Below are 72,089 nucleotides of genomic sequence, written 5' to 3'. Positions count from 1 at the left end.
CCGGAAAGTCCGTTCTCAGAGACGCTGCGGTGAAGGACAGGGCTTCTGACTTCTCAGAGCCCGTGTCGTCATCACCATAGGAACTACAAGCCCTCTCTCTAACCAAAGGAAAGGGGGGCTTGAATGTATGAGGGACGGGGTCTGACTGTTCCATTGGAATGTCAGCCTCCTCCTCATAGTCCCCATCATCCCCTGAGTCTGCACCGTCTGATGACGCCTCTGAAGCAGAGGCTAGTATCGACAGCACGTCCTCTAGGGGGATATCCTCCCTAAAAAACGCCCAACGCTGCTTCCTCTCCTTTTTAGAAAGGAGGGCGCAGGAGGCGCAGTTAGGGGGATTGCAGACACCCTCTTTGGCATGCTGGGACCCTAGACACACGAAACATAAGTCGTGGGAGTCGCCGGCCGCCATGGAGGAGCATCTGCATTGAGCTCTGAAAAGAGCTTTGGGGGTGGAAAATCTCCTGGTGTGCTCATTTTAGGACGACGTCGATGACTGGAAATTCGACGGCGTTCTCGTCCTGAGTCTTCTCTTCTTTTCTTCGTCTCTTCTTGGCTTCTTCAGTCTAGTCCAGTCGCTGAAGATAAAGGGAGGCTGATTGAGGGGAGGCATCCCCTCTTATAGGGACACCTGTACTCCAATTGGCTGCAGGTGTGTGCATCATTTTGTCTCAGGCTGATGCTGCCTTAGGGCAGTGGGTAAACCAATAGGAGCAGAGCTCCCCTATGGGGCGGAGCTCCACGATATAGAACCTGCAGCTAGGGTAGGATTCTAGGCTAACCTGGGCTGGCTCCTATGTTCCAAGATAATCAGGAACATTAGGAGGTGGAGGCAGCTGTGGAGCCATTATCCTGGCAGCGCTTGTGGAAGGGTGGGTAGGCTCTGCACACGGAGCTAGCTGGGGCTCGGCAGCATCATCGCTGTTGGGCTTGGCGGTGGCCTCGGTGGTTTGATGCTGCTGCTGCTCATCACTCTGCTTCTCCTTTGTTTGGTACTTTGGTGAAGCCAATATCTACAGATTAGTTGGTTCGAGCTAGCTAAATAGGCTAAGGCTAACAACACTAACGCTTTTTACAGCTAGCTAGATTTCTTTTGCACCAACCTGTCACTCAATCATTTAAACTTTTTTGCTATTTTTATATAGGGACATAAAAAAACTGAGGGGGCTAAAGTTTGAACTGAGGTGGCTATGCCCCCTTTAGCCCCCTCGTCCAGCCGGGCCCAAAGCAGGCTGCCTGCGTGCAGAGCTCTATTGCTGTGCAAGGCACAGATTCCAATCCAAGTTTTAGCTGGAACTGATATGCCTACCTCTTTATTTAGATACTGAAATTAAAATAAAATGATTGCATGCATTATGTTAATTGCTTAAAAGCTTTAAGGTAAAATATAATTGTCATATTCTTAGGGTCAATCAGGTGTTTAATTTATTTCAGCTTTTATTTATTTCATCACATTCCTAGTGGGTCAGAAGTTTACATACACTCAATTAGTATTTGGTAGCATTGCCTTTAAATTGTTTAACTTCGGGTCAAACGTTTCGAGTAGCCTTCCACAAGCTTCCCACAATAAGTTGGGTGAATTTTGGCCCATTCCTCCTGACAGAGCTGGTGTAACTGAGTCAGGTTTGAAGGCCTCCTTGCTCGCACACGCTTTTTCAGTTCTACCCACACATTTTCTATAGGATTGAGGTCAGGGCTTTGTGATGGCCACTCCAATACCTTGACTTTGTTGTCCTTAAGCCATTTTGCCACAACTTTGGACCAATACAAAACAATACATACAAATCACAAGAAGAAAGATAAATTAAGAAATAACAGAACGAGCAATATCTCCGGAAGTCCGGAATATATACAGTACCAATCAAAGGTTTGGACACACCTACTAATTTCATGGTTTGTCTTTATTTTTACTATTTTCTACATTGTAGAATAATAGTGAAGACATACAAATATGAAATAACACATATGGAATCATGTACAGTGAGGGAAAAAAGTATTTGATCCCCTGCTGATTTTATATGTTTGCCCACTGACAAAGACATGATCAGTCTATAATTTTAATGGTAGGTTTATTTGAACAGTGAGAGACAGAATAACAACAAAAAAATCCAGAAAAACGCATGTCAAAAATATTATAAATTGATTTGCATTTTAACGAGGGAAATAAGTATTTTAACCCTCTGCAAAACATGACTTAGTACTTGGTGGCAAAACCCTTGTTGGCAATCACAGAGGTCAGACATTTCATGTAGTTGGCCACCAGGTTTGCACACATCTCAGGAGGGATTTTGTTCCACTCCTCTTTGCAGATCTTCTCCAAGTCATTAAAGGTTTCGAGGCTGACGTTGGCAACTCGAACCTTCAGCTCCCTCCACAGATTTTCTATGGGATTAAGGTCTGTAGACTGGCTAGGCCACTCCAGGACCTTAATGTGCTTCTTCTTGAGCCACTCCTATGTTGCCTTGGCCGTGTGTTTTGGGTTATTGTCATGCTGGAATACCCATCCACGACCCATTTTCAATGCCCTGGCTGAGGGAAGGAGGTTCTCACCCAAGATTTGACGGTACATGGCCCCGTCCATCGTCCCTTTGATGCGGTGAAGTTGTCCTGTCCCCTCAGCAGAAAAACACCCCCAAAGCATAATGTTTCCACCTCCATGTTTGACGGTGGGGATGGTGTTCTTGGGGTCATAGGCAGCATTCCTCCTCCTCCAAACACGGCGAGTTGAGTTGATGCCAAAGAGCTCGATTTTGGTCTCATCTGACCACAACGCTTTCACCCAGGTCTCCTCTGAATCATTCAGATGTTCATTGGCAAACTTCAGACGGCCCTGTATATGTGCTTTCTTGAGCAGGTGGACCTTGCGGGTGCTGCAGGATTTCAGTCCTTCACGGCGTAGTGTGTTACCAATTGTTTCTTGGTGACTATGGTCCCAGCTGCCTTGAGATCATTGACAAGATCCTCCTGTGTAGTTCTGGGCTGATTCCTCAACGTTCTCATGATCATTGCAACTCCACAAGGTGAGATCTTGCATGGAGGCCCAGGCCGAGGGAGATTGACAGTTATTTTGTGTTTCTTCCATTTGCGAATAATCGCACCAACTGTTGTCACCTTCTCACCAAGCTGTTTGGCGATGGTCTTGTAGCCCATTCCAGCCTTGTGTAGGTCTACAATCTTGTCCCTGACATCCTTGGAGAGCTCTTTGGCCTTGGTCATGGTGGAGAGTTTGGAATCTGATTGACTGATTGCTTCTGTGGACAGGTGTCTTTTATACAGGTAACAAACTGAGATTAGGAGCACTCCCTTTAAGAGTGTGCTCATAATCTCAGCTCGTTACCTGTATAAAAGACACATGGGAGCCAGAAATCTTTCTGATTGAGAGGGGTCAAATAGTTATTTCCCTCATTAAAATGCAAATCAATTTATAACATTTTTGACATGCGTTTTTCTGGATTTATTTGTTGTTATTCTGTCTCTCACTGTTCAAATAAACCTACCATTAAAATTATAGACTGGTCATTTCTTTGTCATTGGGCAAATGTACAAAATCAGCAGGGGATCAAATACTTTTTTCCCTCACTGTAGTAACCACAAAAGTGTTAAACAAATCAAAATATATTTTATATTTGAGATTCTTCAAAGTAGCCACACTTTGCCTTAATGATAGCTTTGCACACTCTTGGCATTCTCTCAACCAGCTTCATGAGGTAGTCACCTGGAATGCATTTCAATTAACAGGTGTGCCTTCTTAAAAGCTACTTTGTGGAATTTCTTTCCTTCTTAATGCGTTTGAGCCAATCAGTTGTGTTGTGACAAGATAGGGGTGGTATACAGAAGATAGCCCTATTTGGTAAAAGACCAAGTCCATATTATGGCAATAACAGCTCAAAAAATGACAGTCCATCATTACTTTATGACATGAAGGTCAGTCAATCTGGAAACTTAAGAACTTTGAAAGTTTCTTCAAGTGCAGTCGCAAAAAACATCAAGCGCTATGATGAAACTGGCTCTCATGAGGACTGCAACAGGAAAGGAAGACCCAGAGTTACCTCTGCTGCAGAGGATAAGTTCGTTAGAGGTAACTGCCCAAATAAAGGCTTCACAGAGTTCAATTAACAGGCACATTTCAACATCAACTGTTCAGAGGAGACTGTGTGAATCAGGCCTTCATGGTCGAATTTCTGCAAAGAAACCACTACTAAAGGACACCAATAAGAAGAAGAGACTTGCTTGGGCCAAGAAACACAAGCAATGGACATTAGACCGGTGGAAATCTGTCCTTTGGTCTGATGAGTCCAAATGTGAGATTTTTGGTTCCAACCACCGTGTCTTTGTGAGACGCAGAGTAGGTGAACAGATGATCTCCACATGTGTGGTTCCCACCGTGAAGCATGGAAGAGGAGGTGTAATGGTGTGGGGGTGCTTAGCTGGTGACACTGATTTATTTAGAATTCAAGGCACACTTAACCAGCATGGCTACCACAGCATTCTGCAGCGATATGCCATCCCATCTGGTTTGCGCTTAGTGGGACTATCATTTCTTTATCAACAGGAAAAGGACCCAAAACACACCTCCAGGCTGTGTGAGGGCTATTTGACCAAGAAGGAGTGTGATGGAGTGCTGCATCAAATGACCTGGCCTCCACAATCACCCAACCTCAACCCAATTGAGATGGTTTGGGATGAGTTGGACCGCAGAGTGAAGGAAAAGCAGCCAACAAGTGCTCAGCATATGTGGGAACTCCTTCAAGACTGTTGGAAAAGCATTCCTCATGAAGCTGGTTGAGAGAATGCTAAGAGTGTGCAAAGCTGTCATCAAGGCAAAGGGTGGCTACTTTGAAAAATATATATTTTGATTTGTTTGACTTTTTTGGTTATTACATGATTCCATATGTTATTACATAGTTTTGATTTCTTCACTATTATTCTACAATGTAGAAAATAGTAAAAATTAAGAAAAACCCTTGAATGAGTAGGTATGTCCAAACTTTGACTTGTACTATATATATATATATATATATATATATATATATATATATATATATATATATATATATATCAGTGCATTTGGAAAGTATTCAGACCACTTCCTTTTTTAAACGTTAGTCTTATTCTGAAATTGATTAAATTAATGATTTTCCTCATCAATCTACACACAATACCCCATAATGATCAAGGGAAAACAGGTCTTTAGACATTTTAGCAAATTTATAAAATATAAAAAACAGATACCTTAAGTATTCAAACCCTTTGCTATGAGACTCGAAATTGAGCTCAGGTGCATCCTGTTTCCATTGATCATCCTTGAGATGTTTCTACAACTTGATTGGAGTCCACCTGTGGTAAATTCAATTGATTGGACATGATTTGGAAAGGCATACACCTGTCTATATAAGGTCCCACAGTTGACAGTGCATGTAAGAGCAAAAACAAAGCCATGAGGTCGAAGGAATTGTCCGTAGAGCTCTGAGACAGGATTGTGTTGAGGCACAGATCTGGGGAATTGTACCAAAACATTTCTGCAGCATTGAAGGTCTCCAAGAACACAGTGGCCTCCATCATTCTTATATTGAAGGAGTTTGGAACCACCAAGACACTAAACTGAGCAATCGGGGGAGAAGGGCCTTGATCAGGGAGGTAACCAAGAACCCAATGGTCACTCTGACAGAGCTCCAGAGTTCTTCTGTGGAGATGGGAGAAACTTTCAGAAGGACAACCATCTCTGCAGTACTCCACCAATCAGGCCTTTATGGTAGAGTGGCCAGACGGAAGCCACTCCTCAGTAAAAGGCACATGACAGCCCGCTCGGAATTTGCCTAAAGGACTCTCAGACCATGAGAAACAAGATTCTCTGGTCTGATGAAACCAAGATTGAACTCTTTGGCCTGAATGCCAAGCGTCACGTCTAGAGGAAACCTGGCCCCATCCCTACAGTGAAGCATGGTGGTGGCAGCATCATGCTGTGGGGATGTTTTTCAGCGGCAGGGACTGGGAGACTAGTCAGGATCGAGGCAAAGATGAACGGAGCAAAGTTCAGAGAGATCCTTGATGAAAACCTGCTCCAGAGCGCTCAGGACCTCAGACTGGGGTGAAGGTTCACCTTCCAACAGGACAACAACCCTAAGCACACAGCCAAGACAATGCAGGAGTGGCTTCGGGACAAGTCTCTGAATGTCCTTGAGGGGCCCACCCAGAGCCCGGACTTGAACCTGGAGAGAACTGAAAAAAGCTGTGCAACGACGTTCCCCATCCAACCTGACAGAGCTCGAGAGGCTCTGCACAGAAGAATGGGAGAAACTCCCCAAATACAGATGTGCCAAGCTTGTAGCGTCATACCCAAGAAGACTCAAGGCTATAATCGCTGCCAAAGTTGCTTCAACAAAGTACTGAGTAAAGGGTCTGAATGCGTATGCGTACAAACCAGTTTTTGCTTTGTCATTATGGGCTATTGTGTGTAGATTGATGTGGAAAATAAACAATTTAATCAATTTTAGAATAAGGCTGTAACCTAACAAACTGTGAAAAAAGTCAAGGGGTCTGAATACTTTCCGAAGGCACTGTATATGTATATATATGTGTGTGTGTGTGTTTCTGTGTGTATAATGATGTGTATGGACAGTATATAGATAGTATGGACAATATATGAATAGAAAAGGTGTGTAGATCAGTAGTTATATAGGATGAGCCTTGACTAGAATACAGTATGAACATATGAAGTGGGTAAAACAGTATGTAAACATTATTAAAGTGACCAGTGTTCAATGACTGATTCCAAGATGGCATAGCAGTGCGGTCGTGTTTTCTGTAGTGTCCTCATGTAAATAGCCAGTTTTTAGTTTTTTTGTCTTTTTCGTATATATTTCTCAATCTCACTTTCCATCCTTTAACTATATATACTTTCCTGCAACCCGCCTCACCCAATGTGGAACGGATTCTGTTGTTTCTTCATACATTTTTATCCAGAACCTCTGGCTGAAACTAGCCAGCTAGCCAGCTAACTAGCTACTTGCTATTAGCCACCGTTAGCGGTCTTCACCATTGTCCGTGGCCGTGGCCTGCACTACCTACCAGCCAGCTCTAGCCTGGACAATTGTCGGCCAGTCTGCACAGTCTGCACATCGCGCTATCGAGCCAGAGCATATCGGATTTTCTGCCGGAATCACTGAATCACTGGACCTTAACACCGGATCATCGCAACTAGCTATTGCTGTTCACTGGAGCTTATGATCACTCAGCTACACTGCTGATGCCTGCTGGACTGTTCCTTTATACGGTACCCCATCTTGTTTAGCCTCAGCTCAAACTTTCTTCGCCATTACCAGCTGTTGTCTTAGCTCTCTCGAATAGCACCTGTGACTGCTTTATGCCTCTCTCCCATGTCAATATGCCTTGCCTATTGCTGTTTCGGTTAGTTGTAACTGTACTTTTTAAATGTAGAGCCCCCAGTCCTGCTCAACCTGGCTCAGATAGCTCCTTTGTCCCACCCCCCACACACGCGGAGACCGGCTCAATCGGTGCCTCCAGTGATGCTATCTCTTTCATCTTTACCCAACGCTTAGGTTTACCTCCACTGTACTCATATCCTTCCATATCCTTGTCTGTACATAATGCCCTGAATCTATTCTACAACGCCCGGAAATCTGCCCCTTTTTTTCTCTGTACCCAACGTACTAGAAGACCAGTACTTAAAGCCTTTAGCCGTATCCTTATTCTACTCCTCCTCTGTTCCTCTGGTAATGTAGAGGTTAACCCAGGCCCTGTAGCCCCCAGTATCACTCCTGCTCCCCAGGCACTATCATTTGTTGACTTCTGTAACCGCCAAAGCCTTGGTTTCTTGCATGTTAACATCAGAAGCCTCCTCCCTAAGTTTGAGTTATTCACTGCGTTAGCACACTCCGCCAACCCTGATGTTCTAGCAGTCTGAATCCTGGCTTAGGAAGGCCACCAAAGATTCTGAAATGACCCCCCTCAGCCCCCAGCTGTGCCCTGAACACCATATGTGAATTGATTGCCCCCCATCTATCCTCAGAGTTCGTATTGCTTGGTGACCTAAACTGGGATATGCTTAACACCCCGGCCGTCCTACAATCTAAACTAGATGCCCTCAATCTCACACAAATTATCAAGGAACCTACCAGGTACAACCCTAAATCCATTAACATGGGCACCCTCATAGATATCATCCTGACTAATTTACCCTCTAAATATACCTCCGCTGTCTTCAACCAGGATCTTATCCGATCACTGCCTCATTGCCTGCATCCGTAATGGGTCCGCGGTCAAACGACCACCCCTCATCACTGTCAAACGCTCCCTAAAACACTTATAATAATAATAAGCCATTTAGCAGACGCTTTTATCCAAAGCGACTTACAGTCATGCGTGCATACATTTTTGTGTATGGGTGGTCCCGGGGATCGAACCCACTACCTTGGCGTTACAAGCGCCGTGCTCTACCAGCTGAGCTACAGAGGACCACACTTCAGCGAGCAGGCCTTTCTAATTGATCTGGCCCGGGTATCCTGGATGGATATTGACCTCATTCCGTCAGTAGAGGATGCCTGGTTGTTCTTTAAAAATGCTTTCCTCTCCATCTTAAATAAGCATGCCCCATTCAAAAAATTCAGAACAAAGAACAGATATAGCCCCTGGTTCACCCCAGACTTGACTGCCCTTGACCAGCACAAAAACATCCTGTGGCATATTGTATTAGCATCGAACAGCCCCCGCGATATGCAACTTTTCAGGGAAGTCAGGAAACAATATACACAATCAGTTAGGAAAGCAAAGGCTAACTTTTTCAAACAGAAATTTGCATCCTGTAGCACTAACTCCCAAAAGTTTTGGGACACTGTAAAGTCCATGGAGAATAAGAGCACCTCCTCCCAGCTGCCCACTGCACTGAGGCTAGGAAACACTGTCAGTACCGATAAATCTACGATAATCGAAAATTTCAACAAGCATTTTGCTATGGCTGGCCATGCTTTCCACCTGGCTACCCCTACCCCAGCCACCAGCTCTGCACCCTCCGCTGCAACTTGCCCATGCCCCCAGTATCTTTATTTGCACATCATCTTCTGCACATCTATCACTCCAGTGTTAATACTAAATAATAATTGTAATTATTTTGCACTATGGCCTATTTATTGCCTTACCTCCCTAACTTACTACATTTGCACACACTGTATATATATTTTCTATTGTGTTATTGACTGTACGTTTTGTTTATTCCATATGTAACTCTGTGTTTATTTATTTTTATCGCACTGCTTTGCTTTATCTTGGCCAGGTCGCAGTTGTAAATGAGAACTTGTTCTCAACTGGCTTACCTGGTTAAATAAAGGTTAAATAAAATAAAAATGTACATAGGGCAGCAGTCTCTAAGGTGCCGGGTAGAGTACCAGGTGATAGCCGTCTAGTAACAGTGACTAAGGTTCAGGGCAGGGTACTGGGCGGAGGCCAGCTAGTGGTGACTATTTAACAGTCTGATGGCCTAGAGATAGAAGCTGTTCTTCAGTCTCTCGGTCCCAGCTTTGATGCACCTGTACTGTCTCCGCCTTCTAGATGGTAGCGCAGTGAACAGGCCGTGCCTCAGGTGGCTGAGGTCTTTGATGATCTTCTTGGCCTTCGTGTGACACCGGATGCTGTAGATGTCTTGGAGAGCAGGCAGTATGCCGCCAGTGATGCGTTGGGCTGACCGCACCACCCTCTGGAGAGCCCTGCGTTTGCGGACGGTGCAATTGCCATAGCAGGCGGTTATACAGCCTGACAGGATGCTCTTAATGGTGCATCTGTAGAAGTTTGTGAGGGTCTTAGGGGCCAAGCCTAATTTCTAAAGCCTCCTAAGGTTGAAGAGGTGCTATTGTGCCTTCTTCACCACACTGTCTGTGTGAATGGACCTTTTCAAGTTGTCAGTGATGTGCACACCGAGGAACTTGAAGCTTTTCACCCTCTCCATTCAATGTGGATGGGGCGTGCTCTCTCTGCTGTCTCTTGAAGTCCACGATCAGCTCCTTCATTTTATTGACATTGAAGGAGAGGTTATTTTCCTGGCCTCACACTGCCAGGGCCCTCACCTCCTCCCTGTAGGCTGTCTCCTTATTGTTGTTAATCAGGCCTATCACTGTAGTGTTGTCAGCAAACTTGATGATTGAGTTGGAGACGTGCGTGGCCATGCAGTCATGGGTGAACAGGGAGTACAGGAAGGGGCTGAGCACGCACCCTTGTGGGGCCCTGAGGTCGGCCCATCAGGAAGTCCAGGACCCAGTTGCACAGGGCAGGGTTCAGACCCAGGGCCGCAAGCTTATTGATGAGCTTGGAGGGCACTATGGTGTTGAAGGCTGAGCTGTAGTCGATGAGAAACATTCTTACATAGGTAATCCTCTTGTCCTCATGGGATAGGGCAGTGTGCAATGCGATGGCGATTGCGTTATCCGTGGATCTGTTGGGGCGGTGTACAAATTGTAGGGGGTCCAGGGTGTCGGTAAGATGGAGGTGATAGGATCCTTAACTAGCCTCTCAAAGCACTTCATGATGACAGAAGTGAGTGCTACGGGGTAATAGTCATTTAGTTCAGTTACCTTAGCTTTCTTGGGTACTGGAACAATGGTTGACATCTTGAAGCAAGTGAGGACAAAATACTGGGATAGGGAGAATATGTAAGTAAACACTCCTGCCAGCTGGTCTGCACATGCTCTGAGGATGCGGCTTGGGTTGCCGTCTGGGCAGGCAGCCTTGTGAGGGTTAACACGCTTAAATGTCTTACACACGTCAGCCACGGAGCTGACAGTCCTCGTGAGCGGCGGTGGCCTGCATCAGTGGCTCTGTGTTTTGCTAGAAGCAGGCTAAGAAGGTGTTTAGCTTGTCGGGAGCGATGCGTCAGTGTCCGCGATGTGGCTGGATTTCCCTTTATAATCTGTGATTGTCTGGAGTCCCTGCAACATACGTCTAGTGTCTTGTTATTGCGACTCCACTTTGACCCTGTACGGTCATTTTGCCTCTTTGATTGCCTTACGGAGCACATAGCTGGTCTGTTTGTACATGTCCATGTTCCAAGTCACCTTGCCGTGGTTAAATGCGGTGGTTCGCACTTTCAGTTTTGCACGAATGCTGCCAGCTGCTACTCGCTAGTTATCGTCACAGATGGGGTGTCCTGAATCAGGCAGAAGTTAGCTAGCTTAGCTAACTACAGTGGCTTGCGAAAGTATTAACCCCCCTTGGCATTTTTCCTATTTTGTTGCCTTACAACCTGGAATTAAATTTGATTTTTTGGGGGGCTTGTATCATTTGATTTACACAACATGCCTACCACTTTGAAGATGCAAAATATATATATATATTTTTTTGTATTTTACCCACTTTTTCTCCCCAATTTTGTGGTATCCAATTGGAAGTTACAGTCTTGTCCCATCACTGCCACTCCCGTATGGACACGGGAGAGGCGAAGGTCGAGAGTCCTCCGAAACACAACCCAACTGAGCCGCACTGCTTCTTGACACAGTGCCCGCTTAACCCGGAAGCCAGCCGAACCAATGTGTCGGAGGAAACACCGTACACCTGGCGACCGAGTCAGCGTGCACTGTGCCCGGCCCGCCAAAGGAGTCGCTAGTGCGCGATGGGACAAGAACATCCCAGCCGGCCAAACCCTCCCCTACCCTGAACGACGCTGGGCCAATTGTGCGCCGCCCCATGGGTCTCCCGGTCGCGGCCGGCTGCAACAGAACCTGGACTCGAACAAGGATCTCTAGTGGCACAGCCAGCACTGCGATGCCCCCCCAAAGTCAATACTTTGTAGAGCCACCTTTTGTAGCAATTACAGCTGAAAGTATCTTGGGGTATGTCTCTATAAGCTTGGCACATCTAGCCACTGGGATTTTTTCCCATTCTTCAAGGCAAAACTGCTCCAGCTCCTTCAAGTTGGATGGGTTCCGCTGGTGTACAGCAATCATTAAGTCATACCACAGATTCTCAATTGGATTGAGGTCTGGGCGTTGACTAGGCCATTCCAAGCCATTTAAATGATTCCCCTTAAACCACTCGAGTGTTGCTTTAGCAGTATGCTTAGGGTCATTGTCCTGCTGGAAGGTGAACCTCCATACCAGTCTCAAATCTCTGGAAGACTTAAACAGGTTTCCCTCAAGAATTTCCCTGTATTTAGCTCCATCCATCATTCCTTCAATTCTGACCAGTTTACCAGTCCCTGCAGATGTAAAACATCCCCACAGCATGATGCTGCCACCACCATGCTTTACTGTGGGGATGGTGTTCTCGGGGTGATGAGAGGTGTTGGGTTTGCGCCAGACATAGCGTTTTCCTTGATGGCCAAAAAGCTCAATTTTAGTATATCTGACCAGAGTACCTTCTTCCATATGTTTGGGGAGTCTCACACATGCCTTTTGGCGAACACCAAACGTGTTTGCTTATTTTTTTCTGGCCACTCTTCGGTAAAGCCCAGCTCTGTGGAGTGTACGGCTTAAAGTGGTCCTATGGACAGATACTCCAATCTCCGCTGTGGAGCTTTGCAGCTCCTTCAGGGTTATCTTTGTTGCCTCTCTGATTAATGCCCTCCTTGCCTGGTCCGTGAGTTCTGGTGGGCAGCCCTCTCTTGGCAGGTTTGTTGTGGTACCATATTCTTAATTTTTTTATTACATTTACATTTTAGTCATTTAACAGACGCTCTTATCCAGAGCGACTTACAGGAGCAATTAGGGTTAAGTGCCTTGCTCAAGGGCACATCGACAGATTTTTCACCTAGTCGGCTCGGGTATTAGAACCAGCGACCTTTTGGTTACTGGCACAACGCTCTTAACCACTAAGCTACCTGCCGCCCCAGGTAGCTTGAATATAATGGATTTAATGGTGCTCCGTGGGATGTTCAAAGTTTCTGATATTTTTTTTATAACCCAACCCTGATCTGTACTTCTCCACAACTTTGTCCCTGACCTGTTTGGAGAGCTCCTTGGTCTTCATGGTGCCACTTGCTTGGTGGCACCCCCTTGCTTAGTGGTGTTACAGACTCTGGTGCCTTTCAGAACAGGTGTATATATACTGAGATCATGTGACACTTAGATTGCACACAGGTGGACTTTATTTAACTAATTATGTGACTTCTGGAGGTAATTGGTTGCACCAGATCTTATTTAGGGGTTTCATAGCAAAGGGGATGAGTTATTTTTTTCATTTCACTTCACCAATTTCAACTATTTTGTGTATGTCCATTACATGAAATCCAAATGAAAATCAATTTAAATTACAGGTTTTAATGCAACAAAATAGGAAAAACGCCAAGGGGGATGAATACTTTTGCAAGGCACTGTATGTTAGTAGTAGATAGCCACTCCTAAGTCCTAACATACTGTAGCTAGCTAACTGTTGCCTAGCTTATACTCGCTTAGCTAGCTAACTTGAGGGCAGCCCATCTGATTCAGTGTTGCTAGCTAATATAGTGTTGCTAGCTAACTACCTTAGCTAGTTAGTCCCTACATTGTTAGCTATCCAACAACTTCTGTCTGACAATGTCTCCCCCATGCCATGATTATCCCCATCATTGCTGGCATGCCACTGGTGATACTCATGAAATGTCTAACTAGCTAAATTATTAAAAGTTCAAGTGTTGTTGTTTTTTACCTAACCATGACCATGTTTGTTTGGCAGATGAAGACAACTGTGCTGATACTCAATGGAAGGTTCCAGCACTGACTGATCAAAGCTACGTGTCAAGTGAACCAGTCAATAAGCCCTCCTGCCACAAACAAACCCAATGTGGTGGTGGAGAGACATTCACCCACACCATCCTGAAGAATGACACTAGCTCAGCATTGTATACGGACCTTCTTCTTAATGTTTTCTTTGACCATGTAGCTTTACTGCAGAAATTCTACACGGCTAACTTCAAAATGTATATCACTGATCAAATACTGATAACCTTGATGAAGCTGAAGCTGAATCTAATCCAGGGTGATCTTGCTGAATGCTTTGCTGTGTCCCAGGGAGTAGTGAGCAGAATCCTTTCCTACTGGATTGACACAATGGAGGAGCACATTCCATGGCTGCCGAGGGAGACAATCCAGCCTCAGTGCTTCAAAGTGAAGTTCCCCGACACCACTTGCATCATCGACTGCCCTGAAACCACTCTTCAGAAAGCACACAATCTTGATTCCAGAGTCATACAGCCACTATTATTCCAGCAATACTCTCAAGTATTTGGTTGACATTGCTCCATGTGTACTCATTATGTTAATTTCTCCTGTATATATAGAGGCAGTGGCAGTGACGTGACAAGTTCATCACCCAAAACTCTAGCTTCCTGGAATACCTTTGGCCTGCGATGAAGTTATGGCAGACAGGGGCTTCACCATCCGAGATCTGCTGTATGAGAGGAAGGCGAACCTTGCCATACCAGCCTTCTCTTATAAAGGAGGCCAGCTGTCTGACGAGGATGTCACAAGCACAAGAAGGATAGCTAATGTGCGTATACATGTTGAGAGAGTTATCAGACAACTCAAGGTGTTCAAAATCCTCTGCCAGACTGTTCCCATCAACCTGACACACAAAATGGACAAAGTCCTTAGAATCTGTGCAGCACTTGTTAACATGCAGGGTGAGATCATCCATGAGGATCCTGAGTGAGCAGTGAGAATGTTCATACATCTGAAATGTAACTTTATACAATATAATTTAATCCACATGAGATACTGTGTATATACAGTGCATTCGGAAAGTATTCAGACCCCTTGACTTTTTCAACATTTTGTTACGTTACAGCCTTATCCTAAAATTGATTAAATAATAAATGTTCCTCATCAATCTACACACAATACCCCATAATGACAAAACAAAAACACATTTTTAGACATTTTTGCAAATGTATTAAACAGAAATACCTTATTTACATAAGTATTCAGACCCTTTGCTATTAGACTCTAAATTGAGCTCAGGTGCATCCTGTTTCCATTGATCATCCTTGAGATGTTTCTACAACTTGATTAGAGTCCACCTGTGGTAAATTCAATTGATTGGACATGATTTGGGAAGGCACACACCTGTCTATATAAGGTCCCACAGTTGACAGTGCATGTCAGAACAAAAACCAAGCCATGAGGTTGAAGGAATTGTCAGTAGAGCTCCGAGACAGGATTGTGTCGAGGCACAGATCTGGGGAATTGTACCAAAAAATGTCTGCAGCATTGAAGGTCCCCAAGAACACAGTGGCCTCCATCATTCTTAAATGGAATAATTTTGGAACCACCAAGACTCTTCCTAGAGCTGGGCGCCCGGCCAAACTGAGCAATCGGGGGAGAAGGGCCTTGGTCAGGGAGGTGACCAAGAACCCGATGGTCCCTCTGACAGAGCTCTAGAGTTCTAATATAATATAAAATATAATCAGGTAAATGTGCATATGAAGAGAACTGTGCAAGACAAAAAAAAGCATCAATCAAGAGTTATGCTTAGATAATAAGGTAGAGCTGACAGAGAGAGCTTTACAAGGCACATAATATAAGAACTAAAATATTAGGCCCGAGCCTAGATACCACATAGATGACTATATTTGGAGCACAGAGTTAGTCTGCCTGACTGGAACTCATCTACTATCCTTGGCAGCATATGTGTGAAACAGATTGCCTTCAGTTTAGGGATGACATCAGCACAGAACTTCACATCAAATGGCACACCAATAACAACTTGCTCGGATGGAGCCGAGACAAGCAGTTTGCATCTCTCCAGTCCTGTGCAGAACATGCCCATTTGCACCATGTAGTACCCACGGGCTCCATTAGGTTGCAGCTGACGAACCCCATCCACCAGCTTCACATCGGTGAGTTTGCCAGAAAACAGTTCAGTCAGAGACTCACATTTCTTACTCAGAACAGGACATTTGATTTCTAGAAGTTCTTGAGAGATTAACACTCCATCTGGGCTTGCAGAAAGCCTTGGCTCCTTGACACTCACTACTGTGCCTCTAATTTCCAGACTAAACCCACAGCTCTCCATCCATGTGTAGGCCACCTGCTCGTTCTCCTTGCCATATGTGGTTGCTGAGTTCCCATGGAACGTGGGGAAGAGATGCTCCCGCACAAAGTTGTCAGGATTTGTTGAGGTGCGCACAGGAACCTTCTTTGCTGAGCTGGTAGTTATCTGAAATGTATGTGTGTCATACCACACATGGGAGGCACTCTGCTTTAGTGACCTCCTCCAAGCTGGCACATTTACACTCCTCCAGCTTAACATAAACATCATAAAATGACAGCATTTCTGACACTGCATGTTGATGCCATGTTCACCATGAGGCTGCTGTTGCTGTTGCTGGAACTTGATGACTGTTTGGTTTAGCTTTGATACACTTGTGCAGAAGGCTCCCCCCTGGAACATTGGCCCCTTCCAAACTCTTCTTAGGTGCGTTTTGAGGTCACTAGCTAACGTTTGCAAAACGGCAAGAACGCCAAAACGGAAGTCCTCCACAAAACAGAACGTGACATTGTTTTGTTTCCGGGTTCTTAAATAAGGTGAATACATAAGGCCAACTTTAACTTTAATATCCTGGAGGCATACTTACACATCCTGTCTCATTACTTTGCGTGAATGATATCTCTGAACTTTAAACAATGCGAAATTCTAATACAAAATTATTTGCTTAGCTTCTTTCTCTTCTGTGGCTGCATGAAATAGCAAACATAATGTGAATTCAACAATTACATTTACGTCATTTATGACATTACATTCTTTGTTACTCCCTGATAAAACAATAACATCCATAATGTAGTTAGGCAGTGGGTTGAAAATAGACTCCAAGATCCGGATTTAAGCAAGCTCTTGGCTCAGTTCTCGCCCTGTGTGCATCCATATGTAACCAGTGTGAAATGGCTAGCTAGTTAGCGGTGCGCACTAGTAGCGTTTCAATCGGTGACGTCACTCGCTCTGAGACCTTGAAGTAGTTGCCGCGGATTTTGAGGAGCGACGGGTAACGGTGCTTCGAGGGTGACTGTTGTCGATGTGTGCAGAGGGTCCCTGGTTCAAGCCCAGGTAGGGGCGAGGAGAGGGACGGAAGCAACACTGTTACACATATGCGTGCAGAAATGTACGCCCACCTTGATGTATAGCACCGCCCACCTTGATGTATAGCACCGCCCACTGGGCGAAATGACGTGAAAACAGTGTGTCCCCCAAGGAAAGAGGCCCACCGGAGAGGAAGCATGAAGGTTCATGTAGCCAATGGGAGTCGTTTGACGAGCGGATATGGCTTGTAATAAATAATGGAGCCAATCACAATATCATTTTCCGCATAGGGGCGGGACATAATACGGAAACGATACCCACACACGCCAATCAAAACCAGGCACCCCTTTCCATTGGCAGATCGAGATATGAATGAGGTGGGGCTTGCAGCAACGCTCGCGGTGTTCTGTTGAAATTCCTTTGCCGAACATTAGCTAGCTAAAATAACTGGAACTAAAGCTATAGCTACTGAAGTGTGGACAACGACAAATACGACCCAAATGTGGATTTAATTGCAGAAAAATGTCAAAAATCTGGAATGGGATTACTCAAGGATTGCATTGATGTGTACTGCATTTACCTCCGATTTAGCTGTGGCTACCTCTCAAGCTAGCCAAATCGGAACAATCGGTGGATAGCTTGCTAACTAACGTTAAACGTAACTAGATAGCTAATTCTTTAACGTCAGGACAAGGACGGAGCACGTTTCATTGCTAAAAATACGCAAAACGAATGTTGTTACTGTCATGAGTCCAGCCGGGTGCCCCCATGTGAACGGGTTCAAAGTGGATAACTGGAAACAGAATCTACGGGTCATTTACCAATGCTTTGTGTGGAGTGGGTCTGCCGAAACCAGGAAACGCAAGGTAAATATTTAAACGTTAGTTAGCTACTACTAACTAGTTCAGAACATGTATGCGGACCGCTTCTCGAGAGAACAGTGCCTACGACGTCTCGCTGGCTAACTGTCGTACATAGTCATTGTTACCAAGCCACACACGAAGAGGCAACTCAAAACAGTGTGTGACAGACCCTGTTTTGTCGATTAACTAGTGATATTTGCTACAGTTTCCCACGCACGGATAGAACTTGTCGAACGTTAGCTAGGTAACGTTTTTACATTTTCAGGAATGGCTGTTTCTATCGGCTTGGGCACTTGTACATTTGCTAACGCGGACTGTTGCAGTTTTAGACAGAATTGACACTGACTGAGGGGTGTGTGAGAGACTGTTAGCGAGCTCAGCTCACTACCTAAACCCCCTACATCTCTTGCATCACAAAATCAACCCTGCCTGCTATGTGTGCGCGCGCCTGTTTAAGCAGTCCCAGTTTTTTTTACGTCATTGCATTCCCAGCTAGCTACATCGCTAGTCTCTCTTGAAAGTCTCTTCTGGTTACTTTGAAAATATGTAAATCATGCCATGCTTCCTGAAGAACATGAACACAGTACTTTGGTTGTCTCATCCAAATGTGCATTTCCTCTGATATATCTACTTTTATGATACGCAATCAGCGCTCATCAAATGACATTGTATGTGTCACGTTTCGTAAAAAGATGTAGACTAACAATGAAATGCTTACTTACTGCCCTTTTCAGACAATGCAGAGAAACATTGAAAAATAACACGAGGAATAAATTCATAATGAGTAACAATAACTTGGGTATATACACTGAGTTTACAAAACATTAGGAACACCTTTCTAATAATGAGTTGCACCCCATTTTGCCCTTAGAACAGCCTCAATTCGTCGGGGCATGGACTCTACAAGATGTTGAAAGCGTTCCACAGGGATGCTGGCCCATGTTGACTCCAATGCTTCCCACAGTTGTGTCAAGTCGGCTGGATGTCCTTTGGGTGTTGGACCATTCTGGTCCTCTGTAGCTCAGCTGGTAGAGCACGGCGCTTGTAACGCCAAGGTAGTGGGTTTGATCCCCGGGACCACCCATACACAAAAATGTATGCACGCATGACTGTAAGTCGCTTTGGATAAAAGCGTCTGCTAAATGGCATATTATTATATTATATTCTTGATACACACGGGAAACTGTTGAGCGTGAAAAACCCAGCAGCTTTGCAGTTCACACACAAACCAGCACACCCTGCACGCCAGGCAACTACTACCATACCCTGTTCAAAGGCACTTAAATATTTTGTCTTCCCCATTCACCATCTGAATGGCACATGTACACAATCCATGTCTCAAGGCTTAAACATCCTTCATTAACCTGTCTCCTCCCCTTCATCTACACTGATTTTAAGTGGATTTAACAAGTGACATCAATAAGGGATCATAGCTTTCACCTGGATTCACCTAGTCAGTCTGTCATGGAAAGAGCAGGTGTAAGCAATGTTTTCACGGGGTACCGAGTCAATGTGGAGGGGTATGAATTCATTGGGGTAGATATGTACATATAGGTAGGGGTAAAGTGACTAGGCAATAGGATAGATAATAAGCAGTAGCAGCAGCGAATGTGATGAGTCAAAAGAGTTAGTGCAAAAGGGGGTCAATGTAGATACTCCGGTAGCTATTTGGTTAATTATTTAGCAGTCTTATGGCTTGAGGGTAGGGTCCTGTTGGTTCCGCACTTGGTGCATCAGTACCGCAACGGTACAGACAGACACAACATACGACTGATAATCTTATGTTCATTGTGACCCGAGTATGGTCTGGGGATATTACTAACTAGCTGTTGTAAAATCAACATTACATGCATGTATCTCCATAGCATGTTAATGTAACCCATGCTCCCATTGGATACAGGCAGTGCGTATTAACGCACTGTAGAAGAGATGTCAACATTACACTTTCAGACAGCTTTGGGAGAACCTAATCTCAAAGCATATTCAGCTAGTGTGCATTAGAATTCTCATGCAGTACTGTGTCTGTGTCCACACAATGCGTCATACACTACATGACCAAAAGTGCTCGTTGAACATCTCATTCCAAAATCATGGGCATTAATATGGAGTTGGTCCCCCCTTTGTTACTATAACAGCCTCCACTCTTATGCGAAGGCTTTCCACTAGATGTTGGAACATTGCTGCGGGGACTTGCTTCCATTAGCCACGAGCATTAGTGAGGTCTGGCACTGATGTTGGGCAATTAGGCCTGGCTCGCAGTCGGCGTTCCAATTCATCCCAAAAGTGTTCGATGGGGTTGAGATCAGGGCTCTGTGCAGGCCAGTGAAGTTCTTCCTCACCAATCTCAACAAACCATTTCTGTATGAACCTCGCTTTGTGCACAGAGGCATTGTCATGCTGAAACAGGAAAGGGCCTTCCCTAAACTGTTGCCACAAAGTTGGAAGCACAGAATCGTCTAGAATGTCATTGAATTTAGTGTGGGTGGGCATCGACATCTCCATTCACATATCTTTTCAAAGGTTAGGCCAACTTAATCCCATTCATCCCACCGTTGCGTTTTGTCTGAGTTCATCTGTCAAGTTACACTGAGAGGCTGCAGTGACAGTTTCAGTGTACAGTGTAGCTTCCTTCTTAATGGTTTCAACATTGAAGAAATGTAACTGTTTCATCTCGGGGACCCTCAGCTTGCTTAACAGCAACACACACACACACAGTGTAGCCAGTGTTGGTAACGTAAATGGTAACCATCTCACTATCTAAAAACATTATGAACAGTACTGTCCTTCTGACTGACTGAGTCTTCATAACACTGCTGGTTTGTATCAGTAATGCTACATAAAAATCTGCGATGGCTCTTGAAAAGGGGCTGCATGAAAACAGACAATTCATAAAATCCCCCCCACCAACTGTCCATTTCTGCTGGAGCCTCTATATTTGTTTGACTCCATGCCACCCCATCATATAAGACGTTGAAGTGCTGTCATCCTGCGTTATGCCGGGCAATCTTAGATTTAATGCATGGATTGGTATCTGTGCACTGGATAGTGGTGAGTTATGGGGAGGGAAGGTGACACCTGTGTTCAGAGCTGTCACAGACCAGGCTTGTATTTAATCAGGGCTGGCGCGACGGTCTGGGGGGCGTGGACCGGCGACTACACAGAGATTTATCATTTATTCTTTCTCGCCCTTTTTCTTTCTCTTTAAGCTGTCCTTTCCTACTCTCACTTATTTTTCACTTCCCCATTCCCCCCACGCAGTTGCCCCTGCTCCATGGTTACCTCAATTAGGATAAATGGAGTGAATGATGCAGGGATGGCAACGGTGGGATGGAGGGATGAGGAGGAGGAGGACTAACAGATAAACCATCTGGGGAGGACCTCCTAATGAGCTGTTGAATTGCTCATCGGTCTGCTTTATGAACACCTCGTTTCTGCCCTGAGATGAACAGACCCAAAGAGATGAGGTGACATTACGTTTGCAACCATCCAGGTTGTTGTGTACTGTACAGCACACCGTAGCAAGACGTTTTGAAACAGAAAATAAAACGGAGCGTTTCTAATCGGGAAAATGCAGGTATTATCTCCCCGTATCACTCTCTTTCAAACCTGTTCCGTGCCTCAACCTAGTCTGTTTCTCTTTTGATACTGTGCCCACCTCCTAAACCCCACACAGGCTCCATTTGAAGAAGAAGCAGTTGTTTTAAACACACCATGTGATGTCCCCTCACCACCTTGGACCAGCCACTCTGCCCAATTAACTTTGTGAATTTCACTAGCATGAAATCCTCTGGCAGATGGGTCTTTGAGTGATCTGATTGTTGAGGAAAGCGTAGCGCTTAACAGGCTATATAGCAGCAGTACATCAATAATTCATGCACATTATAACCAGCAGCCATTCTTCATACTCATATATAGGCTACAGCGAGTGTGTTCAGAATACATATGATCTCCAGCCTGCTGGTTGAGATGAGGGGCTTGAGGTTATTTTCTACTTTGTTACCTCTTGAGAGAGACTAGTCCTGGAGACTGCAGGTCATTGACCACATGCCCAGTCCCTGCTGGGTTTTAGTGAGTGTGTGCTAATGCAATGGTAGGAGGAGTGGCTTGCACACACAGCCTCACACACACAGTTGCATATTTTTGCATCTTCATAATTCATGGACACATAATGAGGAAGTGGATAGATCTTGTTTCTTATGATTACCAGAAATTTTTTATGAATTTATAAAATATTGATTACTTTGTATAGCTTTTTAAGACTATACATTTATTTCCCTGCTTTTGAGAGGAGCTGGCTACTGTACTGGGAGACATTCAGCAATTGTGCTAAGCTCACGATATGCTAACTTCAATCTCCATCTGCACGCAGAGACATAAAAACGGTATCCATGAGTTTCTCTGACTCTGAGTAAGTAAACGTCCTAAATCTCAAAATATCGCAGTATCCCTTTGAACATGTGGCAGCGTTCTGACTGGAATATACATTTATGTAATGTGTATTCATACAGGCTGGCGTCTGTCATTTTATATAAAAGCTCTGAGAGATAGCCTAAGGATTCTATTTTTGTTAACTTCAGGACTGTACGTACATTTCCCAACCAAAAGCCATGGATTACAGGCAACATCCGCACTGAGCTAAAGGCTAGAGCTGGACACTAATCTGGACGCTTATAAGAAATCCTGCTACGCCCTCCGACAAACCATCAAACAGGCATAGCGTCAATACAGGACCAAGATTGTACTCCCTGTTCACCCATGACTGCGTGGCCGCGTACGATTCCAACACCAGCATTAAGTTTGCCTGCGACACGAAGGTGGAAAGCCTGATCAACAACAATGAGACAGCCTACAGTGAGGAGGTCAGAGACCTGGCAGTGTGGTGCCAGGACAACAACCTCCCTCAACGTCAGTAGGACAAAGGAGTTGATAGTGGACTACAGGAAACAAAGGGTTGTAGTGGAGCAGGTTGACAGCTTCAAGTTCCTCGTGTCCACATCACTAAGGAATTATCATGGTCCACACACACCAACACAGTCGTGAAGAGGGCATGACAATGCCTCTTCCTCCTCAGGAGGCTGAAAAGATTCGGCATGGGCCCTCAGATTCTCAAAGTTCCACAGCTGCACCATTGAGAGCATCTTGACTGGCTGCACCACCGCTTGGTATGGCAACTGCTTGGCTTCCGACCGCAAGGTGCTACAGTGGGTATTGCGTACGGCCCAGTACATCACTGGGGCCGTGCTCTTTGCAATCCAGGACCTCTATACCAGGCGGGGTCGGAGGAAGGCTAATGGTTCATTATTTAACTACCTGCATTGACCCTGTTTGCACTAACTCTTTTGACTCATCACATACGCTCCTGTTACTTTTTTAGTATCTATCCTGTTACCTAGTCACTTTAGCCCTACTTATATGTACATATCTACCTCAATTACCTCGTACCCCTGCACATCGACTAGGTACTAGTTCCCCGTGTATATAGCCAAGTTATTGTTACTCATTGCGTATTTATTCTTTATGTTATTTTTATATTATATCTCGTTTTTTCTCTCCGCATTGTTGGGAAGGGCCCGTAAGTAAGCATTTCACTGTTAGTCCACACCTGTTGTTTACGAAGCATGTGACAAATTTGCGTTTGATTTGATCTATCTGGCACTTCTGAGCTCATTGCTTTCTATCCCATCATGTCTTGCATTTCACAGTCACGCTCTCTGTCTCTCTGTTGGCCAGTTTATCAGTCCGAGCAGAACAGTGAGTCTTGTTGGTCAGTTCAGAGGTTCTTTCCATCAGCCTGCTGCTCGCCTCTCCTTTTGATGTTTGTTTCATTTAGTCGCCACTGTTACATGTCTGCTGCCTAGCCCCCTTTCCCCCTCACCCTCACTGCAGCATGCCCCCTCGCCAACACAGAGGAGCCCTTCTCTCACTCCGGCCCAGCCAAGCACTGATGTCATCCCTGAAAAAGACCAATCAACATTCTTAGACCTCTCTCACTCTTGTCCAATTTCACTTCCACATTGAACACATTGTGTCAACTAAAACACATCAGCATGAATGCGTTTGTGCTTGTATCATTTGTGCGTGTGTGTCAGGGTTTCCATGACCGGGAAGATTTTTATTTACCGGCCATTTGAGAAATGTACCGTACCCATATGCATTGCAAGTTACAGAAATATTTTAATTGACAAGTAACTCCTATGCTGTCAAGATCGCCTCTGAACACTGAATATTTTAACTTTACAAATAGATAAACATCTTTAGTTAGCTACATCGCCCACCTTAGCCATTTGATCCCTGGTTCATTGAATGAGGGAATTATTTCATAAGTATTCGGTTGGAATTGTAATGTTGCAGGGTGGCCAACCATCCTCCAGGAGATTCCAGGAGAGCTACTGGGTGTGCAGGCTTTTGCTCCAGCCCTGCTCGAAAACGCCACATTGTAAAACATCAGCTGCTCAACAGGACCTTGATAAGCTGACTGCTGTGTTTTGAGCAGAGTTGGATCAAAGGTCTGCACACCCAGTAGCTCTCCAGATGGAAGGTTGACGGGCCATGTGTTTTATACAGTAGCCTATCAGTGCAGTATTTTACTTTGTGGGGGGTTAAGTGCCTTGCTCAAGGCCACAACGGCAGGAGATACTGTATAATACATGGGATCAGAGACCAGCAGCCTTCCATTGCCAATACCAGTGATAATAATGAAGGTTATTTTGTGAAGTGGTTCCTTGTACAATTTTCAGTGACATTTTTGGCCCATGGTGAAATACCTTTTTTTGGGGGTGGGGGGTGGAATTGACTTGAGCTTTTGGACAAGTGAAAAATCAGTCCTACTTGTCTAAATGAACAAGTGGCTAAAAAAGTTGATGTCAAGCCCTGGGCTTGCTAATATGACTAGGATTGTGCCTTTTGCTTCTGGACAACGAAAGAAAGTTGATATGAAAACCAATAGAACACGAGAGAAATGGCATAGCGTTGGGTCCAATAGGGAAGTAAATGGAAATAAATTATATTACTCCTGTCTATACAGAAAGAAAGAAAATAATTCACAATACTTCACCAAAAAGCATGACATGGCCACAGAGGAGACGAGGATCATTAGCTTATTTTTAAAAAATTGCTGTGGATTCTTTCAAACCACAAGCTCGTAGGTCTATGCCTATTTGGGAAGCCTGCAATTTGGGCAGCGCGTAGAGGCCTAGCTGATTATTGAGTTGCGGCTGTTGGTGAAAAGCATTTAAAATATGTGTGAAGATAATGTGTCTAGAGTATGATTTAAAATTGAGACAAGAAGGGGAGGGGCGTGTGTGCCGTAGATATAGGCGAGTCTCTCCAGAATGGCTCAGCTATCTCCATCCAATTCTTGCACATTCATTGTGTGAATTGTTTGCCCTTTGGATTTTTAATAATAAATTCCCAATTACATACACTACCGTTGAAAAGTTTGGGTCACTTAGAAATGTCCTTGTTTTCTAATGAAAAGCAATTTTGTTGTCCATTAAAATAACATCAAATTGATCAGAAATACAGTGTAGACATTGTTAAAATTGTAAATGGCTATTGTAGCTGGAAACGGCTGATTTTTAAAAAGAATGGAATATCTACATAGGCGTACAGAGGCCCATTATCAGCAACCATCAGTCCTGTGTTCCAATGGCACGTTGTGTTTGCTAATCCAAGTTTATAATTTTAAAAGGCTAATTGATCATTAGAAAACCCTTTTTGCAATTATGTTAGCACAGCTGAAAACTGTTGTGCTGATTTAAAGAAGCAATAAAACTGGCCTTCTTGAGACTAGTTGTGTGTCTGGAGCATCAGCAATTGTGGGTTTGATTACAGACTCAAAATGGCCAGAAACAAATAACTTTCTTCTGAAACTCGTCAGTCTATTCTTGTTCTGAGAAATGAAGGCTATTCAATGCGAGAAATTGCCAAGAAACTGAAGATCTCGTACAACGCTGTGTACTACTCCCAGCGCAAACTGGTTTGAGAAACAAACGCCTCACAGGTCCTCAACTGGCAGCTTCATTAAATAGTACCCGCAAAACACCAGTCTCAACGTCAATAGTGTAGAGGCGACTCCGGGATGCTGACCTTCTAGGCAGAGTTGCAAAGAAAAAGCCATATCTCAGACTGGCCAATAAAAATAAAATATTAAGATGGACAGTCTGAGATATGGCTTTTTCTTTGCAACTCTGCCTAGAAGGTCAGCATCCCGGAGTCGCCTATTCACTGTTGACGTTGAGACTGGTGTTTTGCGGGTACTATTTAATGAAGCTGCCATTTGAGGACCTGTGAGGTAATAGTTTCTAGGTCAAACCGTTCGGATGCTACAGATGTTTTCGTGAGAAGACCGATTTTTCGGGATGTCTCCATGGTCTGACAAACACCGCTCTAGCTCTACCATTTACTGTTCTCATTCTCGGAGTGGAAACATTGTGTGCAGAGTTCACAACCTGCTACCCTTGTGAGAAACAAGTTTTGGTTTATAACCATAATTGACGTGATCTGTAAAAAAAATCATTGTTCGGAGTGCTCCATGTGAGCAATAAGTAGTAGGTGTGGTTTCCCTGTCCTGATAATGTTGAAGGAGCGCGCACGCATAGAGGTACCTGGCCTGCTGCGCGCAAATGTAGGAGTGTTTTTAACATCCATTGCGAATGATAATATATAACAAATATAGTTCCTCAGGGTAAGGCACTTTGATAATCACCAATCCTCAGTGTGAAAGCGCAATGGAAGTTAGTCTCACTGCTGCATTGGCCTATAGGCTATGAGTTCCACATGCTAATTTCTTTAGCCGGCAATGGATCAGTGTATCAATGTAATAATAATATAATTCAGATTTTTATGATTAACCACATGAAACGAAAACAACATTATTGAAATGAAACAAAAATGCATTTATGAAAATCATAACTCGCACGCAGAACAGTAGAAATGGTAGGATAAATTGTAAGCTTCCCCAAACTTTAAACTCACGCGCACCGCCTATGAAGTCTTCATAAAATAATTGCCTCCACGTTTCCATGCTCGGATTTTGCCTATTGGCTACCTTGAAACAAGGTAAGACATGCCTCATAATATGAAATAAAACATTCAGGATTCAAACAATTAAGTATGTTTTCAAAATGCATACTGCCTCCAGCTCACATTGTAAAGTGGTGGGTGACACGCTGATATAGCCTGTTGCCTGCACTTGAATGGTGAATGGGAGACGCACTTCAATTACCAGTTGAAAAATGAAAAGTCGCTATTTTTAATCGTGCACCAAAAGTCTTTAAGAATTGTTGCACAATGAATGGGCTTATAAAAGCACGTGTTTTACTCCAAGAGCAACCAGCTGAAGAGTTGCAGGAGAAATCCCGTTCAAAATAGGCTCTGTATGCTGTGCGCGTGTGGTAGTTGTGTTGGATGAATAAGATGTATTTTGACAAATACACACTGGGCAATTTTAATTTCACTAAATTATGCAAATTAACCTATAAGCATGACGGTGAAATGTATTTTATTATTTTATCGGCTTTTAATTATTTTTTTGGGGGTGGGGCGCAAAAGCCGGCTAACGGAAACCTGCGTGTGTGTAATGTATCGGTGTGTTGCGAGCCAGCAGCAGTCTTTTTTTGATTTGATATATTATACAGTGGGGAGAACAAGTATTTGATACACTGCCGATTTTGCAGGTTTTCCTACTTACAAAGCATGTAGAGGTCAGTAATTTTAATCATAGGTAAACTTCAACTGTGAGAGACGGAATCTAAAACAAAAATCCAGAAAATCACATTGTATGATTTTTAAGTAATTCATTTGCATTTTGTTGCATGACATAAGTATTTGATCACCTACCAACCAGTAAGAATTCCGGCTCTCACAGACCTGTTAGTTTTTCTTTAAGAAGCCCTCCTGTTCTCCACTCATTACCTGTATTAACTGCACCTGTTTGAACTCGTTACCTGTATAAAAGACACCTGTCCACACACTCAATCAAACAGACTCCAACCTCTCCACAATGGTCAAGACCAGAGAGCTGTGTAAGGACATCCGGGATAAAATTGTAGACCTGCACAAGGCTGGGATGGGCTACAGGACAATAGGCAAGCAGCTTGGTGAGAAGGCAACAACTGTTGGCGCAATTATTAGAAAATGGAAGAAGTTCAAGATGACGGTCAATCACCTTCGGTCTGGGGCTCCATGCAAGATCTCACCTCGTGGGGCATCAATGATCATGAGGAAGGTGAGGGATCAGCCCAGAACTACACGGCTGGACCTGGTCAATGACCTGAAGAGAGCTGGGACCACAGTCTCAAAGAAAACCATTAGTAACACACTACGCCGTCATGGATTAAAATCCTGCAGCGCGCGCAAGGTCCCCCTGCTCAAGCCAGCGCATGTCCAGGCCCGTCTGAAGTTTGCCAATAACCATCTGGATGATCCAGAGGAGGAATAAGAGAAGGTCATGTGGTCTGATGAGACAAAAATAGAGCTTTTTGGTCTAAACTCCACTCGCCGTGTTTGGAGGAAGAGGAAGGATGAGTACAACCCCAAGAATACCATCCCAACCGTGAAGCATGGAGGTGGAACCATCATTCTTTGGGGATGCTTCTCTGCAAAGGAGACAGGACGACTGCACCGTATTGAGGGGAGAATGGATGGGGCCATGTATCGCGAGATCTTTGCCAACGTCCTCCTTCCCTCAGTAAGAGCATTGAAGATGGGTCGTGGCTGGGTCTTCCAGCATGACAACGACCCAAAACACACAGCCAGGGCAACTAAGGAGTGGCTCCGTAAGAAGCATCTCAAGGTCCTGGAGTGGCCTAGCGAGTCTCCAGACCTGAACCCAATAGAAAATCTTTGGAGGGAGCTGAAAGTCTGTATTGCCCAGCGACAGCCCCGAAACCTGAAGGATCTGAAGAAGGTCTGTATGGAGGAGTGGGCCAAAATCCCTGCTGCAGTGTGTGCAAACCTGGTCAAGACCTACAGGAAACGTATGATCTCTGTAATTGTAAACAAAGGTTTCTGTACCAAATATTAAGTTCTGCTATTCTGATGTATCAAATAGTTATGTCATGCAATAAAATGCAAATTAATTACTTAAATCATACAATGTGATTTTCTGGAGTTTTGTTTTAGATTCCGTCTCTCACAGTGGAAGTGTACCTATGATAAAATGTACAGACCTCTACATACTTTGTAAGTAGGAAAACCTGCAAAATCGGCAGTGTATCAAATAGTTGTTCTCCCCACTGTATACTGTATTTTTATTTTAATACAGTCATCTCGGTTTTCATTTGAAGCATATTTTATATCCTTCGCTTGTTCGTAACAATTGCAAAGGAATTGGCAACTTTGTATTTGTAGTCCCATTCGTTCTGAAATTATCAGCGGTCACAGAAAGACAGATAAACATCTTGATTTTGTGTTTAGCAGAGATCTTCTGTGTATAAAGTGATGCGGAAAGGCAAAAAAGCATCTAACGACGCAATTTAACGATGCTCCAACTAGGCTTTGGCGGGGTATTTGGAAAAAGCCACAGGATGCTCTTTCAATTACGTCATTACTGTCACAACTAATTTTTTCAATACATTTGAATATTTGTAGCTACTTTAAGTTATTACCTGCAGTCAACTTGTGTAATACCTTAGGAGATAAAGCAGATTGCGTTCTTCATTTCACTTGTCACATTATTTAAAATTATGAAGCTTACCGTAGTTCCCCAGAACAGTTGAGCCAGTCACGTACTTGTTTGTAAATAGCACAAAGGGAGAAGGCGAGCTGGTGAGTCCATAGCGTTCTATATTTATCGACGAGTCTCTGTTGTGCAGCGCACATGAGATGATGAACTTAAACTTGTATGCAAATCACTACTAAATGTTTGCCATCATATATCTTATAATGGCTTACTGCCAGAAGTCAAAGAGCTTTGGATGAGTTATCTGTACAGCTGCCATTTTTTTCCTGTGCTTCCTTATGGTGTTTTTTTTCTCCTCTGTTCTTCTCCCATCTGCTCCGTGTACACGTGCTGCTCTTCTTTCAGAAAAGCATGCATCACAACTTTCTTCATTTGCACAATTTTTCTCGTTCACTTTCTCTTGTAAATGACCACACTCGCTGAAAATGACATTTGGTAGCTACTAGCTATGCTTGTATAACTTTATGAGCTGGATTTGCCTGTCTTTGCAATTAGTTTAGGTTAGTTTTCACTCGTTAGCATTTAGCTATGTGATTTCGCTATTAGTTTGTGCTAGTTCTGCAGTCTGGTAAGAGGCCCAATGGGCTTTTCTTGCATTTTTAGCGCCCCCTTTTGTGCTATACCGGTAATGCCGTAAATCCCGGTATGAAAGAAGGACGGTATGACAATATGAAAATCTGTATACCGCTCAAGCCTAGCTCCTACGAAGGTTTTAATGATGAATTTAGCCTTAAGATGGGCCCTGTTCTGATCTGTCTCCAGCCCTTTTAATCAGATGGTCTGGTCACAGGGGCGAGGCTGTGATCGATACACCTCCTAATAGGACATCAACACCAACAGGAAAGACTGCTGACAACACTGCCCTACCCTGGTCTGCCTGCTGCAGAGGAGGGATGGCGGGAGAGGAAGAGGAAGGTGGACTGTGGAAAAAAGAGAATGGGAGAGAGGATAGAGAATGCATCCATACTGGGTAAAATACAGATGGAGGAAGTGAAGAGAACGATGAGAGAAATAGATGGAAAGGAAGAAAAGAGGGGGAATGAGCAATGTAGGAGGGATGTATGACGACGGGGGTGTGCGAGGGCAGGCTGTGAGTCTGGGACAGACTGAGGGGCTGAGAGCAGCTGTACTGCAGTGCAGAATACTGTTGTCACGATACCAATTTTTAGGCGTATTAGCCAAAGTCACAGAATGGCACTTGATCCAAACAGATCTTTTGAGTTCAAGAGACAGCCATGTATGCGTTAATGAATCCATTATGCAATCATACAATCAATTTGACTTTGGTAAAAACAATCTAACTACATAACAACATAATGGTAATAATTTATTTGAATGGTAAATCGCATGATAAACTGGCTCTTCTTTAAATGTATTCGTAATCTTCATTTAAAAGGTTTTGGCTCCCCTTCTCTTCAACATGCTAGCACAATAAATGTAATTCTACATTTCAAAGGAAAAATGATCTCAGCTGGGATTTGAACTTGCCGCAAATGGCTAAAATAACCAGATGCCAGGTGTGAGCTAGCTTAATCGTCCAATTTGAAAATTGGTGCGTGTTGTAGTATCTTTGATTAGCAGACGGTGCCATAGAATTGCTGTTAAGGAGGCTGTCATGGAAAAGTGTTCTATCATGTCCAACTACGTCAACAATTGTAATTGGCTGATATGGAATTTGAACCGTTTATAATAATATAATAATATGCCATTTAGCAGACGCTTTTATCCAAAGCGACTTACAGTCATGTGTGCATACATTTTTGTGTATGGGTGGTCCCGGGGATCGAACCCACTACCTTGGCGTTACAAGCGCCGTGCTCTACCAGTTGAGCTACAGAGGACCAATAATTATAATCACGGCCACCTGGTGAGGATGGCATAGGGCTAAATGGGCCAGGTTATGGAATGGGAATGGCTAACATGTAGCCTTTGATCACGTACAACTACGTCTACGATTTTAATTGGCTGATGCTTAAAGGGTTTTATGGAGATTTTGTCTTGTCTGTGTTTTCTTTCTCATGCGTGCACTCTCTCCTCTGACACTGTCTGTGTGTGATTTGTGCTTCCACTGCACCAACTGATTTTGTCTGAGGCAATAGTCATGGTGTAAAAATGTGTCACTGATCTCTCGGCTCATTCAGGTGGCATGTCACTAGGGACACGGTGGCAGGACAGCTTGCCATGTCAAAATGGGCTCGGTGCAAAATGGTACAGCAAAGAGACTGTAACAGTAAGGCTACCCTAACGGCAGCCTAAAGAAAAGGAAACCAAAAAGGTCTAGGTCTATTTCAAGATCAGGTTGTAAGCCTGGTTGTAGACCTACCAGTATTATTGATAGAATGCCAAATGGGTTCTCTTTATTGAGAATACATTGTGTGTAGTGGACTTGTGATCTCCAGGCTGATGATGTCTTTGGTACATGAAATGGGATAAGGGAGGGGTTTGGCGTGTGTGGGAGCTGCTGATCTGGCAACCCTGTTCTCAATCTTCTCCACCCTGCAAAAGGTGCAGAGATGAGGCAAGAACAGTGTAACCAAACACCCACACGCCAGCTGAAAATGACACTCTGGCTTTCTCTTGCCCTGTCTCTCTCCATGACAAAAGGGATATGGTGTTTCATCATGTGCCCTTCATCCCTTTGTGTCCCAGAGATGCCAGGTGTTCTGTGCAGCCTGTTTGTCTTTGGTGAAAAGAAAGTAAAGTACAACAATTTTGTTGCAGCCTTTCTCTCTGTTAGGCTCCAACATGGCTGCCCACTTTCACTATAAACTCGGTCTGAATCCGGTCTGATTCACCAACCTGAGACTTCGTGAGTTTATGATGGTAATGATGACCCTTTTGGTTTCTGTCAGTGATCCTCAACCTGAGGCCCTCTCTTTCTCGCCCCCTGCAGGCCAAGTCGTGTGTCTGTCACATGTGCGGCGCCCACCTGAACCGGCTCCACTCCTGCCTGTCCTGTGTCTTCTTTGGCTGCTTCACCAAGAAACACATCCACGAGCACGCCAAAAACAAACGACACAACCTAGGTAAGACCAGCGCGTTCACACACACGAGCACAACAAACGACAAGGGACACAACCCCGCTTGAGATCATCACAGCAAACTGCTCACTGTCCTATCAGGTTGGGTGGTGCTGTAGTGTAGCTCTCCTCTTCTCATATGGACCACAGCTTGAGTCCCCACCAGCTCTACTCTGCCCTCACAGAGGAGAAGCCATAGAATAGTGATGTGCCATACTGGTCATCCTATACGTAAATTGATAGTCGGATCAGATGATACTCGTGATTGGAAAAGTGTTTTAATATGCCTAAGTAGATATTGGCAAAATACCTCCCTGCACATTCTCACTGGAAAAAAAACTGCAGATTAGGATCAGCGCACAGAGGTTTGCCTGAACTTGCAGCGGGCAGCCAAGTTTCATCTTTTTTTCCATACCCTTGCCCCGCTTGTTAGATATTATGCACATTGATAGCTTGATAGCAAACGTCCTTACCGTGTGATTTATTATAGTAGCCGGCAGCAGCAATCTAAATGATCAGACCAAAAAACAGTGGACGGAGATATAGAGTTTCACTTTATCCAATCAGAGCAGCAGGCTCAACGTACAGCCTGCCCTTCTCTTTACAGACAGCCAGATGAGTTATTTAGACCATGTAGAACCTCGCACATGACTGACTGACATGAGAAAGATGTGTGTTGGCACCCGATTTTATATTTTTTATCACGGATAATTACTAAAAATACTCGGATCATAATCGTATCCACAAAATTCCCCATATCCGTTACAATACTAGTTTTGTCCGACTACTCGGCACACCCCTACCATAGAACATCTGCTCTGCTCCTCTACCTCAGTCTTACTCCATTCACATTCGACACATCAGACCTGTACAGCACCACCACACCACTCCGCCACCTGCCAGGTCTCCCACCCACACCCCTGAAACATTAGACTCCTAATTAACCCCCTCCGCTTAACTAGGCAGGCCTCCGCTACCCCCATTCAGCCTCCAATCACACACTGGCCCAAACAAAGACTGCTAAGTAGCAAATTATACTGTTGAGGAGGGTAATAAGCACCCAGTAAATACAAATGTGTGTCCTTTTGTTCTGCTCTAGGGAAAGCACTGCTTTTTTATGGTGGCAGAACCCCAAATGAGCCCATGACAAGCAGAACATGTCAACAAACCTTATTGTGTTGTTATCAGTGCTGTTGTTACTTCCACCTCACAGTACCAAATCAGAGATGGAGCTGATTGTGACATAAATCACCAACTCGTTATGCAACATAATCGCAACACGCCAAGATTGATGCCCCAGGGGCTATTGAATGTCACCTGTGTATTTGGCCACACATAGGCACTAGGCAGCAATGGGTTGCTGATTCTCTGCCTGAGCAGCTCAGTGCATTGCAGCCTGGGTCTATTAGCATATTGGCCATAGATAGATTTACGCTACAGCGGTAGGAGAAGAAAAGAAGGACAGATCTCACTAGACAAGTGTGCAGAGTAATTAACACATCTTAATAAACCCAACATAATTCAATTAAACCAGTTCCTTCTCCTCTTCTGGATTATTTTCTTTTCACCTCATTTTCCAGTAATTTTTTGGTTTCTTTCTTCCGTTCAGATATTTGGTCTGTTCTTCCTCAATTTGGCTCTTGGTATTATGTTTGTCTCCCTGTATCGGGTTATTTATCTTTCTCTCCGTCCTTTTTCTGGGTTCCCATGGTAACCTGCAGGTCTGTGGGTTTATTTTCCTTTAGTCTTCTCTCAGCAAGTCTCACCTTGTTACGCAACCTCTCTCTCGCTCTCGCTCTCGCTCTCGCTCTCTCTCGCTCTCTCTCGCTCTCCAGTTCTTATTGTGCCATTAACAGTGTGCCTGTCATTCAATCTGAGGCCTAAGGCTAGGGTTTTACTTTTCAGTCTCTATCCTATTTTATTGTGCTCGATTAGGTAAATTGCCTCCCTTGTTGATGTGGCAATCTGCAGGAAAGTTATATCTTCACTACAATGACAGCATTATAGGCTGATGTCCAATACCCACGGCATATTACAGCTGTAAAACTTGTAGTATTTGGTTTGGTGTGTGAATTGAATCTACAGGCAGACTTGATGTTCCACTCTTTGCTATTAGCTGCAGCTTGGTATTCACCAACACCTGCAGGGCCCAGTGTGACATTTCAATACATTGTCACAGCTGGCTCTCCAGTCAACACTATCTATCCACATTAATACCGTAATTAATCATTTGGGTGATCATTTAGAGACACACACACACACAACCTGCATGTCCCTTGCTTTCTCCACATACACCTGATGATCGTTATGTCTGCCTCAAGCAGCCAATTGAATAGGCATGTTGTCATGGGAACTGCAAACAGGTATTGGAGCTATGGTTGCTGACAAGGTGAGGAGGATATGAGGGATAAAGAGAGGTGCAGCTTTTACCTGGCTCTATCCTCTTCATATCCCTCTGTCTGTGTGAGTACCTACATGCATGGTAGCTGACTAGTTGACTGTGAAAGGGGGATTTTCAGATGAAATGGTGGAAAAGATGTCAACTATGGCTGATGAAATGATGAAATGTTCAAGTGGGGATGTGTTCACATTGACTAATCCCTTTGCACTCCCTCTCACTCCGTATCTTTTTCTACACCTCGTCATTACTGTGCTAAGGATGTTAGCAGAAAGTCAAGATGTCAGCACACAAGCTGGCCTTGCAGAGGTAGAGAACTAGCTAGCTGCATACTCTCCTTTCTCCAGGACTAATCTTGGAATTGCGTCCCAAATGGCACCCTTTTCCCTCTATAGTGCACTGGGCCCTGGTCAGAAGTAGGACACTATATATAGGGAATAGGGTGCTATTTGGGACACACCCTAGAGCTACAAATGAACGGAATGTTCCAACATAGCCTTGAGCTGTTTCATAACTCCTTCTCCTCTCCATCTATCATTTTTCTCTCATTCATTCCCATTCTCTTTGTTTTTTTTTCTTCCAGCTATAGATCTATTGTATGGAGGGATATACTGCTTTGTGTGCCAAGACTACATATACGACAAAGATATGGAACAGATTGCCAAAGAGGAACAAAGGAAAGCGTGGAAATTGCAAGGTATGTTCTTTCCCCTTTTCAATCCCCCAGTATTGCCCTCTGACGTATACAGTGACACCTTGGCTATAGTCACAGATGTATGGAGCCATAGTACAGTATAGGGTTGCATGATTAATCACATTTTAAATGGAATTGTGATATTGATATGCACAATATCCATATAACAAGAGGCTGTGATATTTAGAAACGCCACTTAGGAGCCTCTTTTTTGTGTGTTTTTTAAAAAAACTACTTTTGATGTATTGCTCGAGTTTAGCGTTCTCTCTCTGTCTCTCTTTTGGCATGTTCCCAATCCCACACACCAAGCCCCGCCCCCTGTCACTCAAGCAGGCAGTTTCTCATGCTCAAGATTCACTCTGCAATGCATTGACCAAACAACAGCAGGCAGTCAACAGGTTTTTCCAAAAAAGAACGACACGCCTTTCCACTTTGCTTCTTAATATAAATCCACATGTTCTCTATATTATACTATTCTTTCTGTGTAAGTTGCTCGCTAGTAAGTTGGTTTTAGCAAGCTGCAAAAGTGCCCCAAAACATTTTTTTAGCCGCTAATGCCAATTGCTTGCTAGCTAAATCTGGGAAACTCTCTTTTCACACCACATCGATATCAGGTTAGGAGACTGAGGTTAAGGTTAGGAAAAGGGTTAGTGAAAATGCTCTCTAACCTGCTGTGGTGTGAAAAGAGTGTCTCAGCTTTAGGGCTGTCCCCGACAACATTTTCTTTAGGTCAACCAAAGTCTGTTCTTTCAACCAATCGATTGGTAGAAATTTTAAAACGTGTATTTTTCTGTGTTTTAATAAAATCAACTATATACAGTGCATTCGGAAGGTATTCAGACACCTTTCTTTTTCTAAAATTGATATTTTTTAAACACCCCCATGACAAAGCAAAAACACTTTTTTTGACATTTCTGCTAATGTATTACAAATAAAAAACAGATACCCTATTTACATACGTATTCAGACCCTTTGCTATGAGACTCGAATTTGAGCTCAGGTGCATCCTGTTTCCATTGACCATCCTTGATGTTTCTACAACTTGATTGGAGTCCACCTGTGGTAAATTTAATTGTTTGGAAATTATTTGGGAAGGCACACACCTGTCTATATAATGTCCCACAGTTGACAGTGCATGTCAGAGCAAAAACCAAGCCATGAGGTAGAAGGCATTGTCCGTAGAGCTCCGAGATAGGATTGTGTCGAGGCACAGATCTGGGGAAGGGTACCAAAAAAATTCTGCAGCATTGAAGGTCCCCAACAACACAGTGGCTTCCATCATTCTTAAATTGAAGAAGTTTGGAACCACCAAGACTCTTCCTAGAGCAAAGTACAGAGAGATCCTTGATGAAAACCTGCTCCAGAGCGCTCAGGACCTCAGACTGGGGCAAAGGTTCACCTAAGCACACAGCCAAGACAACGCTGGAGTGGCTTCGGGACAAGTCTCTGAATGTCCTTGAGTGGCCCAGCCAGAGCCCAGACTTGAACCCGATCGAACATCTCTGGAGAGACCTGAAAATCTCTGAGCAATGATGCTCCCCATCCAACCTGACAGAGCTTGAGAGGATCTGCAGAGTAGAATGGGAGAAACTCCCCAAATACAGGTGTGCCAAGCTTGTAGCGTCATACCCAAGAAAACCAGAGGCTGTAATCGCTGCCAATGGTGCTTCAATAAAGTACAGAGTAAAGGGTCTGAATTCCTATGTAAATGTGGTATTTCCGTTTAGTTTGTATTTTTTACAAAAAATTCAAAAAATGTGTTTTTGCTTTGTCATTATGGGGTATTATGTGTAGATTGATGAGGAAACAATTTAATCCATTTTAGAATAAGGCTGTACCGTAACAAAGTGGAAAAACTCAAGAGGTCTGAATACTTTCCGAATGCACTGTATGCATTGAGCTTGTCTGATGCTTTAAGCGCACTGTTTGAAATAAGACACAAACAAGAGGGAGCCAGAGATCAAGAAAAAAAAACATACTCGACCATCCTCCTCCCGATCCTTCTGGCTTTCACAGATTCTGATGTTACTCTCCTGAATTTGCCGGTAATAGGTTACACGAGGAGTCTGCAACCTTTCTGATGTGGAATTTCAATTTATCTTACAATTTCTACCGATCTGCGTGCCAGTTGTGGTTTTCATATGCACATTTTCGTGTAACATTGTCATTTCATTTATAATGTCTTCGTATCTCAAGATCATTGTTATGTGGTTAATAAAAATTTGATCTAAATAAAAATTATACAAACCTAAAAAGTAACTTCTATTGCCATTGCCAACTATGTAAAAATAGCCTATAAAGCCAACAAATAAAAACATTGCAGCCTGCAGGTAGAAAATATCCTGATTTAAAAAAAATAAAAAATAATCCTATCAATCACATTGGCTATGCATGGCCTGTCTGCAATGAACTTGAAACATTGCATCAACTATTAACTTGGGTCTGGGCCTGAAGCTCATGCTAGCAAACTTGCAACATTGTATAAAATATTCTGGGCCCTCACAGTTTACAAAGCCAGTGAGCTCGGGACGGACACAGCTGTCAGCTATTTGCGCAAGGGATAAGAAGTAATCAAGTGGGCCTATTTTATGACGTTTTTGCCTTTCACACTGAGTGGTTATCGAAAGGGAGAGGGCTGGGAAGATTTTTCATATAGATTGAGGAACTGTTGTTCTCAATGGATGTGAAAACAGACTTAGTTTGCTTGCTGTTTGAGGTGAAGAAAACATTACTTTGAGAAGCTCCACACCTCATTAGTGGTGGTGCGTTAAGCCAATCAGAAATACTATCAGATCCCCAAATGGTTATATTTAAATGCCTACATTTGTGCACAGGCCAGGTAGCCTATAGGCCTGCTTCTATGCGTAATCAGGTACGCATCCTTACGCAATATTGATAATTACTCAATTGACAACTCTACAGCATACAATGACATTCTAGACGATTTTCTGCTTCCAACTTTGTGGCAACAGTTTGGGGAAGGCCCTTTCCTGTTTCAGCATGACAATGCCCCAGTGTACAAAGCGAGGTCCATACAGAAATGGTTTGTCGAGATCGGTGTGGAATAACTTCACTGGCCTGCACAGAGCCCTGACCTCAACCCCATCGAACACCTTTGGGATGAATTGGAACACCGACTGTGAGCCTAATTGCCCAACATCAGTGCTCGAACTCACTAATGCTCTTGTGGCTGAATGGAAGCAAGGCCCCGCAGCAATGATCCAACATCTAGTGGAAAGCCTTCCCAGAAGAATGGAGGCTGTAATATCAGCAAAGGGGAGACCAACTCCATATTAATGGCCATGATATTGGAATGAGATGTTCGACGAGCAGGTGTTCATATACTTTTGGTCATTTAGTGTATTTATTTATTCATGTAATTGCTACTGCTCAACCAAACAATCAACTAGTCGACTAATTGAGGTCAGCCCTACTCAACTTAATCCACTGAGCTAGGGCAAATCTTGCTAGCAAGTATATAAATATTGTTTGTGCAACAGCTTGTTCTTAATCAGAGAGGAAAAGGCAAAGAATATTCTACCCATCTTTTTAAATGTAATTAGGGTCCCATGGGAAACACTGACCAACATTTTGGTTCCTGCTTTGTCACAACAATCTCCTGCCTTACTTTTTCATTCGTTGTCATGCCAAACAAAACTGCATTCCGAGTGCCCACTGTATTCCAACCATGCAATTAGAATGATCATTCTGTTTCTATCATTCCAACAGTTTACCCAAGTGTTATCTATAATCGCAAGTAAAATCGCAATATTTGGTACAGAAATCGCAATTAAGATTTTTGTTGCCCATATCGTGCAGCCCTAGTACATTACTGCACCTCTGGTAGACACAATGGAAAACACCCATATTGTCTAAGTCCTCCAAGGTCTCTGCTTTGCACTTGTTTTTTAAACGTTTTCTTTCCTGTCGTTTGTGTGTGTCAGGTGTAGGGGAGAAGTATTCGACGTGGGAGCCCACCAAGCGAGAGCTGGAGCTGCTGCGGCACAATCCAAAGCGTCGGAAAATGACGACAAACTGCACCATCGGTGAGGGCTCCTCCAGTGCCGCACTGGCTGGCTACAGCAAGAGTTGTCTTGTGCCTGGTGTGAAAACAAACCATAGTCCCTTATCCTAGCTCCTTACCCTGCCTAGCCCCTACCCTCTCCCCTTTCTGTGTTTCCAAATCTGAAGAAACCCAATAATGGGATAAGCAATATGACAGAAGGAAGTTGTAAGGCTTGGTGGAGCCATTGCCATTTTGAACACGCCATATTGGTCCATTCAGACCTGCAAACACAGAAGTGTTAGGGGAAGGGACTAGGGCTAACACAACTCTGGTCTGCTTCTCTCTATATGGGTGTAGTTAATTCCCAAGAGGTTCAGTGTGATTACAGCAGCTGCAGTATAGACTGTGATGTCTGGAGTATGTGGGTAGATAGAACCCCCAGTCTCTCATTAATCTCATTGCAGACTCTCCTGTTGGCTATGTCTGAAAAAGTATGTGTGTCCATGTGTGTGCACAGTAGTAGTATGTTATTGATCAGGGATTTAGAAAGTGCTGTCCAGTGGAGAAATAAGACATTCCTCTCCTTCTCTCTCATTCTCACCCCTCCTCCTCCACACAGCTATGGAGCAGCTCCGACAGGGTTGGAGAATGAATGGTGTTAAACCACATCGCAGCAGTCTACTGCTAGGTGCTAAACATTCACGGTTTCTCTCTCGCGCTCTCAAATCTCAATTTGTATTTTTGTCAAGGTGCCCTGTACCGTGTCTAATGGTGCCCTGTGGGGGGTGTTTTCGTATCCAGAAGGCAGCAACCTCCTCGCTCTCTGACAGGTGCTCACAGCCGGAGCTGCTTGTCTCTCCATTCCTTTTCTGTTTAGTTAAATACTAAACTCAGGATTCTAGGGTGAGCAGCTGGTCAGAAGCAACATGTTTTTTTAAATATGTCATTGTGTATTTGTTGTAAATGTTTTCGTGGCAGTTGTGTAAAAAGTAAATAGTTGGAAGAGTTCATTGGAAATAATGCCATTGTTGAGTAGATGCTATTTTCTCTTGAACCATATGGTCTATCTACTAGGAACTCATGGACATCATGGATTGCAGTATAAACAATCTATACTGTATATATGAATCATTTTATAAAAGGTTATGCAAAAATATATAAAAATGTCACATGCTTCGTAAACAACAGGTGTAGGCTATTAGTGGAATGCTTACTTACGGGTCCTTTCCAACAATGCAGAGTTAAAGATGAACAAAAGAATTAATAATGAAATTGTGACATGAGGAATAAACGCACAGAGAATAAAGAATAACGAGTAAAAAATAACATGGCTATATACAGGGAGTACCAGTACCGAGTCGATGTGCAGGGGTACAAGGTAATTGAGGTAGCTATGTACATAACGGTAGGGGTAAAGTGACTAGGCAACAGGATAGATAATAGACAGTAGCAGCAGCAGCATATGTGGTGAGTGTGAAAGTGCATGTGGCGTCAGTATGCATGTGTGCGCGTGTTTTGTATGCGTGTTGGGGTGTCAGTCTAAGTATGTGTGGGTAGAGTCCATTGTGTGTGCATAGTCATTCAGTGCAAAAGTTAATACAAAGAAGGGTCAATGCAGCTAGTCCGGGTAGCCATTTGATGAGCTATTTAGCAGTCTTATGGCTTGGGGGTAGAAGCTGTTAAGGGTCCTGTTGGTTCCAGACTTGGTGCACTGATACCGCATGTCATGTGGTAGCAGAGAGAACAGTATGACTTTGGTGGCTGGAGTCTTTGACAATTTTGTGGGCCTTCCAATGACACAAGCTGCTATAGAGGTTGTGGATGACAGGGAGCTCGGCCCTAGTGATGGGCAATACTCACCACCCTCTGTAGCGCCTTGCGCTGTGTGGGTGGTTGTGTGTGTGTGGGCCGTGTTTATTCCTTAGTGATGTGGACACCAAGGAACTTGAAGCTCTCAACCCGCTCCATTACAGCCCCATCGATGTGGATGGGGGCGTGCTCGCCCCTCTGTTTCCTGTAGTCCATGATCAGCTCCTTTTGTCTTGCTGACGTTGAGGGAGAGGTTGTTGTCCTGGCACCACACTGCCAGGTCTCTGACCTCTTCCCTATAGGCTGCCTCATTGTCGTCGTTGATCAGTCCTACCACCGTCGTGTCGTCAGCGAACTTGATGGTGTTGAAGTCATACGTGGCCACGCAGTAGTGTGTGAACAGGGAGTACAGGAGGGGACTAAGCACACACCCCTGAGGCGCCCCCGTGTTGATGGTCAGCGTGGCAGATGTGTTGTTGCCTACCCTCACCGCCTGGGGGTGGCCCTCAGGAAGTTCAGGATCCAGTTGCAGAGGGAGGTGTCCAGTCCCAGGGTCCTGAGCTTGGTGATGAGCTTGGAGGGGACTATGGTGTTGAATGATGAGCAGTAGTCAATTAACAACATTCTTACCTTAGGTATTCCTTTTGTCCAGGTGGGTGAGGGCAGTGTAGAGTGCCATAGAGATTGCATCATCTGTGCATCTGTTGGGGTGGTATGCGAATTGGAGTGGGTCCAGGGTGTCTGGTATGATGGTGTTGATGTGAGCCATGACCAGTCTTTCAAAGCATTTCATGGCTAGAGATGTGAGTGCTACGGGGCAGGTTACCTTGGCGTTCTTGGGCACGGGGACTATTATTCAAGTATAAATTACCAAAGTTACAATAGATTGAAATTACCGGTAGCTTTGCATGCAACCCTACCTGTCAGGGTATCCCAGCTCTGTGGGTCTTACCCTGTTGGCCTCCTGACAGTGTGGGGCTGCTGTGTTCACTCCAACCTCCGTCTAGGGACCACTGTGACCATCTGTTACAGCCTTGGCTCCACTGGTTCTCATTTACTGTAGTGGTTTTGGAACTGGAAATAATATTCAAGATTGGTATGATCTCTGTGTTTCTACATCTCTCTCCCTCCCTCCCTCTCTCTCTCAAGCTCTTTTTCCCCCCCCATTTACTTGTCTGTTCCTTTTTCTCTCCATCTCCTGCCTCCTGCTTCTCTCTCTGTTGCTCTTCCCCTCTCTACCTCTAACCCTCCCCTCTCTCCCTCAGGTCTTCGAGGTCTGATCAATCTGGGCAACACGTGTTTTATGAACTGTATCGTCCAGGCCCTCACCCACACACCCCTGCTGCGGGACTTCTTCCTGTCCGACAGACACAAGTGTGAAATGCAGTCCAACTCCTGTCTGGTGTGTGAGATGTCCCAGCTCTTTCAAGAGGTAAGGGGTTAAACATATATTTCTCTCTTTCAGGCTCACACCTCCTCCATTCTCCTCCCTCTTTGTTTCTCAGCCCACCTCTACTGCTGTCTAGCACTCTTCTTCTAAATCTTTCATCTCAGCCCAAAACGATCTTCTCTTTCTTTTTCTCTTCCTCTAAAACCATTATTGTGGAAAGTACTTAGCTAGCTAAGTCATTGTCACATTGAGTCAGTACGTGGTGGGATTTGCATGGTTTAAGGGCCTGTTTCATCCCGCCCCTTCGCCAACCCTTATTCTCTCTTATCCCTCTTTTTCTTTTCCCTCGCCTCACTTTCTTTCTCCCTCTCCATTCCCCCGCTCCTTCTCCCCTCCCATTTTTAACATTTCCGTTCTTTCTTCCTCCCTCTCTCTCTCTCTCTCTCTCTCTCTCTCTCTCTCTGTCAGTTCTACTCGGGCCACCGTTCGCCCCACATTCCCTTCCGACTGCTGCACCTGGTGTGGACTCACGCGCGCCACCTAGCAGGCTACGAGCAGCAGGATGCCCACGAGTTCCTCATCGCTGCCCTGGACGTGTTGCACCGCCACTGCAAAGGTCTGCATCATAGTACAGGAGCATACACACACACACTACATTATAAGACCTACCTTTTTATATATAGTGGCAGACACCCTAAAATTACACAGCCTTTCACCCACATACATGTACACACACAAACTTGTACAGACAATCCGATTGTAGAAAGCAATACTGCTCTACTCAAATGGCACCCACACTCTGTACTTCTGCTACGATCAAACGATTGGAGGAAAAGTAGGAATATGAGAAAGGAAGAGGACAGCGAGTGGGGGAGAATGACTAGAGAGGAGGAGAGTGAAGGAACTGGCTGGTCTGCTATCTGACTGCCTGGATGTGCTGAGATGAGAGGCTGCTAATTGACACAGAGCCTCTTTACATAAGTGCTGATTGTGTTTGCTTGGCTGTGTCCTCCTCCAACATCCCTCATTTTCTCACTCTTTCTCTCGATCTGTCTTTCTCTGATACTGTGGGTGGGGGGGTGGGGGGGGTTATGCGGCAGTCGACAAGCTTTAATTCTCAATCGTGTGTATGTTTGTCCCTGTGCTCTCCATGTTCACCAAGGAGATGATAACGGGAAGAAGGCCAACAACCCCAATAACTGCAACTGCATCATCGACCAAATCTTCACTGGGGGCCTGCAGTCTGACGTCACCTGTCAAGTCTGCCAGTATGCTCCTCTCTCTTTCTCTCTCTGTGTGTGTGTGTGTGTGTGTGTGTGTGTGTGTGTGTGTGTGTGTGTGTGCTTGTCAGCAGTGTGAAAGTTATTTTTCCTCTACATCTTTATGTTTCACCCTTACTGTGTGTGTGTGTGTACTCTTGTTGCATCATGTTGATCAGGCTTCAAACCAACACTTTTTTACATCACTCACTCATCCCTGATCTGACCCCTTCTCCTCTGCAGGGAGTCAGGGAGAGTGGGACTGATTTTGAACACACACACCACCCACTGCTCCACTCCCACTGCTTTAGCAGCCAGGCCCCCTACTGGCCAGTGTAGGCTCTGACATAGTGTTCTACCCACATCTGGGGGACACATAGATATATTATAATAATAAGCCATTTAGCAGGCCAAATTACATAATTACTACAAGCACGGGAAAAAAAGGATCACAAAGAATAGTGATTTCATTTTGAGTTTGCAACCCTGATTGAGAAGCATTAGTGCAATTTTTTTTTGATTTGTATAGACGGATTGGTTGTTTAGCAACAAAACCGACGTGTGCGCAACTATGGGGTAAAACAGACAGGGTTGGCTTAGATTGTTGACATGTAAACTATATTTAGTTTCCAATGTTTATTAAAAACATAAATTTGCACAATGAGCACTTGTTGTCTCTCAAATACATCGTTAAAGTTGTTGGTTAGCTAACTAGATAATTTTAGCCATATTAGCATTGGCATGAAATCAGTCAAAATACCTCAAAACAAGACATCTTATCAAGAAGATGAAACTAGCTGAAACGAGTCACTTACGATTGCCCACATCGCAGTTTCTTGACATTGTTGGTAGCCATCCCAAATCACTTACAGGACTCAGACTTCTACCCCATTGAAGCGTGCGTGTCGTTGTCAGCTAACACGTCTAAATATACACTCGCATGCAAACTAACATTGTCAAAGTGTTGTTACTGTGACTACTTAGGTAGCCTAGCGGTTAAGAGGTTTAGGTCAGTAACTGAAAGGTCGCTGGTTCTAATCCCCGAGCCAACTAGGTGAAAAATCTGTTTGTGTCCTTGAGCAAGGCACTTAACCATAATTGGTCCTGTAAGTAACTCTGGATAAGAGCGTCTGCTAAATGACTAAAATGTACTTATATGGTGGGGGTCATAAGATGGTTTAATAGGCTTTGGGTCAGTCAAAGCCCAAACGTTACAGGGCCATTCCCTAACAGACCCCTCCCCTCTCGTCCTGTAGTGGTGTTTCCACGACGATAGACCCATTCTGGGACATCAGTCTGGACCTGCCGGGGTCGTCCACGCCCTTCTGGCCCCTCAGCCCCGGGGGGGACGGCAGCACACTCAACGGAGAGAGCCACCTCTCAGGGGCCACCACACTCACAGACTGTCTACGCAGGTATCTCATCACTCTATCCCTCTCTCCACCTCTCAGGGGCCACCACACTTACTGATTGTCTAGGCAGGTACTACTCATCCCTTTATCTTCATCACTATCCCTTTCGCTGTTGCTCTCTTTCTCTCTCCCGCTCTCCGTCTATCAGCGGCCATCACTCTCACTTTGTCTATGCAGGTAATCATCCCTCTGGCTATTTCCTTCCACTTCCACTCATCGCTTTAACCTTCTCTGTATCTCTCTATTCGGCTGTCCATCTTTCTACCATGCAGACACACTCACACACGCACGCACGGAGTGTGTTCTTACCCTTGTCCGTCTTCTGCAGGTTTACCCGACCAGAGCACTTAGGGAGCGGCGCCAAGATCAAGTGTAGCGGTTGCCATAGTTACCAGGAGTCCACCAAACAGCTGACCATGAAGAAGCTCCCCATTGTGGCGTGTTTCCACCTCAAAGTGAGTGTGTTTTCTCTGTATTTGTGTAAAAAAATAGAACTTTAGTATGTCCTACCACTGTAATATCTCTTAACCGCTCCCTTTGTCTCGTACTCCACTCTTGCTCTCCTCTGTCTCTCTCTCTCTCCAGCGGTTTGAACACTCTGCGAAGTTGCGGAGGAAGATCATTACGTACGTCTCGTTCCCCTTGGAGCTGGATATGACTCCCTTCATGGCCTCCAGGTCAGTCTGAACAATGAGCCAGTCACACATTGGAGGAGACGAGGGCTGCATCTCAATAGTCTGATGTCCCTTCCTTTATTCATATTATCCTTCTTCTGCACTGATCTGAGAGAAGTGACTAAGTGAAAATCAGTCCACTGATGGTCTCTTTGCTATGTAGCCTTCACCTGCTGATTCTTAAATCAGTGATAATGAAGGAAAGGAGAACGGGAAAGGCCCCTTGAGTCAATTGAGATGCACCCCCTCTCCCGCATAGAATTATACGTGTGTGTGTATGTGCTGTCCGACCAACCACATCCATTTGCTGTGTATGTAATTGGTGGTTTAACTTAATTAGCCAAACACAGGTGTGCGCGCACACACACACACTCATCCGTAACTCCCCATGCGTATCCCCTGATGTGCAGCATGTCAAAACGGCACCTGCTGCTGAGGGGACTCAAATTAAGTCAAATGGATTCAGATCGCTCTCCTCCAGAGAGAAAGAAAGGGATGACTGCAACTGCATGAATTGAATGAATAAGTGTACGTATGAAAGGGATGTGTTACATTGGTGCGAAGGTGGGAATGTAATCTAGGATTAGTGTCAGTCAGTCAGGGGCCTCATTAGAAACAGTGCCTGACAGGGTGAGGTGTTAATCTCATAGCTAAGTCAACTTCAAAGGGGTGCTCTGAGGATTTATTGTAATGTACATGTATGATATTAAGCTAGAGGATGGCTTAGTGTGATGGTCTTTGTTCGTTGTTGCTGACATATTGTGTGTCTTTCAGTAAAGAGAACAGGATGAACGGACAGTACCAGCAGTCAGTAGACGTTTTCAACGACAATAAGTAAGTGCACTGTCCCTCTAACAATGGTATTACACTGAGTATACAAAACATTAGGAACACCTGCTCTTTCCGTGACAGACTAATAACCAGGGAAATCCAGGTAAAAGCTATGATCCCTTATTGAAATCCACTTCAATCAGTGTAGATGAAGGGGAGGAGACAGGTTAAAGAAGGATTTTTAAGCCTTGAGACAATTGAAACATGGATTGTACATTTGCGCCATTCAGAGGATGAATGGGCAAGACAAAAAATGTAAGTGCCTTTAAACGGGGTATGTTAGTAGGTGCCAGGCGCACCGATTTGTGTCAAGAACTGCAACGCTGCTGGGTTTTTCACGCTCAACAGTTTCCTGTGTGTATCAAGACATCCAGCCAACTTGACACAACATGGGGCAGCATCCTTGTAGAGTCCAGGCCTGGACGAATTGAGACTGTTTTGAGGGAAAAAGGAAGGGTTGCAACAACATTTTAGGAAGTTTTCCTAATGTTTGGTATACTCAGTGTATGTTGCATGTAAAGAACAATACAATGACAGTGAATTGCTTTGATTTGAACCAATTCTCACCCATTTTCTGCCTCCCTTTCTCGCTCTCTTCCCCCTCTCCCGTTCTCTCTTTCTCTCCCCCTCCTTCCCTCCCTCCACTCTCTCTCCATGCCTTCCCCTCTCTCCCTCCAGGTATTCTCTGTTTGCGGTGGTCAACCACCAGGGTACTCTGGAGAGTGGTCACTACACCACGTTCATCCGGCAGCACAAGGACCAGTGGTTCAAGTGTGACGATGCCGTCATCACCAAGGCCAGCATCAAGGACGTGCTGGACAGTGAAGGGTGAGCTCAGACCACTACAACCTCAACCTTTATGGTGTTAACCCCTTAAGGTCGATGTCCCTGCCCCCGCGGAAATCAAATTAGCATAGTTTAAAAATCTGTCCGTTTAAGCTAGAGAAATGTATTTTTTTGTTGCATTGAAGGCATCTCAATCCACCGTATCCACTGATGTCGCACTTCCGCATCTGCAGTGACAGAGCTAGAGCGGTGTTTGTCAGACCATGAGACATCCTGCAAAATTGGTCTTCTCACAAAATCGTCTGTAGCGTCCAAACGGTTTGGCCTACAAACTATTGTTGGCCAACAAACGGTGGTGTTCTCCGTTTTGCTCTACGACCCCCACAAGCGTCTTGGGACTCGTCTGAAGTCAGTACAGCCAATCTGCCAACTTCTGTCTGTAGCGTCCGAACAGTTTGGGCTACACACTAATATTACCCCTCTGTAGAAAGGTGAGACTCTCACGAACACATAATGTCATTTTGTTGTTTTGCTCTAGGACGCCCACAAGACTTGTCTGAAGCTTCCCTGGTACCAGTTGAAAACATTAATGGAAGTATATATGGACACTGTTTAGTGCCAAAAATAAGGGGTTAAATACATAAATACAAAAAAAAAGAATATATACAAATGTGTCCTGATCTTTCTTATATCTCTCAGATATAGGTCAGACACTTCAGAACAAACTTTCTTTAGGTTTTTTGGGGGGGACTATCTGTTGTTCCATGTATGGGCTAATAGCAGTAAGCCAAAAATATGTTTTCATCAAATTATATTTAAATATTTTTTGGGGATACTTCAAGGGGTCCTAACATTCAAAATCAAATAGCTAAATGATCATCGGTATGACCTTCTTAAAACAATTCCATATAGCTTAGTAGAACTGGGCCGCAGGTAGCCTAGCGGTTAAGAGCGTTGGGCCAGTAACCGAAAGGTTGGTGGTTCGAATCCCTGAGCCTATTAGTTGAAAAATCTGTCGACGTGCCCTTGAACAAGGCACTTAACCCTAGTTGCTCTGGATAAGAGCAGCTGATAAATGACTCAAATGTAAAAATGTAGAACTCCCCTCCCCTGGCTTAGACAGGGCTTAGACTCTTATGGGTTAAAAGCTCATACAATCCTTACCTTTACCATTACGGGGTTAAACATATAGCAGATCTGGTGTCAGGGGTTAGGGGCAACATCTACCCACTGTCTTTTGAGGGAGGTTTCCCAGACATCGATTAAGCCTAGTCCAGGAGTAAAAAGCACTTGGAGATTCTCCATTGAACATGCTTTTTAGTCCAGTTTATATTGTATTGTCAATCAGTAGACTTCAAAGCCACATTATTATTATTATTATTATTATTATTATTTATATATTATTATTACATTATACACTTAGTATACATAATGAACACTTGCTATTAGGAAGGTGTTCTCAATGTTTTGTACACTCAGTGTATATTATTTAATCCTAAACTCCATCTCCCCCATTCTTTCTTTTGATGTATCATTCTGCAGTAGCTTCTACCTTGTGTTTTTCATCCTTTTTCATTATCATGAGGAATTATCTGTATGAGTGTGAAATCTGATCGCTGAGTCTTTTTCTGTTGTCAGGTACCTTTTGTTCTACCATAAACAGTTTCTGGAGTACGAATAGCCTCCTTCCTTCAGCACTGATGTCATCAGCCCCCAAGAGTTGTGCAACAAAAGATGGCAACGTAACACAAGCCTACCTGAAACTCTACATCAGTGAAGATTGAAGCTGTGGGAATGGAGGCAAAGGAAAATGAACCACGCATCTTTTCTAACTAAAGGACACTCCAAAACCAATCTGCATGGAAGCTACTACGTAGGATCTACTTAATAGGACTGAAAGGAGGAAGAGGAGGGGGGGGGGGAGAGTGGAGCCTTTGTTGGAAGATGAGGTGCTTCGCTCTCTCCTCTTCTATTGTTTTGGGCAGATGGAGGAACAGGCCGACAGTGGCCACATCTGATAAAAACGGTCAACTTCACATTGTCATTTTAGAATTTTTCTGAAATCCATAATTCCACCCCCGAACTCACACCCATCTCCAAGTGACCAAACATTTGAAAGGAGGGAAGACATTTGGTTGTGTAATTTCTTTATATGCATTATTATTGCCCTGAATGCAAAACAAGCTGACAAATTATATTAAGAACATTTCAAAGACAAGAAGATATGACTATAATCATTGTTTGAACTTTTTAGTTTGTAAAATACTGTATGATTAATCTTGCGCACATTTTTTTTTACTGAGGAAAAGATGGAGGTAGAAAAAGGGAGGTTGTTGTTCTGTGAAAAGTCTACCCCCCCCTCTTTTTTCTTCTTCTTTGAGGGCAGGGAATATATAGAAGTATATTTTTACAAGTCATTTGAATCCTTATTCACGGTTTCCCATGTTCCCCCCTCCCTCGAACCCCTGTCCTTGTTATGTTGTGCAGTCAATCATGTATTTTTCAAAAATAGAAAAAATGTATGCTTCTTATGAGACTGCTGTTGTGGAGCCTTTTTCACGTTTGTTGGTTGGTTTGTTTGTTTCTTGTGATGATGGGATAATGATTGTGTTGCTGACATGGTTGTGAAGATGTTTCAGGTGATGCGTTGTTGTGAATAAGAAAAAGACGAGCACTCTTCTGACATGGTGTGTATCCTGCCGGCGGCCGCGGCTTGATCCAACAGTGTTAAACTTTGGCCACATGTTGCTCTAATTGTGTGTGCGTACGCACATGTGTTGTGCCCATGTTTGTGTACTGAATCAGTACTTTTTTTCACATGTTAATTATGTATGTTCAAGTATGTATGTACAGTACGTATGTTAAAAAAAAAAAAAAAGTATAAACTGAGTTCCTTTATCCATGTTGCTGGAAATAGCCAAGCGTCGTCATGCTAGTCAAATACATCCCCAACACTTTATCTGCTGCAAGAACTGGACACAATGATGGTGAGATACACATAATAAAAATCTATATCTATACTCTCCTGTGTGCTTCAGGGTTTTATTAACTTGTACAAGATTTACTGGAGGTCTTTGCTGAATCATGGCACAAGGAGGCCACCCACATGTGAATGTCTCCCAAGAGATGTAGCAGGTGTCATTTGTTTGGTGTAAGTACATACGGGCATATATCATGTTCTCTGTTACTCCCTTGTCACTCCCTCGATACAGTTTCTCGTGTATCCTTCCATTTTCCTTCACCACCTATTCATTTCTGCTCTCCAGACTTCTCACATCACAGGGAGAGTTGTTTCTGGTCTGCGTGGTGTAGGCCAGGTGAAGTTGCCCCTAGACGTGGCTGATCTTGGGCCAGTTTAGAAGATAATTTTTTTCTCACTAATGGTTCCGGTTTGGATTGGGGAGGGCAAGCTGATCCTAGATCTGTACCTAGGGGAAACTTCACCCTGGAGTGGGTGGTGTCAGATCTGTCTAGGGTTGTTTATTGCTATAATAGAATTAGGAATTATAATACTAGAATGGCCATGAACCTCATGATGGTCCAAAGGTCAGCCATGTTGGTCAACCTTGGTTTACCAGTGCTGTGATAAGATATTGTGTAAAACAATGTATGTGAAGAATTGATCTGCATTGTATGGGAGTTTGCTTGCTAGCTAGCTGGCCAGCCAGTTTTAGAGGAATGACTCCATACGTTTTTCTAATTAACATCCAATATGCAAACGTTCCATTCAAATAAGGCAGTCAATCCACAGTCATACACTGGCTCAAATCAGTTGATGATAGGACGTAAGTACTGATATTGTATCATAGAATAGCACTCTGTTTTCCAAGAAAACAGTCTGAGACGTATGGTCTGTTTACATATATTTTAGAAGGTATTTGTACAGAAAATTGGTATTAAACCTGTATCAACTGTATTTATAATTATGACACTATTTTAGGTTGACTATAATTCCATTACACAATTTCTAATACATCCCCTGCCTTACTTTTATTTTCCTGCATAACTAAAAGCAAGAAATGCATCACCTATGCCTCTGCCATTCATTCCAATTAGTCTGGTTTTGGATTTCTCCCTGACCAAGATGGCTGCCATTTTCGGCCCATTATGGAACTTTGAGGGTTTATGACAGCCCCTCTAGTAATTTAATAGGATCTCTATGATTGCTGAAGTGTCTAGTCGCTTTCAGTTCTGCTCCTTTCAGAAGATGGGCTGAGAGGGGGTGCAGATTATTTTTTGTGATGATCCACAATGGAGTGGTCTGGTAGGAGTGTGGAGGTCCTGGGGGACAGCCTGCTGGTAGAGGCTGAGAGGGGGTCTCTGCTGCTTCTCTCCCCTGCCGGGCACTCTGAGGTCAGGGAAGCAGTGGACACACACACAGGTCTCTGTGGGGCTGGACAAATGGCCCGCTGTCACACTGTTCAGCTGGGGCAGGGATGGATCCATCAGGCTGTCTAAAGATGGTACATATGCACACACACACACACAGAGATAAACAAGCTAAAAGAAGCCATGTTGAGTTATAAGATTGTGATCTTTTTCACTTTTAGATCTTAATGAATAGGAATAAATGAACGGGGGAACCTGATTGATTAGCACTCCAACTCTGAGTGGCTTTATGAAGACATGCCCTGAGCTACATTTTAGACTAGAGTTGTGCCCAAACTGACCTTTGGAGGACTGGCTATGCTGGTTAGGTTCTTGGGCCTCCTTGCTTCCACGGCCCTGGTTGTGACTGCTCTGTGTGGCCCCTGTTCGGCGGCCCCTGGCACTGGCCCTCCTCAGCAGCACAAGCAGGGCCAAAGACAGGGTCAACAGCAGCAGAGCCAGAGACAAGCCCAGTAGAGAGTACACCAGGATGGCTGAGTTAGGCAGACCTCTGAGTAGGGAGCCCCCCCTGGTGGTAGGGTTCTGGAAGACAGTCCCGTCCACAGGCCTCAAGGTTGCACTCAAGGCAGGCTGTTGGGCTTAAGGGAATTAAATTACTTAAATTACTTAATTTAAATGCTAATTTACCTTGCAATAACATCCATGTAATGCAAAGAGTGTCTAAACAAACGTATGCACCATTTCCAAATGTCAAAGCTCTACTTCTAAAAGGTTCTCAATTCAAAAGATCAAAACCAAATGCATTTAATACCAAGGTTATCCTATTTAAATGTGACTGAATTAGAGAAGACACCAAATGGCACCCTATTCCCTAAATAGTGCACTATTTTTGACCAGTGCCGTATGGCAGGGTGCCGTTTGGGACGTAGACAATACATTTCAGCCATTCACTAAGAATGGTGCTGGGATGTATAGCGGCTATATTACAGGCTCCTGACCAATTATGCTATTTTGTGTGGGTTTTTTTGCGCTGATCTTAACTATTTTTGTACATGTTTGCACCATCTTATGACTGAAAAGAGCTTCTGGACATCAGAACAGCGATCACTAGCCTCGATTTGGATGAAGAATTCTACTTCCCTGATTCGGCCGGCAGGACATAATGCTTACATGGGACAAGGCTCTAATCCCCAACACTCGAAAGAGGAAAAGACGGCGATATAGAGGCCGATGTGGGGGCACCCTGATGAAACCCTCTGTTCTATTGGCGAATGTACAATCACTGATTTCAATGCAGGAAAACTGAAATCCATTTGACCTAATTCCTACTAGCATGTCACCTGTGCAACTAAAGGGAAAGAATACTCTAGATCACCTTTACTCCACACACAGAGACGCATACAAAGCTTTCCCTCGCCCTCCATTCGGCATCATCCAAGATGGCGTAGCAGTGCGGTCGTGTTCTTTGTTGTGTGTCCGTGTAAATAGCCAGTTTTTTTGTATTTTTCGTACATATTTCCCTATCACATTTTTCATCCTTCTACTAAATATACTTTCCTGTAACCCGCCTCACTCAATGTGGAACGGATTATATTATTGACTTACCTTTTATCTAGAATCTCCAGTTGAAACTAGCTAGCCAGCTAACTAGCTACTTGCTATTAGCCACTGTTAGCGGTTTTCACCCAGAACATCGGATTTTCTGCCGGAATAACTGAATCACTGGACATTAACACCGGATCGCAACTAGCTAGCCGCAACCGAATGGATGTTGCTGTTGGCTAATCACCACCGTACCTTCTCGAAGCAAGCACCAGTTAGCCTTGAGCTAGCCTCGAGCCAGGCCCATATCCCGGCTATCTACCTCTCTGTCTACCGGACGGGAGTAGCCAGCTAACTAGCTACTTGCTATTAGCCACCGTTAGCGGTTTTTCACCATTGTCCGTGGCCTGCACTACCTACCAGCCAGCTCTAGCCTGGACTATTATCGGCCAGTCTGCACTGTCTGCACAGCGCGTTATCGACCCAGAACATATCGATTTTTCTGCCGGAATCACTGAATCACTGGACCTTTAACACCGGATCATCGCAACCAGCTAGCTGCAAATAATTTAATTTTGTTGTTGGCTAATCAGCCTTGAGCTAGCCTCGAGCCAGGGCCATCTCCCGGCTATCTACCTCTCTGTCAACCGGACGGGACCTCCTAGTGTTGACACGGCGCCCAGCCGATCCAACACGACTGGTCTGCCGACGAAATCCTCGGACATCGACCACAAAGATCCATCTGCTAGCCCCGGCCCGCTAGCACACGCAAGCCGTGGCCTCTTGCTCACCAGTGCTGTAGCAGCCCCCGAACTACCTCCGAACTCTGCTATTGCTGTTCACCGGACCTTATGATAAGTCAGCTATACAGCTGATGCCTGCTGGACTGTTCCTTTACATGGTACCGCATCCTGTTTATGTTTAGCCTCAGCCCAAACTTTGTCGCCATTACCGGCTGTTGTCTTAGCTCTCTCGAATAACACCTTTGATTGCTTTATGCCTCTCTCCCATGTCAATATGCCTTGCTTATTGCTGTTTCGGTTATTTCTTATTGTACTATTTCACTGTAGATCCCCCAGCCCAGCTCAACCTGCCTTAGATAGCTCCTTTGTCCCACCCCCCATACACGCGGAGACCGACTCAATCGGTGCCTCCAGTGATGCTATCTCTTTCATCGTTACCCAATGCTTAGGTTTACCTCCACTGTACTCATATCCTTCCATATCCTTGTCTGTATATAATGCCCTGAATCTATTCTACAACGCCCGGAAATCTGCCCCTTTTTTCACTGTACCCAACGCACTAGAAGACCAGTACTTAAAGCCTTTAGCCGTATCTTTATTCTACTCCTCCTCTGTTCCTCTGGTGATGTAGAGGTTAACCCAGGCCCTGAAGCCCCCAGTATCACTCCTACTACCCAGGCATTATCATTTGTTGACTTCTGTAACCGTAAAAGCCTTGGTTTCTTACACGTTAACATCCGAAGCCTCCTCCCTAAGTTTGAGTTATTCACTGCGTTAGCACACTCTGCCAACCCTGATGTTCTAGCAGTGTCTGAATCCTGGCTTAGGAAGGCCACCAAAAATGCAGAACTTTCTATCCCCAACTACAACATTTTCCGTCTCGATAGAACTGCCAAAGGGGGTGGGGTTGCAATCTACTGTAGAGACTATCTACTCTATCGTACTATCCAGGTCTGTGCCCAAACAGTTTGAGCTTCTACTTCTAAAAATCCACCTTTCCAGAAATAAGTATCTCACTGTAGCCGTTTGCTACAGACCCCCCTCAGCCCCGAGCTGTGCCCTGGACACCATATGTGAACTGATTGCCCCCCATCTATCCTCAGAGTTCGTACTGCTTGGTGACCTAAACTGGGATATGCTTAACACCCCGTCCAACCTACAATCTAAACTAGATGCCCTCAATCTCACACAAATTATCAACGAACCTACCAGGTACAACCCTAAATCTGTAAACATGGGCACCCTCATAGATATCATCCTGACAAATGTACCCTCTAAATACACCTCCGCTGTCTTCAACCAGGATCTCAGCGATCACTGCCTTATTGCTTGCGTTCGTAATGGGTCCGCGGTCAAACGACCACCCCTCATCACTGTTAAACGCTCCCTAAAACACTTTAGCAAGCAGGACTTTCTAATTGACCTGGCCCGGGTATTCTGGATGGATATTGACCTCATTCCGTCAGTAGAGGATGCCTGGTTGTTCTTTAAAAGTGCTTTCCTCTCAATCTTGAATAAGCATGCCCCATTCAAAAAATTCAGAACTAAGAACAGATATAGCCCCTGGTTCTCCTCAGACTGCCCTTGACCAGCACAAAAACATCCTGTGGCGTACTGCATTAGCATCGAACAGCCCCCGTGATATTCACCTTTTCAGGGAAGTCAGGAACCAATATACACAATCAGTTAGGAAAGCAAAGGCTAGCTTTTTCAAACAGAAATTTGCATCCTGTAGCACTGCCCACTGCACTGAGGCTAGGAAACACTGTCACCACCGATAAATCTACAATAATTGAGAATTTCAACAAGCATTTTGCTACGGTTGGCCATGCTTTCCATCTGGCTACCACTACCCCGGCCACCAGCTCTGTACCCTCCGCTGCAACTTGCCCATGCCACCCCCACTTCTCCTTCACACAAATTCAGACAGCTGATGTTCTGAAAGAGCTGAACAATCTGGACCCTTTCTTTCTAAAATTAGCCGCCGAAATTGTCGCAACCCCTATTACTAGCCTGTTCAACCTCTCTTTCGTAACAACTGAGATCCCCAGAGATTGGAAAGCTGCCACGGTCATCCCCCTCTTCAAAGGGGGTGACACTCTAGATCCAAACTGTTACAGACCTATATCAATCCTACCCTGCCTTTCGAAAGTATTTGAAAGCCAAGTTAACAAACAGATCACAGACCATTTCGAATCCCACTATGCAATCCGGTTTCCGAGCTGGTCATGGGTGCACTTCAGCCACGCTCAAGGTCCTAAACGATATTATAACCGCGATCGATAAAAGACAGTACTGCACAGCCGTCTTCATCGACCTGGCCAAGGCTTTCGACTCTGTCAACCACCGCATTCTTATTGGCAGACCTAATGGTTCACCAACTACTTCTCAGATAGAGTTAAATGTGTCAAATCGGAGAGCCTGTTGTCTGGACCTCTGGCCGTCTCTATGGGGGTGCCACAGGGTTCAATTCTCGGGCTGACTCTATTCTCTGTGTAAATCAATGATGTCGCTCTTGCTGCTGGTGACGCTCGGATCCACCTCTATGCGGACGACACCATTTTGTATACATCTGGCCCTTCATTGGACAATGTGTTAACAAACCTCCAAACGAGCTTCAACGCCATACAACACTCCTTCCGTAGCCTCCAACTGCTCTTAAACACTAGTAAAACTAAATGCATACTCTTCAACCGAACGCTGCTTGCACCCGCCCACCCAACTAGAATCACTACTCTCGGCGGGTCTGACCTAGAGTATGTGGACAACTACAAATACCTAGGTGTCTGGTTAGACTGTAATTTCTCCTTCCAGACTCACATTAAGCATCTCCAATCAAAAGTTAGATCTAGAATCGGCTTCCTATTTCGCAACAAAGCCTCCTTCACTCATGCTGCCAAACATGCCCTCGTAAAACGGACTATCCTACCGATCCTTGACTTCGGCGATGTCATTTACAAAATAGCCTCCAACACTCTACTCAGCAAATTGGATGTAGTCTATCACAGTGCCATCCATTTTGTCACCAAAGCCCCATATACTACCCACCACTGTGACCTGTACGCTCTTGTTGGCTGGCCCTCACTACATATTCGTCACCAAACCCACTGGCTCCAGGTCATCTATAAATCACTGCTAGGCAAATCCCCGTCTTATCTTAGCTCACTGGTCACCATAGCAGCACCCACCCGTAGTCTGCGCTCCAGCAGGTATATCTCACTGGTCATCCCCAAAGCCAACACCTCCTTTGGCCGCCATTCCTTCCAGTTCTCTGCTGCCAATGACTGGAACGAACTGCAAAAATCTCTGAAGCTGGAGACTCTTATCTCCCTCACTAACTTTAAGTGTCACAGCCATTCTGAAATTAGCCCACCCAACTACCTCATCCCCATATTGTTATTTATTTTGCTAATTTGCACCCCATTATCTCTACTTGCACATCTATCATTCCAGTGTTAATACGAAATTGTAACTATTTTGCACTATGGCCTATTTATTGCCTTACCTCCATAACTTACTACATTCGCACACACTGTATATATATTTTCTGTTGTATTTTTGACTTTATGTTTTGTTTACCCCATATGTAACTCTGTGTTGTTGTTTTTATCGCACTGCTTTGCTTTATCTTGGCCAGGTCGCAGTTGTAAATGAGAACTTGTTCTCAACTGGCTTACCTGGTTAAATAAAGGTGAAATAGAAAATAAAAATAAAAATCTGACCATAACTCTATCCTCCTGATTCCTGCTTACAAGCAAAAACTCAAACAGGAAGTACCATCCTTAGCCCCACTGCTGTTCGTCTTCTGTTGCCCAGCACCCTCCGTATACATCCCACTTTTCATGTGTCTAAGATTAAACTGTCTCACAGCCCTTTGTCTCCTGTTGCCACGCCCAACCCTCTCCCCCGTCTCATCGACGGCCATCAGGCGTACACGGTGAGGCGCCTCCTGAGTGTTCGACCTCGGGGCAGGGGATTCCAGTACCTGGTTGACTGGGAGGGTTATGGCCCGGAGGAAAGGTGCTGGGTCCCCGCTAAGAACATCCTGGACCCAGCCCTCATCGCTGAGTTCCGCCGCCGGCACACCGATAAACCAGGTATATACCCGGGTAGGACGCCAGGTGGCGCCCCTAGGGGGGGGATACTGTCACACACTGATCTGTTTCACCTGTCTTGTGCTTGTCTCCACTCCCCATCAGGTGTCTCCTATTTTCCCCATTAGTATTTATACCTGCGTTTTCTGTCTGTCTGTTGCCAGTTTGTCTTGTTTTGTCAGGTCTTACCAGCGTGTTTCCCGTTTCTCCAGTTCTCAAGTTCTTGTTTTCAGACCATTCTGCCTGCCCTGACCCTGAGCCTGCCTGCCGTTGTGTCCCTTTTTGACTCTGCCTTGGATTACGAACCTCTGCCTGCCCTCGACCTGCCCTGTTGCCTGCATTTGTTATAATAAATATTCTGAGAACCGAACCATCCGCCTCCTGTGTCTGCATCTGGGTCATATCCTGAGTCGTGATATAAACTCAACAAAAAGAAGAAGAAACTGTATTATGAAGCCAAGATCAATGGTATAAAGAATGATGGAAAAAAACGTTGGAGTACTTTAAATGAAATTACGGGCAGAAAGACAAATTCAACTCCATCTTTCATCGAATCAGATGGCTTATTCATCACAAAACCATTTGATGTTGCCAATAATTTTAATGATTACTTTATTGGCAAAGTGGGCAAACCTAGGCAGGAAATGGCAACAACGAACAGTGAGCCATCGTATTCAGGCATAAAAAATCAAGTTTTAGAAACATCTCAAGGATGATCAATGGAAACAGGATGCATCTGAGCTCAATTTCGAGTCTCATAGCAAAGGGTCTGAATACTTAAGTAATTTGTAATACATTTGCCAACATTTCTAAAAACCTGTTTTAGCTTTGTCATTATGGGGTATTGTGTGTAGATTGATGAGGAATTGTAATTTTTAAAATCCATTTTAGAATAGGGCTGTAATGTAACAAGATGTGGAAAAAGGGGAATGGGTCTGAATACTTTACGAATGCACTATACATAAAGGCTTACTGACACTTAGAGAATGATCACTAACAGCTAAAACAAATAAACATTAAAGACATGTTCAAACCATACATTTCCTTTTATTCGTACGTTTTTAAAACTATACAAATGCATGAAGTTTCAAAAAGTCCAACAATGCAAATACATTGAACAGGGCTGTGAATAGTGTAGCTTGTCCCTGAGCTGGCGGATGAATGGTTCTTGCCTCTCTGCCTGCTGGAGGTACTGCATGTTGGTTCCAACCTTAAAAGTAACAACAAAGACAGTTTAAGATTTCATTTAAGGTTTAATTTATTTGCACCAAAGAAAATAAGTGATAAACAACAATACAGATAAAAACAAATAAATATAAAATGGTGCGCAGGTGTGTTTGGAAGCCCAAAGGCTTATTCAAAAACCACACCACAAAAAAACTATATACAATACATAGGTAACAAAAATAAAAAAGGTTTGTTAAAACAGATAACAAAACCCACTAATCATACATTTACAAATGAACCGATCAGCAATCACAAAAAATTATAACGAGTATATGTTTTGTTTAAATGTGTGTGTGCATGTGTGGATGTGAGTGTGTGAGAGTTTGGCTATATGGAGGAGATTACTGAGTAGTTTGGTTCATTAGGCTGACCCCCAGTCTTTGCTTGAAGTTATTGAGGGATGAAGAGGTTTTGGCAATGTGAAGATAAGAATTCCAGAGTATGGTATCTGAAAGAGAATTGACTATGTGAGCACCACAATACTAACATGTGAGAATTGACTATGTGGGAAGGGTGAAGGTTATCACAGTGTCTTGTGTTATATAGATGGATTTCAGAATTAACCTGGAAGAATCCATTCAAGGGTTAAGGGAAACTGTCTGGGAGGTATGAGTATTTGTATATGAAAATGCATAATTGGCGTACATTGATGTTGTAAATAGACAACATATTGAGTTTCTTAAACAAAAGGGTCAGATGGAGCCAGGTAATTAGAGGAGGTGTCTAGTCTTGCAAATGTATTTTGTATGATGAGTAATTTGTGTAGGTAGGAGGTATATGTACTGGCCCAGACAATATTACAGTAAATGAGATTAAGCTACAGTAAAGAGTTAGGAAGCAAGCCTGATTAACCAAACCACTAATATTTCTGATGATACCAACAGATTTCATAACTTTGCTGCAGACAAATTGAATATGATCTTTCCAGGATAACTTTACATCAATAAGAACTATGAGGAAGTACAGCAGAAGACACAGCATCAAGGCCATTGATATAGATTAGGAATAACAAAAGTCCAACAATGATCCCAAACACACCGCCCGGGCAACGAAGGAGTGGCTTCGTAAGAAGCATTTCAAGGTCCTGGAGTGGCCTAGCCGGTTTGAAGAAATCAACTGTGGGAGCAATTATTAGGAAATGGAAGACATACAAGACCACTGATAATCTCCCTCGATCTGGGGCTCCACGCAAGATCTCACCCCGTGGGGTCAAAATGATCACAAGAACGGTGAGCAAAGATCCCAGAACCACACGGGGGACCTAGTGAATGACCTGCAGAGAGCTGGGACCAAAGTAACAAAGCCTACCATCAGTAACACACTACGCCGCCAGGGACTCAAATCCTGCAGTGCCAGACGTGTCCCCCTGCTTAAGCCAGTACATGTCCAGGCCCGTCTGAAGAGTGCATTTGGATGATCCAGAAGAGGATTGGGAGAATGTCATATGGTCAGATGAAACCAAAATATAACTTTTTGGTAAAAACTCAACTCCGTCGTGTTTGGAGGACAAAGAATGCTGAGTTGCATCCAAAGAACACCATACCTACTGTGAAGCATGGGGGGTGGAAACATCATCCTTTGGGGCTGTTTTTCTGCAAAGGGACCAGGACGACTGATCCGTGTAAAGGAAAGAATGAATGGGGCCATGTATCGTGAGATTTTGAGTGAAGACCTCCTTCCATCAGCAAGGGCATTGAAGATGAAACGTGGCTGGGTCTTTCAGCATGACAATGATCCCAAACACACCGCCCGGGCAACGAAGGAGTGGCTTCGTAAGAAGCATTTCAAGGTCCTGGAGTGGCCTAGCCAGTCTCCAGATCTCAACCCCATAGAAAATCTTTGGAGGGAGTTCGTGTTACCCAGCGACAGCCCCAAAACATCACTGCTCTAGAGGAGATCTGCATGGAGGAATGGGCCAAAATACCAGCAACAGTGTGTGAAAACCTTGTGAAGACTTACAGAAAACGTTTGACCTGTGTCATTGCCAACAAAGGGTATATAACAAAGTATTGAGAAACTTTTGTTATTGACCAAATACTTATTTTCCACCATAATTTGCAAATAAATTCATAAAAAATCATACAATGTGATTTTCTGGATTTTTTTCCCTCATTTTGTCTGTCATAGTTGACGTGTACCTATGATGAAAATTACAGGCCTCTCTCATCTTCTTAAGTGGGAGAACTTGCACATTGGTGGCTGACTAAATACTTTTTTCCCCCACTGTAACTATATAACCAATTATATGTATAATCATGAAATCTGTAATAATGCAAATTAGAAAGTAATATTTCATGATCAACCGTGTCAAACGCTTTGGATAAATCTAAAAAGATGCCAAGAGCGTATTCATTGTTGTTAAGGGCTGTAAATATTTTATCCACAAGTTGCAAAAGAGCCATATCTGCGGAGTAGTTTTTACAAAACCCATATTGTTGCTCATATAGAATACAGAGAGTGTTGATTTAAATGTTTCAACTTTCTCTTATACACCAATATTTCTAGGATTTTAGAAAAACATGGTAGTACAGATATTGGGCAATAATTTGTAAAAGATCTTGGATCCCCAGATTTATAGAGGGGGATAACTTTGGCAATTTTCAAATCTTTAGGAACAATACCAGTTTGTATAGATTTGGTGGATATACATTAGAGGTTTAGTTAGCAGGTCTGTTTGGAAATGTCTTTGTCACACCATCTGGATAAGGGTATTTCTGTGCTGCGCCAGAAACTCTAAATGGGAAGATGGGAAACTCGATTCAATTCGTATGATTATATTCCTCTTTCATTTACAAATCTCATGATGTGACTATGAGACATGGCTGTATCTAGAGGGATTTGTATTTAGCTGAGCCTGCTAGCTAGCTACATTTCGGTTAGCTAGCAATTGCTGTGATGTCACTGAAATAATTTCAAATAACGATTAACCTCTTAAGGATCCCACCCTTCTTTTCAATTTCCACCTAAAATGACATACCAAAATCTAACTGCCTGTAGCTCGGGACAAAAAGCAAGGATATGCATATTCTTGATACTATTTGAAAGGAAATACTTTGAATTTTGTGGAAATGTGAAATTAATGTAGGAGAACATAACATAATAGATCTGGTAAAAGATAAAACAAACAAGAAAACATACGTTTTCTGAATTTTATTTTTGTTGCATCATCTTTGACATGAAAAATAAAATTGCCATAGATTCGGATAGGAAGCTGCAGGTAATTTAGATGTTGTCCACAAGAGGTCAACAGTGTATGTGCAAAGTTTCAGACTGATACCTTCAAGAATTAGCGAGCTACATAACATTTAGTATGAAGTCACCCAGGTGTCCCTCACGAGTTTGCCCAAATGTACCCAAGTCGCCTCCAAGTGGCCGAATTGGTAAATTGATACATTTTCAAGTACATAACTATAGAGAACATACAAAAATTCTATGGTAACAAAAAAATCTAGTTTACACACTCCCAGGAATGTCATACATGATGGATCATTAGCTTCCCTACATAAGACACTAACCTTCACACATCTAGATGGCCAGGCAGGGTGGGTGTGGAGCCAGAGACAGCAGCAAGGGTCCGACTGAATGAACCAGTTTCTACTGGAGGACTTGAATGTGGTCTCTTTGGTGTTGGCTCCCAGAGGTCATCTGAGTCAGAGTCTCTAGCACTATAGAATATTTTTTTAAATCAGTAAGAACTCAAGTTTACTATTACTTATTTTATTGAACCTTTATTTTAGCAGGGTGTGAGCCCTGCATCAATACTTTTACGGATGAGCCCTGCATCAATACATCAAATAAACAACACATATCTATAAACATATATTATGTAGAGTTTGGGGAACACAATCACTATAATGAAATATGTTTACCAATAGTAAATAGGGCACAGACCTACAATGTATTTATACAGACCTAAAATGTATTAGCATAGCCATTGTGCATTTTATGTTGACTGAGTCTCTAGCACTATAGAAGTTTTTTTTTTTTATCCATAAGAACTCAAGTTCACTATTTCTTATTTTATTGAACATTTATTTTAGCAGGGGCTGAGCCTGCATCAATTATTTTAGCAGGGGGATGAGCCCTAGCCAATTAGTATTTTATGTTGACTATCACATGCTGTGCCTGTGGTTTTCGAGTGCCCTATTTACTATTGGTAAACATATTTCATTATAGTGATTATACATATAGCAATCAAAGAAAAATATCTCAAATAAATAGCATTTAAACAAGTGCATTAGCATGAGAAGAAAGAAAGTATTTTACTTACCAGTCCAAAGTTACGTCTTTCCCATCCAAAAGAAAGTGTGAGTCTACAGTGTAATCACTAACTGAGTCCTCATCAACTTCTATGTCACATCGATTTCTGCAATAATCTCGTCCAAATTGGTATACTTGGTCTTCGATTGAGCTTTTCCAGTTTTATTAGCCATATTCTACTTTCTAAACTAGCAATAAACTTGGTAGATCTAATCGAGCGTGCGTGCGTAATACGAGTCCCTCTTTGTTCTCTCGATTTTATCTGCCCAACGTAGGTTGTTGCGCGCGAGCTCAGCACAATGGCTTTTACTCACACTAAGGACCATCACATACTCCTGTAAAGCCCAGCTCATTGGCTATCTAGCTAGCTATGTTTCAAAACGATAGGTGGTCATTGGACCAAGAGACAGTCAATCAAGTGAACACTGCCCGTCTCATTGGTGCGTAATCATGTCAAACCTTGGTGGGCTAATATACCTTTTGTTTAGCCAATGCGTCATGCAGAATCATGAAACAAGTTCGGTCACCTTCTAGAGTGTCCGAGGATTGCAGAAAAACCTAACTTGACTGGGTGAAACAAAGCGTAGCATTTATATTACGTTTAAATGTTTTGTTGCAAGTTCAACTAGTCGGAATTCAGGCGAAACGCTGTATACAACATGGACCATGTTAGGATATAAAAATTGATTTGATCAAACAAAAAAAACACTATGTTTTATCTCTGGGACCTTCAGGATGACAAATCAGAGCAAGATTACTGAATGTAAGTACATTATTTACCTTCAGAGATGAATGTATCAAACCAGTTGCCTTAATAAAAGTGTTTTGTTGTCCAAACAATAGCATGGTATTTTTTCGCTGTAATACCTACTGTAAATTGGACACTGCAGTTAGATTAACAATAATTGAAGCTTTCTGCCCATATAAGACATGTAAATGTCTGTGAAAATGTGCTTTTGTTTACAACATCATTGTAGTCACATTATCCGTATTGAGTAACAACTGTCCCGATTTCGGGACACCCATCCAGTAGAGGTTAAGGTAGCTACAGTATGTAATCTAACTCAACACTTTACTACTACAAACTAATTGAAATTATAATAAATAAAGGTTAACTTACTTGTTTTTCACTGTCCAGTGGCAGCACAAGTGGGGCATTTGATTTGCGAACTCATCACATGATCAGCGTCTCATCAGCAACACTAAAAAGTACTTCCGTGTCATGGAATTTCAGAAATGTTCTAAATAAAAGTCCCCAACGTAATAGTAAAAAGTGTCAATAACCATAAATGCTATATGAAAAATGATTGTCTAAACATTAACAATGAATCATATATGTTCATATTTAAGTGACTTTTGCATTAAATTTGAGTTTTAAAACCTGTTCCAAGGTCAAATAAATGCCCCCAATGTGAATCACTGTATATGGAAAACAGATTGGCTTAGAGCAAGAAGTATTCTGGGTGCAGCAGTAAAAGTATTGTAGGGAATACTCAGTAGGGTCTGTAGAATGTATATACGGTGTCATTTCATGGTGCTCTGAATAATACGGAGTGTTGCTGGCCTTTTACTCCACCCATTCCATTGGCGGCCGAATCACCTCACATGTGCGCTTACTGCAACAACAAAAAAAAAATGCACTACAGAAAACCCGCTAACCAAACAACAGTGCAGGGCATGCTCACTGTATTAAAGGGCAACTACACTCAGAAATCTAAGTTTCTTTGATTTTTCCCAAACCTCAAAAGTCCTCCCCTGATTTGGTTTAAGTTGTTTGGTTCTAATTTAATGGGGTAAACCAGAAACAATTGGGGAAATCTGGAACCTGGAAAAACAAAACCAAGAAAACAGAATTTGAAAAAATAGGCAAAAAATAAAAACTGATTTTAAAAGGCCCTACCAACGTTTTTTGCTGTGCATGACTGCACTTTAGAGTGTGTGTCATCCTGCAGCACAGCATTTTGGGGGAAGTTGAGGTCAGGTCCAATATTGACTATGCACCCAAGGGGGAAAGAGGTAGGGCCATCCTAGAAATGTTTTAGTGAAACATAATATAATATATACAATTTAGCAGACGCTTTTATCCAAAGCGACTTACAGTCATGCGTGAATACATTTTTACGTATGGGTGGTCCTGGGAATCGAACCCGATATCCTGACATTGCAATGCTCTACCAAGATGCGTGACAGGGTTATAAATGCTTTGTGAAGCCTCAATTTAATATGATTTATAAGGCCTTTATTAAGCGGTGCTTATACCACCCTTTATAAAGCACAGGTTTATGTCATATTTGACACAGTGGGTTATTCCACATTTGACATTGGTGATTATGTCACACAGTTATGCCATATTTATGAACCCTTTATAAAACATGACATACGGTTATAGATGATTTCTAACAAATGTATGTAGCGTTTATGAAGCCTTTATAAGCTGCACGTCATTTAAAGCGGGACCAAATTGGTCTAAATATTGGTTCAACAGCCAGAAACTATTTTGGAGATGGCTGTCGGCTCAATTCATTACTTAGTAGTGTACAAACTCTTATGACTGTTTGTGAGAGCTGTGTGTGTGTGAGTGTTTTACAGAGAACGAGAGAGAGAGAACGAGAGACAAAAAGAGGACATTAGCACCTACTATTCTGATGAAAAATGGTTTGCTAGGTGAGTGTTCTATATGTTTTGTGATACATATATTATACTGTTCACACTCACTCTGACATTGGTGGGAACACTCTGAGGGATGGATGCCACACACCACAGCACACCTCAGACACTTCTTCAGCAGCCTGTCGTAGTACTGCCCTGGGACGGCCTTACACCCTAGAGACACTGGCACAAACATACACACAATGGCACAGGGATGGTATACGTATTATAACATGCCTGGTATATTCTTCCTGTGTTTTGACACAAAATGGCCATTATGTATCAACCACAATTGCACTAGACTGTACTTATTACTTAACCCCACAAAAAGGATCTTGAGATTCATTGATCTTACTACTGATATAACACCATAGAATGAAATATAAAATGTATGTATCTCTATGTATAACTTTGTAGATTGAGTCATATGGACAATCTTGCGGTGCATTGGCCTCTCATTGACTTCTTACGTGTATGTGTTATTTCCTCTGACGAGCGTTTGTGTGTGTGGACTTACCACAGTACTCAATGCATCTGAGGTGGTGTTGAGGCTGCTGGCAGACCATCTGACAGGTCAGACACTTCCTGACCAGGCCGTCCCAGAAGTGACCCTCAGGACAGCCTAAACCCATGGTTCAGCTCAGGTGTCAACTCACACTCTGACTCACCGAATGACAGGCAGGGGGAAATCAGGGTCAGTTCATGGAATCCTTGCGTAATCAGTCTTGTATCACTTGGTTGGAATTGATTCAAACCTGACACTAATCAAGTTGATTTGGGGGTGTTAGGCTTCCAGATTTTACATTACTTTATGATGGACTTCCTTAGATTGTGTGTTCTAGTTTTCTTGTCTTTTAAATATTTTTTTTTTTTAGATGGTGTACGTTCGTCTACAGGCATACAAGCAGGCTCAAACTAACTGGATTCAAAAAAATAATGAATTACTCATGTACAGTATATTATTCTGTCCAAGTAACTCCAGAAGGTATCAGAAGAGAGGGCAAGCCTCTATACACAACTTCAAAGATTGAAATGCCCTTTTCTTGACAGAGGCATACTGCGCTGTGCTCTAATGGGCACAAAATCACTGAGCTGGAGAAAGTACACACTCGACAAATGAAGCTACGCCTCGCCTTGGTCTTCAACTTCAATAAAATGGACTTATACATTTGTTCTTATCTATGAATTTGCCTAAATCATTCTCCAACAATACCATTTAATGCCTTTACTGATCACTGATTCCTGTAACACTCTATAGCATAAGCAATGGCTCATTGCATTCACCAGTAAGTAATGTATTCAAGGCATGATGTTGATCTTTAATTCTGGATATCCGATTAGTAAATATTGTTTAGTTCTCCTTCAGTACCATTCCCAGGTGGTCTATTAATAATCAAAGACAACATCCATCCATCTTTTAAAAGGTTATAAACCATGGACAGCCTACTCATTAACCAGCTCACATGTAACTAAAAATACATATTATTTACATTTTACATTTTAGTCATTTAGCAGTCGTTCTTATCCAGAGCGACTTACAGTTAGTGAATACATACATTTTCATACATATCATAATGGAATGGAATAATAATGCATATTGTAATAAAACATAATATCGTATGACTTACAGAGAGAAGAAAGACATCTAAGGACCTTGGCTTGAAATGTGCCCCTCTTGCAGTGACCTTGGGCTACATGTATTTGAGTTAGGGGCTGATTTGGGTACAACCACAATGTATTTTCTGGGACTTCCCCCTTACACAGAAGGTAAGCTATTTTCCAGTCATGATGAGTCAGGCTTGATAGGTGTGAATTGTGACTACAATTTGGAGTTTTGTCATATCTACACTACTGGTCAAAAGTTTTAGAACACCTACTCATTCAAGGGTTTTTCTTTATTTTTACTATTTTCTACATTGTAGAATAATAGTGAAGACATCAAAACTATGAAATAACACATATGGAATCATGTAGTAACCAAAAAAGTGTTAAACAAATCAAAATATTTGTTATATTTGAGATTCTTTGTCAACGGGTGCTGAAGGTGGGTGTGGTGTATGAATCATGCTCAGGACGCAGAGGCTCAGTCCAAAGGCTTTAGTGCAATATTCATAAAAGACAAAAGTACAATAAGCCCGAAGGCGAATACACGGCGCACACAGGCGACAAAACAAATGGCGCACAAACATGTGCAAAATAACCTCTCCAAAACACTGGAGGGAAAATGTAGTTCCAACACGAAACAGAAGCGCAATCACACACAAACACAGACACACACAATGAGAACTAAATAGAACACTAACGAGGACTAACTAGACACAGGTGTGCAACATCAAGACCAAACCAAACGAACATGAAACATAGATCGGTGGCAGCTAGTACTCCGGGGACGACGACCGCCGAAGCCTGCCCGAACCAGGAGGAGGAGCAGCCTCGGCCGAAACCGTGACAGTACCCCCCCTTGACGCGCGGCTCCAGCCGTGCGCCGACCCCGGCCTCGGGGATGACCAGGAGGACGCGGAGCAGGGCGCGCGGGATGGTCCCGGTGGAACTCCGACAGGAGAGATGGGTCTAGGATGTCCCTCCGTGGCACCCAGCACCGCTCCTCCGGGCCGTACCCTCCCACTCCACGAGATACTGGAGACCCCCATCCGGCGTCTGGAGTCCAAGATGGACCGAACGGTGTACGCCGGAGCCCCCTCGATGTCCAATGGGGGCGGAGGATTCTCTCCTATCTCATTGTCCTGGAGTGGACCAGCTACCACCGGCCTGAGAAGAGACACATGGAACGAGGGGTTAATATTCTTATTTTCAACAGGTAGATGTAACCTATAACACACCTCGTTCAATCTTCTCAGGACTTTAAAGGGCCCCACAAACCGCCGACCAAGCTTCCGGCAGGGCAGGCGGAGGGGTAGGTTTCTGGTAGAGAGCCAGACTCGATCTCCGGGTGCGTACACCGGCCCCTCACTGCGGTGGAGATCGGCGCCGCCTTGTGACGACAGGGACGGCCCGCTGCAGGTGGACGTGGGCAGCGTTCCACGTCTCTTCCGAGCGCCTCATCCAATCATCCACCGCAGGGGCCTCGATCTGGCTCTGCTGCCACGGTGCCAGAACCGGCTGGTAACCTAATACACATTGGAAAGGGGTTAGGTTGGTAGAGGAGTGGCGGAGAGAGTTCTGGGCCATCTCGGCCCATGGAATGTAACGCGCCCACTCCTCAGGCCGGTCCTGGCAATACGACCTCAGAAACCTACCCACATCCTGGTTGACACGTTCTACCTGCCCGTTACTCTCCAGGTGGTACCCCGAGGTAAGGCTAACCGAGACCCCCAAACGCTCCATAAACGCTCTCCACACACGGGAGGTAAACTGGGGGCCTCGATCAGACACTATATCCTCGGGGACCCCGTAATGCCGGAAGACGTGGGTAAATAGGGCCTCAGCGGTCTGTAGGGCAGTAGGAAGACCCGACATAGGGAGAAGACGACAGGCCTTAGAGAACCGGTCCACAACGACCAGGATGGTGGTATTCCCCTGAGAGAGGGGAAGGTCTGTTACAAAATCCACCGAGAGGTGGGACCATGAGTCGCTGTGGAAACGGGTAGGGGCTGTAACTTACCCCTGGGCAGATGTCGGGCGCCTTACACTGGGCGCACACCGAGCAGGAGGAGACGTAAACCCTCACATCCCTAGCCAAAGTAGGCCACCAGTATTTAGTGCTAAGGCAATGCACTGTCCGGCCAATACCCGGATGTCCAGAGGAGGGTGATGTGTGAGCCCAGTAGATGAGTCGATCCCGAATCTCGAGCGGAACGTACCTCCGACCCTCAGGACATTGTGGAGGGCTGGGGTCGGTATGCAACGCTCGCTCGATCTCGGCATCGACCTCCCACACCACCGGTGCCACAAGGAAAGACTCCGGTAGTATGGGAGTAGGCTCAACGGACCTCTCCTCCGTGTCATACCGCCGGGACAGTGCATCTGCCTTACCATTCTGGGACCCAGGGATGTACGTGATTTTAAATACGAACCTGGTGAGAAACATACTCCATCGAGCCTGGCGAGGGTTCAGTCTCCTCGCTGCCCGGATGTACTCCAGGTTCCGATGGTCAGTCAAAATGAGGAAAGGGTGTTGAGCCCCCTCAAGCCAATGCCTCCACACCTTAAGGGCTTGAACTACAGCTAACAACTCCCTGTCCCCAACGTCATAGTTACGCTCCGCCGGGCTGAGCTTTTTGGAGTAAAAAGCACAGGGGCGGAGTTTAGGTGGCGAGCCGGACCGTTGAGAGAGAACGGCCCCTATACCAGCCTCAGACGCGTCCACCTCAACCTGAAAGGGAATTGTGGGATCCGGATGCGCCAGCACCGGAGCCGACGTAAACAGGTCCTTCAGTCTCCCAAAGGCCCTGTCCGCATCAGCTGACCACTGCAGGCGCACCGGACCCCCCTTCAGAAGGGACGTGATGGGAGCTGCCACCTGTCCAAAACCCCGGATAAACCTCCGGTAGTAATTTGCAAAGCCCAAGAACTGCTGCACCTCTTTTACAGTGGTTGGAGTTTGCCAATTACGCACAGCGGACACACGATCCACCTCCATTCTCACCCCTGACGCGGACAACCGATAACCCAAAAAGGAGACCGACTCTGGAAAAACAAACATTTCTCTGCCTTGACATATAGGTCGTGGCTCCAACAGCCTCCTCAATACACGTCGCACCAGGGTTACATGCTCGGCCCGGGTAGACGAGTACACCAGAATATCATCAATGTACACGACCACCCCTTGTCCCTGCATATCCCGGAAAATGTCATCTACGAAGGATTGGAAGACTGATGGAGCATTCATCAACCCATATGGCATGACAAGATACTCGAAATGACCTGACGTGGTACTAAACGCTGTTTTCCATTCATCGCCCTCCCTAATGCGCACCAAGTTATACGCGCTCCTGAGATCCAATTTTGTGAAAAACCGCGCCCCATGCAACGACTCCGTCATGGTCGCAATCAGAGGGAGTGGATAACTGTATTTCACAGTAATCTGATTGAGACCACGGTAATCAATGCACGGGCGCAACCCTCCATCTTTCTTTTTCACAAAAAGAAACTCGAAGAGGCGGAAGTGGAAGGCCGAATGTATCCCTGTCTCAAGATTTGGCTATGTAAGTCTCCATAGCTTTTCTCTCCTCTTGAGACAAAGGATACACATGGCTCCGTGGGAGCGCTGCTCCTGCCTGGAGATCAATCGCACAATCCCCTGTCTATGGGGAGGCAACTGCGTCGCCCTAGTTTTGCTAAACACAAGAGCTAAATCCCCATATTCAGGCGGAATGTGCAGTGCGGGCACTTGGTTTGGACTTTCCACCGAAGTCGCCCCCCACGGAAACACCCAGACATCGCCCCTCACACTGAGCAGACCACCCTT

General features: G+C 44.1%; 2 protein-coding genes across 5 annotated transcripts; one reads left to right on the top strand and one right to left on the bottom strand.

The window, feature by feature from the left end:
* Positions 1-17,381: 17,381 nt before the first annotated feature.
* Positions 17,382-50,837, top strand: LOC121547078 (ubiquitin carboxyl-terminal hydrolase 22-like). 4 transcript variants are annotated; one of them, XM_045209755.1, is made up of 13 exons: positions 17,382-17,858; positions 32,432-32,564; positions 35,540-35,653; positions 39,595-39,696; positions 42,731-42,897; positions 43,324-43,471; positions 44,021-44,123; positions 45,371-45,529; positions 45,855-45,981; positions 46,112-46,203; positions 46,975-47,034; positions 47,710-47,859; positions 49,456-50,837. In XM_045209755.1, exons 1-13 carry the CDS (start codon positions 17,739-17,741, stop codon positions 49,496-49,498), a joined length of 1,518 nt encoding a protein of 505 aa, XP_045065690.1. In that variant the 5' UTR covers positions 17,382-17,738; the 3' UTR covers positions 49,499-50,837. The 4 variants fall into 4 exon arrangements, with proteins under 4 accessions (XP_045065690.1, XP_045065689.1, XP_045065692.1 ...); XM_045209754.1 differs by having other exon boundaries at positions 44,018-44,123; XM_045209757.1 differs by lacking the exon at positions 32,432-32,564 and having other exon boundaries at positions 44,018-44,123.
* Positions 50,655-68,408, bottom strand: LOC121547079 (tumor necrosis factor receptor superfamily member 13B-like). Its single transcript, XM_041858180.2, has 5 exons — positions 68,290-68,408; positions 67,179-67,320; positions 66,728-66,844; positions 52,488-52,784; positions 50,655-52,271 (listed from the first exon to the last, which is right to left on the bottom strand). The coding sequence occupies exons 2-5, from the start codon at positions 67,291-67,293 to the stop codon at positions 52,018-52,020; spliced, it is 783 nt and encodes a 260-aa protein (XP_041714114.2). The 5' UTR covers positions 67,294-67,320; positions 68,290-68,408; the 3' UTR covers positions 50,655-52,017.
* Positions 68,409-72,089: the final 3,681 nt, after the last annotated feature.

This window comes from Coregonus clupeaformis, chromosome 31, assembly GCF_020615455.1.
Source record: "Coregonus clupeaformis isolate EN_2021a chromosome 31, ASM2061545v1, whole genome shotgun sequence".
Classification (NCBI taxonomy): Eukaryota; Metazoa; Chordata; class Actinopteri; order Salmoniformes; family Salmonidae; genus Coregonus; species Coregonus clupeaformis.
This window is presented reverse-complemented; position numbering and strand designations above follow the sequence as displayed.

Coding starts and splice junctions, on each gene's coding strand:
- LOC121547078 (XM_045209754.1), top strand. CDS start 17,739: ATGAGTCCAGCCGGGTGCCCCCATGTGAACGGGTTCAAAGTGGATAAC. Junction 43,472..44,017: donor GTTGCACCGCCACTGCAAAG/GTCTGCATCATA, acceptor ATGTTCACCAAG/GAGATGATAACGGGAAGAAG. Junction 44,124..45,370: donor GTCACCTGTCAAGTCTGCCA/GTATGCTCCTCT, acceptor CTCGTCCTGTAG/TGGTGTTTCCACGACGATAG.
- LOC121547079 (XM_041858180.2), bottom strand. CDS start 67,293: ATGGGTTTAGGCTGTCCTGAGGGTCACTTCTGGGACGGCCTGGTCAGG. Junction 66,845..67,178: donor CAGATGCATTGAGTACTGTG/GTAAGTCCACAC, acceptor TGTTTGTGCCAG/TGTCTCTAGGGTGTAAGGCC. Junction 52,272..52,487: donor GCATAGCCAGTCCTCCAAAG/GTCAGTTTGGGC, acceptor TACCATCTTTAG/ACAGCCTGATGGATCCATCC.